The sequence below is a fragment of the Ochlerotatus camptorhynchus genome, unplaced genomic scaffold, assembly GCF_037179485.1.
Source record: "Ochlerotatus camptorhynchus isolate MF236.1 unplaced genomic scaffold, CSIRO-AGI_Acam_v1.1 ptg000345l, whole genome shotgun sequence".
NCBI classification, from domain to species: Eukaryota; Metazoa; Arthropoda; class Insecta; order Diptera; family Culicidae; genus Ochlerotatus; species Ochlerotatus camptorhynchus.
Genome location: NW_027040833.1, coordinates 719,157 through 791,245, shown reverse-complemented (window position 1 = coordinate 791,245; position 72,089 = coordinate 719,157). Strand labels below are relative to the sequence as shown.

General features: G+C 40.3%; 2 non-coding genes and 1 pseudogene across 2 annotated transcripts; 2 read left to right on the top strand and 1 right to left on the bottom strand.

Annotated features, from left to right (window-relative positions):
* Positions 1-22,360: 22,360 nt before the first annotated feature.
* Positions 22,361-22,431, bottom strand: TRNAG-GCC (transfer RNA glycine (anticodon GCC)). The gene has a single exon. It is a non-coding gene; the product is annotated as a tRNA-Gly (tRNA).
* Positions 22,432-23,565: 1,134 nt separating this feature from the next.
* TRNAT-AGU (transfer RNA threonine (anticodon AGU)) lies at positions 23,566-23,639 on the top strand. The gene has a single exon. It is a non-coding gene; the product is annotated as a tRNA-Thr (tRNA).
* Positions 23,640-33,531: 9,892 nt separating this feature from the next.
* On the top strand, positions 33,532-51,974 carry LOC135709016 (uncharacterized; annotated as a pseudogene).
* The last annotated feature ends 20,115 nt before the right edge of the window (positions 51,975-72,089 follow it).

Below are 72,089 nucleotides of genomic sequence, written 5' to 3'. Positions count from 1 at the left end.
TTCTGGGCGACTTTTTGACCTGATCGTAGCTATTTTTAAGCGTTCTTGTTCTGCTGCTAATTCTTTAATGAATTTAGATGGGTTACATCCGGTAAATTCACGCATATATACATCATGCCATGAATACCCTTCATTGTGTTGAAGAGCGGTAATCAACACTTTTCGTTGATACGAATCTCTACTGGTGAAGTTCAGCCGCTTGCCAGCATTATACTTGCATAAACGACTTTTTCAGCGCTGCAAGAAAATGTGTGTGTGTTTGATTATTTGTATTTATTTAAGCTATTTTGATTTTTAGCTAGATGATTCTTCAAAATGTTTTTTTTTTTTTTGTAACTGTTCTGCATGCATGACTTCTTCATATAGGGTGGGTGAGCCAGTAATGCAAGAACTAAGGCAATTTATTAAACAAAAAATATACGGTCTACATACAATTTTCATGCGATTTTCATTTGATACACAATGGCCTTATCTTTGTTGTTTATGTATAGAGACAAGTTTAATAGCGTTTTTTTTTTAACTTTGAAGAATTTATACTTACATATTGCTGGTTTTGTTGTGATTCAAAAACTCAGCTTTGGCGGCAACCATATCCACCACACCTTGTATTTTAGAGAGTACTCCATACTTCTGCAACAATTCCACATGACAGTCATCGGGATTGGTGATTTTTGAACAAAAATAATCCCTGAATTTTTGATGATCACCGAACACATGCGCAGGCACATTCCTTATGTCATGACGAAGCCCTTCAATATCGGAACCATTCGTAACGTTTGCGCAATGTGTAATTGCAGCTCTAACTCCACGTGCGATACGAGCACTGTTTGCAGCTACCACATCTGCTACATCCTTGGGACATTTTATCTATTTATTAAAAATAACAGTGATATATTGTTATCGTCTGATATCGATTCTATAATAAAACTCACGTCACGAAGGTTTTTTTCCCATATTTTTGCATGTATGATTGCAGCATAATTGATGCTCAATCGATGGTCCATACACACTTAATTCAGATCACCGAAGTCGGTAGGAATTTACCGGGTTTTTGAACAGCAGAACAACTCGGTAAAATTTTCAAATGCCCGTTACACGTGAGATATCAAGAAAATTTATAAATTTTATTTTGCATCAATAAATGGGGTAAACTGAACAACTTCTGTACAATTTTTATAATAATTGGATTTTTCACTGATTTTTAAACTTTTACCGAACAGTTCTGTAGTTCAGAATTTACCGAACGACGGAGGCCTGGATTAGTGTGTATCTGACTGAATTTTTAATTCGTGCAACGGTTGTAGAATCACCATCGGTTACTAATGTGGTCACCCACAAGCCTTTTTGATCCAACTCTTGGAATCCCTTGATCATAATATCAGGTTCCATCCCTCCGGATGACCCAGTATAGTTTCGATAACATTTGTGGGTATTTTGTTGATTGATCCGTGAGTTTCTGGTACATATAGAACATCTTTTGTTGCGACAACCCACATGGATGATTTTTCCTGTTTTTTCTCCCACAATGACGCCACAACCTGAGGCTGAACTATACCTTGTCCCGTAACTTCGAGCAGCCCAACTGCCATCTAATGAAGCCTTGATTTTTGCTGGTTGATCAATTTGAACGATCATTTCATCAGATTTCAAATCTGCAAAATATGCAGCTTTCTCCTCTTTGATGGCTTTGTTGACCGAATCATCACATGATTTTTCAAGAGTAGTATCCATTTCCATTTCGTCAAGGGCAAATGTTTTGAGGGGCATGAATGGCAAATCACAAAAACTGAATAACTGCTTCGTATGTGTATAAGTGCCACCGGAACACAAAGTAGCCCAAACAGTACATTTTCTCAATTTTGGTCGCTCTGATGGTTCTTCAGTTCTCAATTTGAACAAAGTTCCACATTCATCACATTTGAACCACATTGTCGAAATCATGCACTTATAATATTTTTGATGCATGCATAATACTCCACGACACATTTTTGAATGGTCAGCTTGAGCACGCACCAAACATTTCGTTACATAGTTCCATTCGATGATTTTACGACCTTCTATATTATTCCAATTATTGTTGAAATCTAAGGAGTATTGATGAGTGTCGATAGCAACGATTTCCGGATGGTTTGGTACTGATGTGTTGGTGTCTCTGGTAGTATCAAACTTTCTTTTCTTTATAATCGGAGTAAAGTGTGTAGTATCACATGCGGCATCTCCCTAAATTTTTATGTCAAAATTGTATTCTTTAATTTTATGAATTGATTTATTTGTACCGTTTGTACAGACTTAATCGAATAAACTGTACAGAGCCAAGTAAAATTGTATTCTGTCTATATGTTTTCAGGTTTGACTCTGCTGTCTTTTGAAGAGAATCAATGGACCATATCAAAGAATTTGAATTTTAAATCTTTTAAAATCGTCACATAAGGACCGAAATGCATACTGCTGTTTTTTTCTTCTAAAGATTGCTAAGCCAAACCCATAAACATATTTTGCAATGGTTAAGCAACTGTCTAAACAAAAAATCAACAAACCTTCCTTTTTCAAAACAAATATAAACGTTATGTATGTCATAATAAATAACCATGTATTTTTTTTTTCAATCTATTCAAAGAGCTATGACTGTTCCAGATGTTGATTAAAATGTATTAAAGCTTGGCTGCTGGTTGGCCAAGTATCCAAAACATTGATATAATTTTGAGCTTGATATACAGAATCTGTATGAAGTTTGATCAGTCACCCAAACAATTTTTCTCAATACAGCAACCTTCTACGATGCCGGTATAAGCGGGTTAAGTTCTGTTCACAATCTAATGTGTGAAAAGAGGTTCTATTCTTTTGTTCACAGAGTGAAAACCCAGATCGAACAAAAGTATATATTGCTGATTGCATCTGAAACTGGACTGTCCCAAAAATGCAAAGAGTGTGATAAAAGTGCACGTTTCCGTCAAATCGTTTTGATGTCGTCGGAGCACTTATTGCTTGCATCATAAGGAATAAGTGCACCCAAGACACCAAGACGATTAGACGTAAACTTGCAGTTTTATCACACTTTTTAGTAAGTGAAAACGCGCTTATTAGTGTTTAAACTTTTGTTTTACTAAACGGGTACGGGTTTTAGTAAAACTTGAAGCATATAAAAGAACTGTGTCAGGAATGTCAATGAGCAAAGTTTCAGCATATTTGGAGTACTTGAGGAAATTCAATTTTTAAATGAGGGAGATGGATGGAAAGGGGTGTAAGTGACTTTGATCGATTCTCTTCATCGACATTCTCTTTTTATATCCACAGCTTTATAAACAGATTTTGCGCTATTTCTGCCACATAGTTTGATAAAGGACGTTCTCATCTAGCATCCAGAATGGCACACGAATCAAGGAATGTGTTTGCAGCTGAATTATTAACGAAAGATGAAGATGAAGAGAATCGATCAAAGTCACTTGCACCCCTTTCCTTCTAACCCCCTCAAATATGATACTCCAAAAAGAAGTGTTTTACAAAAAATGCTCAAACGTTTTACTGATTGATTTACAACATGAAAATGTTATGTACACACTAAGTTTTTTCTACCGAGCTCGGCTGTGCAAATCTCGGCAAAAAAGTTTTACTGACATCTCAGCAAACATTTAATTTGTTTGCTGAGATTCAGCTAAGCATTATCCTAGACTCAGCATTCAAATGTCACTTTTTCTGAGATATCAGTGAAACTTATTTTTACCGAGATTTGCACAGCCGAGCTCGGTAGAAAAAACTAAGTGTGTACATGCCACAAACTGGTTAAAATACGTTTACTATGAAAAAAAAATGGCAATATGTGCGTTTTACTAAAATTGCTCAAACTACATATAAACTCTGCTTATCAAGCTAGTATTTAAAAAGTTTGCGGATACAATGAATCTCACTGAATCAACCAGTCCAATTCAGGGATCCAGTCGATTTTTGTTACGTTTGAGATCGGTTCATAAAAATTGTTTAGTTCTTACGAGTTACTAGTAAGCCTTTACTTTTTTAAATGATACAGATGATATGTCTCTTTGAGAAAGTAATAAATAATTAGTTGGAAGTCTTACTTCAGATATCTATATTTTTCAAGTGAGTGTTTAAAAAAATTTCGCATATTGCTGTACGGACAATTTTTAGATTCACTGTGTATATAATGATGCTTTTAATTAATGATTATAGTAACAATAAATGTAATAACGTTGACTCAGAAGTGACAAAACACCATAATATAAATACCATGAAATAATTATAATAACAGTAAAATATACACATACCTTAGCAGAAAACTGTATACGGCTATCGGCGATGGAAGCGTATTGAAAATCATTAGAAGGAGCTTTGACTATCTCTGGAAGAATCATATTGTGATCTTAAGCAACGTATATGGTTTTTTTTTTTAAATATCCACATATTTTTGTTTTACCTGTTGCAAACGCTAGAACTGGTGACATTGGTGAAGGAGTTTCAACATGTGGAAGCGAAATAGTAAGTGTTTCGTGATCAAAAGAATCGCTTAATAAAACGGGTTCAAGAATATCGACTGGCGCTGTAAGAATCGCTGTATGATCTAATGATTTCAATCTTCAAAAAAAAAAATGAATATAGTATTACCTGTGGAAAATGCTAGGTTTGGTGACACATGTGGAAGGCTTGTTTTATGTACTTGCGCAAAGAAATCATCATCAAAAACTAGTGGCGAATCTTGTACTGGTTCTGAATGCATTGTCAAACAACAATTGTTTTGTTTTTTATTAAGTAAATCCGTAACTATTTTAGAATTACCTCTGGACACTACATGTTGTATCGTTGTTGGTGGAGTGAAATTTCTTCTTCAAACGTGGTCGTTTCATCTAGGTTGTCGATTCTTTCAAAATCTCCCAGTGATAGGGAGATATTTCTGAGCGCAGATGTACTACTTTCACTAAACGACGGCCACACATCTTCACGGCTTAGCACTTCACTGGGTTTCAAGAAAACTTCACCGATTTCCGATCCGGAATCTGTCTCGGACGAGCAAACTGAGCAGAAGTCCAAAAACTGGTATTCATTTTCTCTGTCTTCGGGTAAGACACGCACGGGTAACTCCTTGTCTTCACTATCACTTTTCACTGTATCACCAGCTCTTATGATTTTCTTAATTGCTTCTCGTTTATGTGCAGCTATTTGTGCTTTCGTTTTCCGCGGCATCGTTCGAATATTGACTAGGTATATTATACGGAAGTCACGCACAACTACACTGTGTTGTTTGTTTGTAAACATCAGCATAATCATATGGTCGAACATATGATATTTTGGTTAGTCATGTTGCCGGTTTACCCAAAAGAGAAAATATGTTATACAAAATTTCGATAGAAAAGTGTCGTCTAGGGCGATGATTTTATCTTTTCAATAAATAAAATATTCCTGAATAGAAAATAATTGAGTTGCTACGCACAAAGATGCTTCTATCAATCATAGAATTTATTTTACTGAATCTTATGTAATAGTTTCATGAAACTGTTTTGGCAACATTGGCCAATGATTGCTGCTAGGATAAAACATGGGATGCGTAGCTTAACGAATACATTCATACTGTGCGCATGTGTTAGTCTTGTTGTGATCTTTCGTTGTTTACCGGCAAATCGTGATTAAAAATACAGTTTTTCAGCTAATTTTCATTATAAATCGGGTTTAACTTATTAGATTGTGAAAGTAAATATATGTGCAGATGTAGTGAAGAAAATTCAAATACTGTATCCCTTCTGGAAGTAAGTAAAATAAGCAGTGTTCAATTTGGGGCTGGGATTTTTTTTTTATTGTGATGATTTTTTGTGTGTCGTAGTGCTAAGCCAAAAATAAATTCGATGTTATTGAAAAGCATATATCTACCCAACAAAATGAGATGTTGCTTGAATAAAAGGTGAGTGCATTAAGATAATGAATCGGAGCAAACTTCGAAATACTTGTTGTTGATGTATTTCATGTGTTTATGCTGGAAAAAGCTTCAGAAGTTGTGGGTGGTTATTTTCATTGACTCATTCCTACTTTTTGATGACACCTTCTGAGGCTGACTGTTAGTTGCCTCATGTTTGCATCTCCCAATGCAACATCACACGTTATTTCCCTCAATTTTAACATACCCGCCACGCACATGGATCAATCCCCGGTAACGGTCCTATTTGATCTGATAACCGAAGGGTAATTTATGTGTTTATCGTTATCTTTATGGAATGCGATGTGTGATGACTCCCATCGTCGTAGTCGTCGTCGAAATCCTAAGGGAGAGAAGTGCTTCGATTTCGGGAAAACCAACCGATAGGATGATTGGAAGTCCAACCAAACGGTCGGTCGAATAGCGGTAGCATAGGCAATAATTTATGAAACTTCTCTCCGGGACGAAGAAGAAAATCGCTTCATCAGATTGTTTCCGTTCGCCTTCGGGACTGGCTAGAACGAGCGGAAGAGTGTCCGGCTGCCTTATCGAGGCGGTAATAAAGAAATCGAAAACTTTTCCTACGTCAGCTAAGTGTCACCCGAACTCGGCCACTGTCGCCGGACAAATCTCAGGTGATAAGAATTGTTCGGGAATGTAACTTTTTCGCAAATGAGCGGAAAAAACGGAAAACTTTTCTGATGAATCATCCGGAGAGCAGGGTGGTGGTGCTGCGAGTGCGAGGTGTGCATGTGTGTGTTTGTGCGTGTTTACTCATGGAACTAATTAATAAGCGTGGATCCAATCCGGGAAGTCAACAGATTAGAACCATGCCCGGCGAGTGGATAATGGTTAATGATTGATTTGTCATCGTTTTTCGTGTGCGTTGGAAATTGAGCGAATGACAGGACGTTTATCGATGTTGTTTGCTAGTTCCGCGTTCTGTCAATTATGGTAATGAATGGGCAAAAGTAGCTCCGATGGATGAGAGTTGTTTGCGTGCTGTTAGTAAAATGTAACACTTCATTTCGAAAGTAATTTACTTTGCTAATGTTCATTCGATATTGGAAATGCTATCAAAGACATCACAAATTTTCTTGGCTTCTATTTAACAATGTTAGTCGATCTGTGTTCCAAATTTAACTATCTTCAATCTCACTGTCGAGTTTCCTTATTCTCAATTATGCTACCGCAGTTTTATAGTCAAGTTTTATCTTTCGCACATCGGACAATGACTCCTTCGGATCCTTCATGAAATCGATCCAATTCCTTAGAGGTGTGGATCTTGAAAATGAGAAGCGAAAAATAGGAAATCGCAACGGATATCACACCGTTACGGAGAACGACTTTTCGAGGGTGGAAATCAATGATACAAATCAAATCATGCTCGCATATACATATATATGTATGTAGGTACGTATCCGCACACATGAAATTGGAGACTTTAGAGGAAAAAGAGGGTGGAGATTATTTTATTGCGTCGTTTTTCTAAATTGGATGAAAGGGGTTTAAGTTTTTTTTTTTCACTGTGGTTCCATGAAGGGATTGACAAGTTTTCCGTCAGTAAATTTGCAACTGAGGCAATAAAACGCTGTGGGTAGTTTCAATTTGCTTTGGGGGTTTTTCTTTTGTTAAGACTGTGAAGATTGTGCGACGGTTGATGACCTGCTGGTTTTGGTCCCTGGTATGATGATCGGGTGGGTTTCAAGATGAAGTTTTGATTCTATCAAGTGTTGAAAAAGCAACATCGAATGATTACAAAACGCATATCTTATCCTTCGTCTATTGCACTACCGCATCGAAAGGTCAATAGAGAAGCGGAAACAATGAACCGCTTATGGGTCGTTCTGAAGAATCAAATCCCACAAAGGATAAAGAATTTTCCACCCAAAAACGCAACAACGACTGCAACAAACCAACTCGGACGGCTAACTCAGTGAAGAGCAACCAGCCAGTGCAGCGAGTGCAGTCAGCAAGTAGGTGTGGTCGGGGAGCGATAACAAAATTGAATACAATTGCTTCAATCTGCCATTAGGGCACTTTTTTCCACTATCATTTTCGTCAGCGCACACCATCCACCGAGTGGCATCAGTTTTGGAAAATCTCGAGCGAACCTGTCCTGGTGCACACGACAACGTGTGCGTGTTTCGGGTATGATCCAGAACGAGCACACCACACGTTCATATCGGGAGGGAAAAATCTCTGCCCTTTTCGGTGTGACACGGTGTGATTTTCCGGGACCCACCGCGCGCTCAAAAGTCCGATTCTCTGTACCGTTTGTCAGGCACCCATCGCACGGTTCTAAAATTTAATAAAATTGCCAACAAACGAGCAGCAGCAGCATCGAAACAACAGCCAGAAACAATATAAGCGATGTGTATGCAAATTTCGAGGTGCTATTAAATTGTCATTTATCCGCACAAGTCACACGACACCGTCGTCGTCGTCGGCGTCGTCGTCATCGTCGCTGATGTTTGTCCCTTCTGTCTGGGTAGGTGCGGTACCAACAACCTGGATGTGGATGGATGGACGGATGGATGGAAGTGATCGACAACCGTTTCGCAGTTTTCTGAACATTGATGCCTTCCTGACAGAGCCCTATCGAATGGCAGGCACCATCGAACGTTCCTTCCAGTAGATATGAGAGAAGGTGGATTGTTGTGTGCCAGCTCTATCTGGTATTTGCACGGTGGCTTAGTCTTCGGTTATTGTCGTCGTCATCAACATATTTTTTTTTAAACTGCTGACACCCTATAAACAAGGGGAGGTGAATGGCTTTATTGGTGTCATACGTTTTGCTGGGAGGGTCACCTTTTTTTGTGCATATGCTAATTACTGTGATGTTTGAGTATTGCGCAAACAGATTTCATTCCCCGCCAAAATTAATCATTTTCAATCAATCACTTTTGTGTTCAAGATAACCTCGGCGAGCATAAAACCTGCTGTATCATCACCACATAAGTTGTTTTACTTTGTTATATTTCGTATCTTTTCCGCGATGGTTTACATGGTGTTCCTTTATGGATTCGCTAATGCATTTAAACTTTATTCTATTTTCACAAAAGAGAAAACCAATCATCAGTCAATTTTCTTCTGCTTATTTAATCTTTTTGGAAACTTTAAGTGCCAAAAAAGGTTTCAGTTTTTGAATTTATTTATTTATTTTTTATTAGGTTTCAGTTTATTTTTTTATTTTTTTAGATTTGAATTAATTGTTAGAGGTAATACATCTTGTAACGCATGTTCACTGATACTTTTATTTTCGCTAGCAAAGTAGTGGAGTCTTAGTGGTTTTCTTGGTGTTCTAATTCGTTCACCTAGAGATTTGAAAAGCAGTTTTTATCAATTTTGTTTGTTTGATTGCGTAAAATTGTGAAATTACGAAAAACACACAGTGCAGTGACTATTGTGCAAATTCATACGTATACAGTGCTGTTTTAGATATTTTCTGGTTCAAGCAGAACGATGTGTAACCAAGTGGTACTCTATTTTGACGACTGTGTTTGGGGATAACGTTTATTTCATGAAAACAGTAATAAATCATCACTTGCTCATTTTTCAAAATATTTTCAATTGAAAATTGGAAAAATATTTATTTCAGCAGATTTGTAAAGTAATATCCTATCGATTGGCGTATTTGGATTTAAATTTTATCTATAAATGACAAAGCTACAAGCGTTCATAACCTAACACTCTTTCACCACACATATTTTTTGATTTGTACTCAAGTATAGTCGACAAAGACGAAGTTCTACGTCAAAAATTTGGTGGGGTTGTGTACAAGACACGACCGCATGGTTAACGTAGACTACGTTAAGCTTTGTAGTGAAATTGTCGTGCATTTTTCTAGATATTGATTTAAAATACAGTAGAAGTAACCAATGATTTTGGTCCTATGTACAGGGTGCGTGACGAATTTTTGCAGTAAATGGCATATTTGAGAAAAAATACACCAGTTAGTTATTCTAGCAATGAATTTTGTGCGATTTATTTTCTTTCGCAACATATGGAAGTTGTAAGTAAATTTATTCAAAAAAATTGCCTTCCCTTTCGACGACTGTAGTTAGACGCTTCCGGAAACTGCAGTATGCACGCTTTAAAATGTTTCGATCCATAGATGTCATCACTGCCTTGATTTTAGCTTTTAGCGACTTAAGTGTGGTGTGAGGGGTTCTATTGGTATCCCGTTGGACGACGCCCTATACAAAATAATCCAACGGATTGATATCGGGACTGCTTGGGGGCCAAATTTCTTCCTCCCAAATTTACGAAATATTTTCCGTAAGCCATTTCTGTGCTTTATTAGCAGTATGAGCAGGTGCTCCGTCTTATCACTTTCCCAAGCCTTTTTTAATATTATACACTGTTCTTTCAGACACATTTACCGACCGAATTATTTCTTTCATGCATACTCCGGCGCGCAACAAAGCGACAATGGCTGACAGATTGCTCTCTTGTTTCGACATCTTAACGTTTACTCCACATTGTTTCTTTAAATCTTACACCTAACAGTATAAGCTATGTATCTAAATCATGATGCACAAGCATGAGAAATTACTATTTGAAATTTACTGCAAAAATTCGTCACGCACCCTGCACATATTTTGGATGTCCTACTTAGCAAAAACTTGGTTGAATTCAGGACCGCATAAAAATGCGAATACATAATCTATTACATTTGGTTCCTAAATTACAATCAGATATGAGTAAGGTGGCGGCCAGGGTAGACACGATTCGCGATGCGACGCGACCAATTCAAAGGAATCTTACTATTTATTATTATTTCTTGCGTGAGTCGCATCACGTCGCGTCTACGCTGGCCGCCACCTAAGGCTTTCTTCAGGTGACTCATTGAAGCGTCCAGCAATGACCGTCATGATGGCTGATATTCCCTAGCACTTCAAGATTTCTAGGACACAAATCTTGGATGGTTGTGACTTTACGCATGAAATTGAAACTCCTTGTGTACTGCACTGTAGCAAACGTGAAGTTCCAGTTTCTTTGTTATAAGTTTCGTGAGAGCTGATATTTGTGCTCTTGAAATTTTTATGTGGTACTGAAATTGATCAGAAATGAGGTTTCCTCAGCGATTCAACTTCAAAACTCTAAAAAAAAGAATTCACACACAAAAACGGAGTGCACAATTTTGCACCAAAGTTATGCAACATTTCGTAGTTTGTTGATCGGGATGATCTCGATTAGGCAAAAATCCCTCCAATAAGTTCTCGTTACATCTTTTCTCTACCGATTGAGCAAAAAAAAATTACTAAATATTGCTTTTTTTTTAAGATTTCGTTCGCGTTTTGTAGACGCACATGTAAAATTTGTCATAAGAACACGGGGCGCTTCTGTGGTGGGAAAAAAGTGACTTCCATATCTATCACAGATTACAAATTCGACAGTGAGCATACATAAGGACGTAACCGTGATCGATTTTCTCTTATGTTTATAACTCGCTTGGATTAACATTTCTCGGTGCGTTTGTTGTTGCTTTTGATAACCAATACAACCTGTTACAGCACTGAATTGAACAAATTTCAGATAATATTCAAGCTGAAAATTGCATTAGGTCCTAAGTAGCATTGATTGATTCTCTTCGTCGACTTTCTCTTCCGTTAATAAGTTGAGCACAAAACTCTTTCTTGTTGTGTTTATCGTATTAGATAGATCGTATTAGATATAAAAACTTCGTTTATCGATATGTGTGCTGAAAAAAACCTGGACCGAGTGGATACAAGGAGAAAGTCGACGAAGAGAATGTTTTCAGTGTTACTTAGGACCTAATGCAATGTTCAGCTTGAATTGTTTCGCTTAACTGTAGCAATGTAAACAGAAAAATATCGATGAAGAGAATCGAACATTACAAGTAGGCCCTGTTGAACGCTTACTGTTGGATTTCAGAACCTAGCACTGAAAAAAAAAATTTACGGTACCTCTATTTATCCTAAGAGACAAGCATCCTACTTGGAGAATTATGCAGCCGGCGCCGGTGGTGTAGTGGTAAGCGTGACTGCTTTCTCACACCCCAATGGGTCTGGGTTCAATCCCAGTCGAGGTCGGTGGGATTTTTCTGAGTCATAAAAATCTCTGGTCACGTCTTCCTTCGGAAGGGAAGTAAAGCCGTTGGTCCAGGCCCATGTCTGTTGAATGGGTGCGATATCCTACGCAGGTGTGGAAGCTGCCTTCCTGCACATTCGATTGCCGTCAATGGATGGCAATCGATGTCCGTCGGGGATTGGCACTAGATTGCGGAACAGAGACCGACGTTAAATAAAGGAATGAAGAAGAAGAAAAGGAAAATTATGCTCGCCCCCATCAGCAAAAAATCTGGGATTTTATAAACCGTTCTATGGCATAATTTTCCAAGTAGGATGGACTTTCAAAGCTAATCTAAAAGCATAAATAGAATTACAGTCTCATACAGTTCATTTTCTTTGCTCGACTGTCGAGCTGATCAGTAGGTATTTTCGCTCGAGTTCTCGATTCAATTTTGTTTCGTTTTGTGCTGTCGCGTTGTGCCGTAGAAGTGTCGCCACCTTCTCGCGTTCTGGCAAGTTTACTTGAACTTGCAAACATGAAACAAATGGTGCGTAAACGTGCCAATGAGTCAGAAGCGGGCCCTTCAAAGAAGGTGCTAATCAAGCCCAGCGCGTCGCAGGATGACGCCGGATAACGAGTACTGCAAGCCAACCAGTATGCAGTACTCCCGGAAGAAAATGGCGATGGTGACGCCGTTCCCATTGCAAGACGAGAGTGGATTCCCCCGCTTTTCACGCCGGTGAAGGATGTTGCCAAGCTGGGTGCTGAACTGGCAAAACACAAGCTGCTGCCTCGCTTCAAGCTTTGCAGCATCGGTACCAAAATAATGTGCTCCAGCCTGGAGGAGTACAAGGAAGTTTCCTGAAGAACAACAACGTGGACTTCTTCACGCATGATCTGCCATCGAGCAAGCCACTGAAGGCGGTTTTGCGTGGATTACCGTCATTCGAGGTGACTGCGGTGAAATCCGAGCTGGTGCGGTTCGGGCTCAAGCCTGAGGTAGTGTACCCGATGAACCGGCGTCCGAACTACAACACCAGCTTCCGTGATCAGTTGTTCCTGGTGCATTTCTTGAAGGGATCTCCAGTCTTGATCCAAAATCCGGGACCTGTTTCAGGTCATCATCAGTTGGGAGCATAAAAAAAACCCAACATCGTGATGTAACGCAGTGTATGAACTGCCTCTCATATGACCATGGCACTAAAAACTGCAACAGGAAGACAAACTGCGGCAAGTGTGCTGGAACTCACTCAACTGCGTCCTGTGAGCAAGTCGATGACATCGAGCTAACGTGTGTCAACTGCGGTGGAAACCACCAAGCCTCCAATCGCGGGTGTCCCAAGCGAGTGGAGTTCATTAATATCCGTCGGAAGGCCACAATCAACAACCAGCTCGGTCGCCTCCGTGATCATCGTTCGCCTCCTGTACTCACGGAAGTCCAGTACCCAGCTCTCCAGCTCCGTCGACATGTTCCGAACCTAGCCCCGCTTCCGCTCAACAACCAACAAGCCAATCCTGCGAGTATCCAAATGGTTCCCAACAGTCGGACAGTTCAGCATCGTCTCGCTGCTGCTGCGGCCCAGCCAATTCCAGGTTCATCCACCGCCCCTGGTTTATCATACGCTGGTGCTATCTCAGGTGAATCTGTCGACGATTCTCCGTTCACTTCGGAGGAACTTGTGACGCTCGTGGCGGAGGTCATCATCATCATGCGCACCTGCAAGACTCGATCTGAACAGCTTCATGTTGCCTTGTCACTCGTCCCCAAGTATGGACCGTGAAGCTATAAAAATTGCAAATTGGAACGCTTGCTCACTGACGAACAAGCATAGAGAGCTACTCGATTTCCTCAACACCAAGGGGGTCGACATTGCTATCTTCACCGAGACGCATCTGAAGCCCGAACTGAACGTATTCCTTCCCGACTTCCGGCTCGTCAGACTTGATCGCACCTGCTCTGGAGGTGGAGGAGTGGCCATCGCTGCAAGACGGAACATCAGTTGCCGGCTGCTACCAAACTTCCAGCTGAAAATAATTGAAGCCATCGGAGTGGAGGTGAGCACATCACTTGGTCCAATCACCATCATCGCGGCCTACTGCCCCAAGCAAACCAACATCAGGCACAGGTTGTCAGTGGCCCTCCGGAAAGACATCATCAAACTCACCCGGAGGAGCGGGAACTTTATCATCGCTGGCGATCTGAACGCAAAACACCAAGCTTGGGGCAACGGTCGGAGCAATGGAAACGGCATCATTCTCAATGAAGACCTGCAAGAGGGCCACTATACCATCTTGGCCCCGGACTCTCCCACCCGGTTGAGTCGGTCTGGGGTCCATGTGACCATCGACATCTTCGTAAGCAACATGGGACACAACATCTCGCAACATGTGGCATTTCAGGAGCTGAGCTCGGACCACTACCCGGTGGTGGCCGAAGTTGGATCCTCGGTAAACCGATTCTAAGCTTCCCGGCGCAACTACCATCGAGTCAACTGGGCGCAATATCAACACTGCGTCGACACAACCATCGAATACGACGTCCGGGGACGTCCGGGGACGTCCGAAGATGTTGACCGGTGTCTACAAACTATCGAGGAGGCAATTTCCCGGGCCAGGGAAAAACATGTGCCAGTATCCAGACAGGTGAGTAACACTCTGAACCTTGACAGCCCTACCAAAGATCTCATTAGACTCCGTAACACCATTCGTAGGCAGTACCAGCGTACTGGCCTGCCTAACTTGAAGACCAATCCAAAGTAACAAATCTAAAGCTGCTTGGCTATATTCAAAATTTATAAAAGTTTTAATGCAGCTGCAAAAATTACCTACAGCTTTATGACGGTCATATACAATGCAAGTCATGGAACATTTTATAACTATCTACAAAACCCCTATAAAGCTTATAAAAAAACCAACTGATGCTTATGCTATTTTCACTTATTAAAGGTTTTATGATTGCCTTGAAGTATAAAAAAAGCAATATGAATTGCCGTTATAAAACCCAAAAATTAATTCTTATATTGCTATATAAGTAAGCGCAATAAAGCTAGTTGGCCATGAAACAGTTATTTTAAAACAATTATAAGCATTCAGTTGCAACTTGTCAGAAGTGTAAATGTGCGGTTTATTTCTACAACATAGAAAAGATTCAGAACTTTCCGGTATTTCCAAGCGGAGCGCAAAGAAAATCAACAAGTTTCTTAGCATGAGCCCGTTTATTTGCTAGTCAGCCACAAACCTTCGTGAATAACTCTAACCAAGAAAAAATGCCGCTGCATTTTCTGCGGATGTCACAAGCTGTAAAGAGTGTGATTTCTCACCATTGCATTTGTCGAAATACATGGAATGGTGACAGTTCTAGGACAAAAAAGTTGAAATCACGCATAACTTTTCATAAACGTTAATGTACCATTCAAAACTTTTTCAAATGTTTGTAAAATTCATCGGTTGCACCCGTAGAATAGGAGTAGATATTTGCCCTGAAATTAAAAAAAATGAATTGCTCTTGTAAAAAGAAAATAGTGCTCGTAATAAAATCATGCATTATGCTTTTCTGTTCTGCTTTCATTCAATGCACACTGGCACTGGGCCGGGAATGCAACCTAGCGGAGCAAAATTAATAACTCCGAAACGAAGCATTTCCGCGACTTGGTGCCTTCGGCAAACAAATAGTTCAAAACTCATCCGCAAAGATGGCGCCACAATCTAACTTCTTTCGCTGACGTTTTGGAGACTTGATGTCTTGGGCAAAGTTGTTTATCTTGACAAAATGAACAGCTCTTTCAAAGTCGTGAAATTTCCACAGCCTACTGGAGTTAAAGAAAAAAATGTCAAAAATATGATTTTTTCTTTCTGTTTCGGTTTTTTGCTTACAACCATATAATGTTGTATTTTTCTCTTATGCAAATGCATTGAATAAATAACTTTTGTGAAGAAACATATTGGATTAAGCATCAAATTTTAAAGATATTGATGAAAAAACGAAAAAAACACAATTTTTGAACTTTAATATCTCCCAAAGCGCAAAAACTCGCAGTCTGACATTTTCAGTAAAAATTAAGCAATACCCAATAAACAAAATATTAAAATTTGGGAGAGATATATTTTGGTGTTTTTTAGATTTCTGGATTTTAGGGGAACATGATTTTTTTTTATATATCTTTTTTTAATGCATTGAAAGGGCGTTTTAAAGACTTGAGTATCTTGATAAAATAAACAACTCTTCTTAAGACGTTAAGACTTCACAGCCTACTGTTTTCGAGGTATATGCATTTAAACAATATATTTAAAATTAAAAAAACTTATTTTCAGATTTTTCTGTAATTCTATTTAACTTGAAAACAGTAGGCTGTGAAGTTTTAACGTCTTAGGAAGAGTTGTTTATTTTATCAAGATAAACAACTTTGCCAAAGTCGTCAAGTCTTCAAAACACAAGTTCAATGCATTACAAAAAATTATAGAAAAAAAAACATGTTCAACTAAAATGAAGAAATCTAAAAAACACCAAAATATACCTCTCTCAAAATTTGATATTTTGTTTATCGAGTATTGCTCAATTTTTGCTGAAAATGTCAGGTTGCGATTTTTTGCGCTGTGAGAGATATTAAAGTTCAAAAATTGTGTTTTTTTTTTCGTTTTTTCAACATTATCTTTGAAATTGGAAGCTTAATCCAGTATGTTTCTTGACAAAAGTTATTTATTTAATGCATTTGCATATAAAAAAATACAACATTATATGGTTGTAAGCAAAAAACCGGAACAGAAAGAAAAAACCATATTTTCGACAGTAGGCTTTGAAAATTTCACGTCTGCGAAAGAGCTGTTCATTTTGTCAAGATAAACAAAACGTCAGAGAAAGAAGTTAGATTGTGGCGTCATCTTTGCGGAAGAGTTTTGAACTATTTGTTTATGTCAATAGATGGTCCTTATTATGATAAGAAACTTTGCTGAAGGCACTAAGGCGCGGAAATGCTTCGTTTCGGAGTTATTAATTTTGCTCCGCTAGATTGCATTCCTGACCCAGTGTGCAATGTAAGCAGTAGACATTTTAAGAAATTGCGCTTGGTGTTTTTCTTGCCTGCTGTCCTCTGTCGCCATATTGTCATTATGAAAATTCCATTAGCCTTGGAATAAAATCCAAGAAATTTCAATAAAATAATGGCTAAATTAAAGATCCGAAATGATTTTCAGAGTACATTGATATGAATTTATTTGTTGAGATCTGTTTTTTGTAAAATTAAGATGAATCCATCGAATTCATTTGATTTTTGAATCAATTTTTTTTTGTTAACTTGAGTTATTTTGGAGGCGCATTTATTCAACGCTCATATTATCCCAATATACACGATAAAATTTCAAGCGCATATGTTTTGGAACTTCCAAAAAGTAACATATAGGGGAAATGTAGGTAATGTCGGCCTACATGTCCCTAATTTGGGCCCATAGCTAAAAGTCTGCTGTTTATCAATTTTATCTAGATGAACGCGTTATTGGGACGTTACTAATGGATATTTTAGGTTGCTATTGAAAATTTAGTTGATTGCTGAATTTATGTATGGGCCCAAATTAGGGACACTTAGGCCGACATTACCTGCATTTCCCCTATTTTCTTTAAGATTTTCACTAATGTCGCCAAAAAAAAAAAATTGATTACATGGTGTGATCTTGACACCAACACTCAAACCTATTTTTACCGCTAAAAATTTCCATAGCATGAGCATGAGCATGAGCATGATTGACCGCTCACGGTTGCTACTCTGTTATTGCCAGACCAGCTGTAATTACACAGAGAACCAATAGACGATGCTTGGGACTAGCAATCATCCTCAATGTGTAAAAACTGGTGATCTCAAAATAGGCAATACCAACGCCGGCCGCGCCCGAACACAGGTCAAGAAAGGAAGGAGTAGGAATGTGTTGACGTGACACTCGCTTTGATGGAAGCCGAGAACACCTCTGCACTTCCACGAGGAATTACTGGGATATTGGGTAATAGGGTTGGGTTTGCAGCAGGGTTCGTTTTGGTAAACGATAAGCTGAATTGATGTCCTAACAATCATATAACGCGAAGGAGCTTGGGATTGAACTCACGGTCTTCTGCTCAGTAAGCAAAAACGTTTGCCACTAGGCAGACGAGCTCCTTTTTTATCATCGAGTTGCTGTTATTACCATGTAGTAATGTTAACAAACAAAACGATTGACGAATCTTGAATGTGGACGGGCTTGAGATTAGACACATGATGTTCTGCTCAGTAAGCAAAACCGGTTGCTCTAAGGCCACCGAGCCCCTCATATCACATTATAGCGTTACTCAAGTTTTTATGACTATTCAGACCCAGCACCGACGACAACGAAAAGTTTTGCGAAATACACGATAAACAAGCGATCTAACCATACATTTTTAATATGAGACCGCGTTTTTCTGCTCTGTAAGCAAGCCACTGCAACCGACGATCTTTGAAATCCTTAAACTAAAAGCTATGAAAGAGGCCTTCATTAAGATCCATTTTCACGCGACGTTAAATGTTTCGATTTTCTCTTTACGCATGGTTCTGGTAATCATAACAAGCTATGACCGACGTGACGATTGTTTAAGACCTGGTTGAACAAGCTATTCAAATGAAATTACGTTCTCGAATTTTACTTGGCATGTAATGAACAACGGAAATACGCGATAATTCATATTTTCAGCGGTTGGTAGTTAATTTTAAATATACAAACGGTACTGCCTACGACTACGACGGCGATTACGACAGCGACTACGACGGCGCCTACGACAACGACAACAGTGAATTTGTAACTTACCTTTTGTCTAGGATAAACACTTTTGCCCGGCACCTCCACTAGTTCTTCATGTCCGCTATCTGTCACTGTTTTCAAAATATCTAATAGTAATTACCTTCCAATACCAATACTTCCTGTATTGCCATGGTCATCTGGGAGGAGGGTCGCATCTTGTGCTTTCCACAGGAACTGTTCATGGCCACCAGCTACTGCCCGTCCAGTCTTGGACGTACCCAGCGAGGCATCCTTCAGATTACTTACAATCTCCGACACTCAATGCAACTCGCAGGCACACTTACGCTAGTTACAAAAAAACACACCCGTGCAAAGAAACGGATCAAATAAACGTCAATCTCGCGAAAGCACACCCGTCGTTGTCGAACGGCAAAAAAAGAGGAATCGGTGGGCAATTTTGTGATATGGATTTCCAAAATCAACCGGGAATGCACGAATTTCACCACACCCAACTACGAAACACGTTCAGAAGCACTTTTGGTACACTTTCGTTCGAAAACACTTAATTTTTTTTTTCAAAAATAGTTGGAGTAAGCCAACATCATCACCGCGTAAATAAACTAAAATTAAAATTATCGCTCGCGATGCCACCAATTTCTGGACCGGGCTTTTACCGCTAAAGATTTCCATATGGAAAAAAAACAAAGTTTCAGCAGAACAGAACAACAACAAGCTAATTTATGGCGGTTGCTTTGAAGCCAATAAAAATTAAATTGGCTTTATAACTGATTTTCACCGAAGCGTAATAAAACTGCTTGGATACAATATTACTCTTAAATAGGCTATGAGAACCTTTTGTAGAGCATGAGGCTTTCTGACAGCTTTATTGTGATTCTCAAACATGCTTTATAAACCTTATCAAGAGTGGTCCACTAAGCTGCAGTAGGCTTCTTATAGCGGTTATCGAAAGATTGTGCTGGAGCTATTACACAGATAAAAATTCTGAATTGTAATTGTCATGTAAACATTCATTCACGTAGACTTGTATTTCATTTCACGCAACCGAGCAACTTGCAAACAATGTTGTTTACAAATATGGGCTTTTGTATACAATATTTGCTACCTTGCATGAAATGTGTCAGAACTTTACATGATATATCATGTAAACGTATATGATATGTGACGCTCCATTTATGTGCATCATATTGAACAGAAATTTACACTACTTTTTCGAACTGTGAAGAAATGCTACTTGGGATGTCTAAGTATGAATTTATTCTCTGTTGATTTTGAAATTAAAGTTATAAATCATATATTTTGTAATTATTGTAGACATGAGCAACCAAAACAATATCGTGGTCCTGCGTCAATAATGCGGTCCCCACACAGTTCGAAAAAGTAGTGTAAATTTCTGTTCAATATGATGCACATAAATGGAGCGTCACATATCACATACGTTTACATTATATATCATGTAAAGTTCTGACACATTTCATGCAATGTAGCAAATATTGTATACAAAAGCCCATCTTTGTAAACAACATTGTTTACAAGTTGCTCAGTTGCACGAAATGAAATACAAGTTTACGTGAATGAATGTTTACATCACAATTAATATTCAGAATTTTTATCTGTGACTTCAAATTATAAAATAGTGGTAGGTAGGTTAAATTACTTCATTCAAAATGTATTCGTACACTACTCTGTCAAATCAAGTAACATGCTTGATGTTTGGAAGAATGCCTCTGGAGTTGATACCTTCCTCCTTAGCATTCACCAGATGCAGATCAAAACATCGATAAAACTACAACAGCTAAAGGTTAATACGATTCAATTAAACCTCCACCACAACCAAGCTCATCTAGCTGAAAATTAGTTCCACTGCCAAAGTTTTATCCTTCCCAATGGGGATTTCTGGTTACGGGTAACTTCTCCGAAAACGAACGACGTTTAATCCTTCTCGACCCTCGAAGAGTTATCATTCTTCTGCGTTGCCCCGCCATCCCCGACCCGGTCTGTCATCTACCATTAACGTTCAAATTAATTAAAAATTAAGTCAAGCATTTATGATTTCACCTCACTCGGATCCCCCTCCCTGCCGAGTTCTGTTTGGGTTCTTGATTTTTGATTTTTCTATCTTGCCACGTCCGTCCGTTCGTCCATTTGTTCGCCTTTCTTCCTTCCATTGCAAAGGTTTTTCGGTTCACCCCGAAGCCCTGATGATTCCCTGGTAGGATTTTCCACCGGGTGTAACTTTTCGTTCGACGGTCTCCCTCCCCACCCGGCGCCTCCCAGTTGTTTGTCGTCTGTCGTCCAACCGATTGAGAGAGGTGACGTATCGAATTGGGATCATTCTTTTGTCGTCTCCATACCGTCTTTCGTTTGGGGTCCCCTTGAAACACTCTTTTGAGTAGCTACCTTCGTCACGGGATGGGTGGACGAACGGACACAGTGTTTACTTACTTATGGACGGTGTTCCTTTGTCCAGAAAAGACACATTCTATCCTGCTGGGGCGGTAGACGATGCCCATCTCAAGGCACACCGCCATTATTGCGAATGCGAGCAGGAGAAACGGGTCGCTTTTCATTTGTACGGGTCATTAAATAATGTAGAAAGACAAATAGAGCTTTAATAATGGATTCGATGGTGGTTTTCGGTGACATGTAGTACCTACCGCACACAAACACACTTAGCCCCCGTCCCACTTGGACTTAATGTTCGGTAGCTTTTGATAGGTAGTACCCTTCAGAGGGAAAGAAGGTCAAAGGTGAGTCAGCGTGCGAGGGCGCTGAGAAATAGGTAGGAGGACGCACCGTGCGAATATAGCGCACACGTAGTTAGCGCTAGATTTGGCGTAAATTCACGCGAAATTTCGTGAAAATTTGAGCGCGATATCGCATAAATCAGCAACGTTGTGTACAAGATTGTAGATATTTTCGTTACTTGAGCTAATTATAACTTAACATTTACCGAAGGGAGATTTTTTTTCTGTGCAGAGTAGAATTATTTATAGTAGGCAGTTGGTAAGAATCGATCTATTAAAAGAGCGTTATACCGCGGATACACTTGCATGACAATCTATGAACATGAGCATTATTTGTATAATAAATTATGAGCAAATCTAAAAACTGTGCAAGTGTGACCATAGTTGTGCTCATAATTAATAACAGAAATAATGGTCATGCAAGTGAATCCGCGGCTTTAAAATACCAAGACGCAGTGCTGCAAAATCTCGACAGTACACGGTGATATTGACGATTCTGCTTTGGTCACTCATTTGAGCTAACAGTAATAGTCAAGACAAACCATGTCAATTGTCAATGACAATGCTGTCAGTGACGAACATGTGCAACTTTGTTTATTAGCTAAATTTGCAACGAAATTAAATGACTTGAGCAAAACAATTACATGGATCGATTTTAGTGAACAAGTATATACGTCCTGAACTACTTGGATGACAATAATGTGACACAGAATGTACTAAATTACACTTTTTGTTACCAGGTGAATCTTTGTCATTGACGAAAAAATGAATGAGATTTTGACGAAGGTTTTTTTGAGGATCAAGTCTGTCAGTGACTATGTGACGAACAATTTTGTCAATATCGCGCGAAAGTCTGTCAATGACAATGACAAATCTCAGAGGTTAAAAAAAAGAGTTAAATTGCATCGGCCGGGAATCGAACCCGGGCCGCCCGCGTGGCAGGCGAGCATTCTACCACTGAACCACCGATGCCTATATATTTACGTAAATGAGAAAACATCAATAGGAAATATACATTTTACACCCAAATAAATGGATGATATTTCAAGTATGACACATTTGAAAGCCGTCGTAAAACTCATCCAACCGAATCACCTCCAACCGGGAGAACGGTCGCACGCATCATAAAAAAATAACTGTCTTTACCGCATCGCAAGCAGCATGCACGACTGTTCAGTTGTCGGCTTATCGATGGCGTTGCTTGACGAAATTCAAACCAAGACGACGACACAGATTGCCAGAAATCCAGAGTTATTGATTTATGATACTTTGCCACTTCTACGGCAATAAGTTAATTAATTAAACTAAATGAGATTTTTTTTTCCACGAAATGACTGTTCGTTCCACCCGGAACAAAAATTCGTCAATACGTTTCCATACACTCTTGCATCACGCTGTGGATCGGTCTGGTTCGTTACCGGATAAAACGCACTTATTTTCGGATTGCTTTATGGGTAAGAATTAATAAAGTTAACAGACACGCTTTTGTTCTCTTGAAGTGCTAAATAGCATGGCTCAAATGCTGTGCCTTCTTGTTTTTATTACCATTGACGACATGTCAAAGTGGTGGCAGTAAACGAGATCTTTTCAGTTCAAGTGCTGTAAAGAAATGATAAAATCGATGTTTTTCCATTCCGATTCAAGTGAAACCAGATCGAACCACAATTCAGGGCGGTCCGAACTACAAATTACTTTCATATTAATACATTGAACATAAATGTGTAGGGAACATGTGACCGGCCAAGTATTTGGTAAATTAAGAACCGCTACGAGGCCGAGGGGAGAAGAGCCTAAAATATGCTACGTTATTTAAGGACGCTTTCTTAACCCTTTGAACCCGATGGGGTCATATATGACCCCAATTTAGAAATGGCTGTATAACATCATTAAATTACAGATATCTACTCGCCACATCAAGAGCAGAAAAAGTTAGGGTTCAAAGGGTTAATGGTTGTATATACATACTCTGGTTGTTTTGATACTCTTATAAGTAAACATAACTAGAATAATTATCATTTTACTAATGACGTTTTCGTTTATGCGGTGTAGCGCCAAAAGTGTAGCTGCCGCCTGTTTTTCAGCACCGCTAAAACAAAAATGATATAAGGCGCCGTGGCTTAGTTGGTTAAAGCGCCTGTCTAGTAAACAGGAGATCGTGAGTTCGAATCTCGCCGGAGCCTTGTCGGTATTATTTTATGAAGATTTTGTGAGAGCGCTATTACTTAAGCTTTAATCACAAACAATCAGACGACATATCAAGAGCAAATTTTCATTACGTCGAATGTAACAAAGGTGGTAAACAAAGTCAAGCTATCAGTGTCAATCGATGCTCCTGCTATTACACTATATACTATCCGAATATAGGATAACATCCCATTTTTAAATTTATTTACCAGTCAAATTGCTTTTTGACGTAATCACCTTCCGATCAAAATAGTTTTCGATGTTACTTAAGTCACCCGATTTCTATGGAGATGCCGTTTGCCTTAAGTAACAGCGCTGAGAAACCCGTGGAAAGTGTACTTTCGTCGTTTCGCTTTCTCATTATTAAAGTGAATAAATCGAACTGTTTGTTGCTAAGATGATTTCTATGGTCCTAAAATGATGAATGGGCTGCACGTAAGGAGACGTAATTGATAATTCTCTCGAATATTATGGTAAATACACTTTGACTTAAGTAACAATAGGGGACACCAAACGACGTATAATAACTTTTGACTCAAAAACCAATATTTCTTAGCATGAAAGCTAGCGATTTGCCTTTGTATGATTAAAACCCGGCTAAATATGTTGAACATTGCTATCACTATGAGATTATGTGTTTAATTGGAAATAGGAATAACTTTTCGGTCATCAAAACAAAACTTTATTTTTCTCGGATCGGTGCGAATGTTACTTACGACATAATGAAAATTTGCTCTTGATATAACACTCACCATCACATTCTTGGATGGGATATCCCACTGGAGACGTATACAGTAATGACACGATTTTGACAGCCCCTTTTTTAAAAATCTTTTCTAATGTTCTAGGAAACCCATGCGCTTTTTCAGTAGTCTTATTGGATCAAAGTATACCTTAAACACCCATCTTGAAGATGCATGAGAATGATTTGGAATTACGATTTTATGAAATTATTTAATGATAAAAGTCTAATGCGTGGATGGGTTGACAAAATCGGGTCATTACTGTTCCACATACTAATCTGACGAAAACAGAAAAAAAAGGTTTCAATATTACACCCAAACAGTCGATAGGTCATTCCGCTTGTTGTGTACACGGCGAATGAGAACGACTCAAATTTGAGTTTAGTTCACTCATAATCACCAAAAGTGCAGGAACTCAGCGATGAGTAAAATTTGTCTCATGGTTTACTGTGGAAAACCTAAAAAATCTGCCGGAAAATGAGGAAATTGACGAAAATTTTATTCAGTCTCGGAGTAGTACCAATAGACTGAATGAATACAATCTTTACTTTTCTCAAACTCAGGAATTTTTCCCTGGAAAATCCTGGAAAAACCTGGGAAAACATGAGGCAAATTAACTCATCGCCGAGCTCCTGCACTTTGGGCGATTATGAGTGAACTAAACTCAAATTTGAGTCGTTCTCATTCGCCGTGTAATATTACGCAGTACGATATACCGTATGCGTGATAATGTTTGCGCCATCGTACACATAAGGTTCCCGTTTCACCTGTGCATATAATGCCTTGGTTTTCTTTGCATGCACGTAACCTATAGCTCATACCGTAGTAGGCTGTGTATAAAAGAAAATGATTTACTTAGTTTGACAGTTGCACCATGACGAAGTGGCAGCGTATTCGTGATTTGTCCCACGCGCAAATGTCGCAAAAGACATTTCAATCGTCGTGGGACTGTCCCGGTGGACCGTCAAAAGGGTTTTAGACCGAGAACAGAAAGGACAACTATCCGCGAAGGTGACCACAGGTCGTCCGAGGTCAGATCGGGTTCCGAGGGTTATCGCTGCGAAGAATATGTGGCCGCCATCCAGCCCCGATCTTAATCCGCTGGATTACTCAATATGGCGCGTCATGAAGGCCAAGGCCTGTTCTAAACGCCACCCGAGTACAGCAAGCCTCAGACAAACATTGACCCGTACCTGGAGAGAAATGGATCCAGACTACATTATTAGAATCTGCCGTGCATTCCGGAAGCGTGTGGAGGGCGTAATTGCAGCAAATGCAAACTCGATCGATGATTAACATAGTTTAAGACTCTGAGAAACATCCCCCCTTAGAATAAATGAAAAAACTTGAAAACGATTTTTTTTTAGATTTTTTTAAATTTTGATATTGCTCAATGGTGCAAACATTATCACGCATACGGTACATAGAATTTGTGAGCAAATCATTTTAATGAGTGCAATATTGTATCCACTTTTAGTAACTGGTGTTTAATACACCATGAAATAAAATTGATTGATACATATTGTTTGCTCTGTACACATTAAAATGATGAGCAGTTGTAGAAAGAGCACTCATTAGTGATGCATTACCACGTTTAAAAACTTGTTTCCAGCTAAAAAAAGATACATTTTATAATCAAAACAAATGCCTAAAAAGACTGAGATTCTGTGAACTTCTCCTACGGATCCGTATTTCTGCTAAATTGAATCAATTTTATAGACCTACTGAAAATTTCGTAGAACCGACATTACTGACTTTTTTTTCTTTGGATTTGTCTTTTCAGACAGGCTAAGACCATGGCTGGTCCATCTCGCCGACATCACTGACTTGCATCTGTTTTGTTTTTATTCAACACAGCTGCCGCGTTGACAGAACGAGGGAAAGGCAACTAGTGAAAAAATTGCATGAACGAGGGATGCTCCGGTTGCAAAACAATGCTTCGAAATGTGCATAGTAGAGGGTACTAGTGTGCATGCAAAATACGCTTGACGATATTTTTTTAAGAACTTTCGTTTAAGAGTTATGTCTGTTTGTCTGTGCTTTAATGTTGTTTCCTTCATGCTTGGCATGCACAGTTGTACACACCAACTGCTCATTTGTTAGTAACTTTTCACTCAGTTGTTGAAATTTGTTTTTCTTAAAAGAAATTGATACATTAGGATCATAGTTTACTATAGGTATGCAAAGAGTAGGTAAATCTCAACGTTTGAATCAACACCAATGAATTTTTACACTTAAAGTCCGAGATGTGCAGCGAGCATATCTCACTTAATTTTTATAACGCAAAAACAAATACAGTTTGTCACTAGAATTGAAATCTACTTTTTTTTTACATATTTATAACAAGCTTAAACTCTATTCTATCTACTACTTCAAACAGAACAATGTTGAGTCATCTGTGTGCAAAGTTATTAGCAAATGAGCAGTTCGTGACCAAAACTGTGTATGCCAAGCATGGTTTCCTTAGCAGTGCTGGTACAAATAATTTCTTATTATACACTCAATATAGCTGAAAATCGAGGCAATTTAGATAAAATTCATGAAAAATTACCCCTACACTCTTTCCTTATTCTCGATTTGAATCAGGTTTTCAAAACTTGCATCATGAATCCAGTTAGTTTTATTGAGATATTCGCTTTTGATTGTATATGAGCATTTGGTATATGAACATTTTAACCAAATCCTCCTATAAACTTTAAATCAAAAGCGCCAGCCCGTTTTACGTCAAAAAACAGCTGAATCATTTAGATAGAGGTTACCTCACCTAAAGACACGAGTCTGGATGTTGGCATGTGTGCAATAGGGTAGAGCGCTACTTCGTCGTAATCGTCCATTTCCGTTCTATCGAGCAGAAAACATCAGTATAATCAATTATTTCACCGAGCACAAATTAGTAATACGCTTGTACCGATCCGTTAGTTCACAGGCTACAACACAAAGCGTATTGTGTGAATATTTACACTCATTGTTCTCAAAACAAAAGAAGCGCTCCTACCGAACTTGCCATTTCTACCTTCATCCGTAAACTTATAGCAAATCCAATGGCGTTTCAATGCGTTTGGATGCAATTGAAACTCGTAGGACGAATTTGGAATCAAGAAGCAGTGTTAGATTTTTAACAATATCCAATAAAGAGCCACTTTATCAAATTCAACGATACTTATGAAGAGGGGCATAAATTTAGAAGTCATCTTTGATCGAACACTTCATTTATTGTTAAAACCCGTTTGATAAAGAGAAGTTAAGCGTGGGTTGTGCTTAGTAGGACGGAAATTAGATCAAAAATCCTATGAACTTTTATTTTTTAGTGGTCATTTAGTTGATCCGTTCCATACACACTTAGAAATTATCGCCAACTTCGATACTTGTTACCGAAATCTGAACAGCTGAACTTTTCGGTAAAATTTATGCAATTCAATCCAATTTCTTTTCAGCTACTTTGAAACTAAATCTCCACTAAAATGACAAGATTTGATCATTTAAACAAGGTTGACCATGTTTTGATATTATTTCAAATTCAAGAGCCTTTAAAATGGAGGTCAAAGTTTTACCTGAACGTTCGGCTGTTCTGATTTCGGTAAAATTGACCGAACACGGAAACAAAATCTTATGGCGGTAAGCTCCAATCGGTATTATCCTCGGATTAAATTCCGATCAAGAATGTCCGGCTGCTTTGATGTCGACATCAGAGTTATTCAACACGATGCTATGCAAACACTTCGCGGATCATCCAGTTGGAGCTTACCGCCATTAGTGTGTAAGCTGTATGTGTATTGTTATAATATTTTGGTAGGATACATTGGGGCACGCTGAAATGCGAGGTAAGTTGAAACGGAAGCCGTAGCTATAGTAGGAAGTGAGTTATCAATGTGATGATTTTTAACAGTACGGTAACTTTAATAGAGGGTGTTCCACATTAAATTCCTTCACGGAAAAAAATGCTGTAAAAAATGACCTAGTTGACTGATCCTTTTCATACTTTCAGACAATAAAATATAACCCATAAGTAAGCTTTTTGAATATTTAATTAATTCAACTTCAATACCATAACCATGCGCTCACACCTTACACTAAACTCCACTCATTAGGTTATGTACAACATCTTCCAAGTAACAATTTTGGTTTTATGAAGGTTCTGTAGACCATGATTTAGACTTGTAGAATGCTATAAAACCTCTATAAAACTGGAAATGTTACTTGGGCTGGCTGCAGCTTCTTCTGTACGGAAACCCACTTTTTCTTCATGTCTTCCTCAGATTTGACCGCCTGGGATGCTTGCGTAGTGCCTGCTTCATAATAGCCCAGTATTTTTCGATGGGCCTTAGTTCCGGTGCATTAGGGGGGTTCATGTTCTTGGGTACGAAAGTGACCTCGTTGGCTTCATACCCCTCCAGGACAACATTTGAATAGTGATCGTAGGACCCTCATGTTGCTTCAACAGAGGAAGCAAACGCTTCTGTAGACACTCCTTGAGGTAGATCTCCCCGTTTACAGTACCGGTAGTCACGAACGGCGCACTCCGTTTGCTACACGAGCAGATCGCTTGCCAAATCATGTATTTCTTGGCAAACTTTGAAAGTTTCTGCTTCCTTACTTCTTCCGGAACATCAAACTTGTGCTGGGCGGTGAAGGAAGCTGCCGAAAGTCCGCCTTGACGTAAGTCTCATCATCCATGATGAGACAATGAGGCTTCCTCAGCATCTGGGTGCACAGTTTCCGGGCCCGTGACTTTCCCACAGTATTTTGCCGTTCGTCACGATTTGGAGCCTTTTGCACTTTGTACGTATGCAGTCCCTCCCAGTCCACAGTGGGGCGACTCCATACAAAGTCTGGCCAAGCAAAAAATTCTCCAAATTATGAAAAAAAATCATGATTCTTGGGTAATTTTGGGGCGCTGAATCCAAATATGTCATAAGTTTTGCATTATAACTGGTATTTTTTACGTTATAAACGATTTTGTATGTTTTTTTTTTGTTAAATTTTTTATACGTTGTAACTGTGAATGATGGTCATGAAACAAGTCATACAATTAAGATTTTTATTTCTAAACAATGCTTATAAAACATATTTCTTTATTATTTGCTTAAAATATCCCTAACAATAAAGTTATTATAAAAAACAGCACAAATTAAAAATCACAATTGGTCAAATTTGTATTTTCCTTCTACTTAAACTTCTTCCTCATCATCAGCATCGTCATATTCTTCTTCTTCTTCTTCTTTTTCTTCTTCTTCTCCTTCTTCTTCTTCTTCTTCTTCTTCTTCTTCATCATCATCATCATCGTCATCATCATCATCATCATCATCTTCTGGTACCATTTCGCTTAAGTCAGTTTTTGTCTTCATCAGAAATTTAACTTCCTCTGGTAGACTTTTAAAATTATGTTTTTCCTTCTCATAATAAGAGTTAACCATTGGATCGGTAGTGATAAGAAGGCGATTAATAATATCTCGATTTGTGTTTTCACGGTTATCCTTCCGAGTGAAATGCTCTCTAGTGTTTTTAATGACTTTGTTACATTTTTCTTGAGCTTCCTCCGTCATTCTTCCAATCGGCAATATCACCGCCTGAACAATGCTATGCCCATGAATCAAAATTCTGTGCATCGACGACGGCATGTAAAACCACGCGCACAACTCTACGTAGCGCTTTGCGGTATCAATACAGTAAATTTTGAATTTAGCTGGGTCTATTTGCTGATTTGACGAATATTTTGCTCTAATTTCCTCAGTACGGCGCCGCTTCGATCGATCACTGCATTCTTCAAATATTTCTCTAACCTATCTGAATGGTCCTTCTCAAAATGGTCGCACTTCCGTTGGGATTGTAGAAATGTCCTGTTGAATGCTTTCCAAAAAATCTCAAACTCTTTTTTCGCATTCGAAGGAAAGCATTTTTCCGCGGCTGCTTTCATCTTTTCTAGCGATTCTTGATGTTTCAACGTTTCGTAAATCTGTTTTCTTTTTAGTCCGTTTCCTTTAGATTAAATGAAATCAAAATGATTTTTATAACGGTATTGAAAATATATGAATTAAAACGAAATGTTAGATCACTATTTCACGACATAAAACGCAAAGAAATTCACCATACTAAAAAAAAACTTATTGTTACGGTACGGGCGATCGCTCTCGTATAGACAGTGGTTATTCAGGATTCATCGCAATTAATTTGTTCTCCAAATGCAACTTACTTGTATTTACATTATATGTATCCATCGCTGATTTGGATTCCATAATTAATTTCGATGATAACGTATAATAATAATAACTTCAAACCGATAAACGTATTTGTGAAATATATGGATAAACTGATACCGTAAAACGGGGTAACATTGATAGTTTTTTAAAGTATGTTCTAAATATTTTTACTGCAATGAATGGTTTTCAAATTTTACTTTTTTTAAACAAGAACTGAGGTTCCTTGAGTCCATTCGTTAGCAACATGTTTAACGAAAATTATTGTATTTGCACTATTTTTTTAGTCTTTTGACCGAACATCGATATTTTGATTTGGGGTTACTTTGATAATGCTCGATGAATATAGAAAAACATACGTGAATGTCAAACAAGTTAGTTCAAGAAGTATGAAACTTTGAATGAGTATATAATCAGAAAAATTATAAGCAATAAGAAGACAACATTGAATTTGTGATGGCCTTATTGAAAAAAAAAACATTTCATAAGTGATGGTTTGAGTGCTTTTTCAAACAGGCGAAAAGCAAGAAAATTGTTTTTTAATATGTTTGGAAAATATGTAACACATACTTTATAAAAACTCTTACGATATCAAAGGTAATACCGTAAGGTACAATATGGAACCAATGTTTTCAATTCAGAAAAAGTGCAGCGAGTAAATTTAATCATAATATTATTCCATCAAAGTTACCCACATTATCAAAGACACCCCGTTTTACGGTATCTTTTTACTGCTGCGCTAATACGTTTGGGAGAGAGATGAAGTGGTATGATAAAGAGTGTTGAGCACTTTTTATCATCCCTTTTACAAAAGACTCTCTGCCTTGTCACTGCTTGTTGAAAGACACAAAGAATAATGCAGATTGAAAACGGGCCTTTGCAGATTAGTGCTGGTCCAAATTGAATAATTTCTATTTTTCGATGCTGTGTTCAACTTCTTAGGAGGAGATAAATTTAGCCTAAGGGTCGTACACAAAATGCGTTACACATTTTCTATGATTTTCAAACCCCGTCCTTAATTTTTTTGTAACAAATCCCAAAAAAAAATATGGCACGTAAGAAAATCTTAGAACTCTCTGTGCTTGCATAAACCATTACGTAATTAGTGTATGAGCCGTAATAACAGAAAATGGTTCATGAATGATGTATAGATAAAGCAAAATTTGCTGTTTTTATGCACTAAAAATGCGCAATCAACCAATCTGCTGATCGTGATTCTAATTTAAAATTGTAGAATGCCACCTGAGTACAAACACTTTTTTTTTTCATTTCGCACTATCAGCATCCTGCGCAAGTCTGCGCAAGATCAGGTTATGCTTATTCGAAACTTTACATTTTAAACTACCTTTTACAACTGGTGTCAACCATGGCTAACCCCGGCTTCATAACTTTGAAGCTTCATTTATATGGAAAAATCACTATTTTTTTAATCAAATAAAGATTTAGGCCTACTTTAATAATTTTCTACAAAATTTAATGAAACAAATTTGTTATGCATTGTTTTTAAAACAACTTTCTCTCAGACGTCACCATAATCCAAGCTACCGTTAAACCTCCAGTTGATTGAGTAATAATGCCGTTTTTTCGAAAAAATGCGAAAAAAGTTCAAGGTGACCAACTTCAAAAAGGCATAAATAATTCAAATTTTCTTGTATTGCGTTCATATTTTGGATTTGAACGGGTCAATAGTATAGAATGATATAAAAAATAGAATGGAGGAGGAAATGCAAATTTTTCAATTTTGTCTAATGGCCAGCCATTCCCCACTGTGCAGTCCTTGGCTCTCTGAACGAAAGACTTGAACAGATTCAACTTTTCGGCCACATCCCTGACCGAAGCATTGGGATTCCGCTTAAACGCTTTCACGACACGCTTGTGATCCTGATCATTAATAGAACATCCATTCTGACCGCATATCTCCTTCCGTTCGATGCTCAGAGTTTCGTAGTAACGGTTAATCACCCTCACCGTTGACTGCACGATTCCGAGTTGTTTTCCGATGTCCCGATGAGAGAGTTGAGGATTTTCAAAGGTGCTTGCGCAAAATAAATTCGCGACGTTGCTTTTCGGGTGACGCCATTTTTTCCAACTTTCGAACATCGATAAAAATACAGTGTAAACAATACACTCTAAACTACTTCAACACAAATTTTCAAGAGAAAATACCCAATGGGTAATTTTGTACAGCGTTTTTTCCGTGATTTAATTCGATGTGGGACACCCTTTATTCTGATCCTTTCTCTGCTGCCCTGCTCTGACCAGAAGACGCGTAACAACAAGTTTGGAAAAACTGTGAAAATTGCTATTGAGGGGTAGGACTCTACACTGAATCAAAAATACCGGTATTCAAGATTCTTCACTTAACATCCTCCAACTAAATTTGCTGATACCAAGGTGTACCGGAAGACTATGACAATGTGTACACTTGAACACAATTTCGTTCCAAGACCCGGAGAGACGAATGGCATATACCAATAGACTCATCTCAAGGGGATAGACAAATGTTTAGGACCGAGAAAAGAAAGGACAACTATCCGCGAAGGTGGCCACAGGTCGTCCGAGGTCAGCTCGGGTTTCGAGGGTTATCGCTGCTATCAAAAGGAAGATTCGGGTGAATCCAATGCGTTCAATAAGGAAAATGGCAAAGGAACACGGAATCAGGAAGATTGTGGGGCGAAGTCGAGGACTCGGAAAAAACCTCCCAACCGCATCCGGAAGCTACGAGTCGAACGATGCAAGAAAATCTTGAACTTCCTTAAGCGAAAAAATCCGGTAATCCTGTTCACCGACAAGAGCATGTTTACCGTCGATCCCATATCAAATTCCAGAACCGACCGGTATATTAGTTCTCTTCCGGTAAAAGACGTGGCCGACGAGTACAAAAACGTGTATCTGACCAAGCATCCTGCTAGCGTTATGGTGTTTGGATTGGTGGCTTCCTATGGCAAAAAATGGACCTGGTGCTCATTCCACAAGACGAAAAGGTCAACACGGAGGTTTACATCGGGATTTTAAATAAGTATGTTCTTCCGTTCTGTTCAAAGAACAGTACGGTCCGAAGCCAAATGTTGCATTTCAACAAGATGGGGCTCCGTGCCACACCTCGAACCGCACTCAAAGGTGGTTGCAGGAACATCTTCCGAAAGATATGTGGCCGCCATCCAGCCCCGATCTTAATCCGCTGGATTACTCAATATGACGCGTCATGAAGGCCAAGGCCTGTTCTAAACGCCACCCGAGTACAGCAAGCCTCAGACAAACATTGACCCGTACCTGGAGAGAAATGGATCCAGACTACATTATTAGAACCTGCCGTGCATTCCAGAAGCGTGTGGAGGCCGTAATTGCAGCAAGTGGAAACTCGATCGATGATTAACATAGTTTAATGCTCTGAGAAACATCCCCCCTTTGAGATTTTTTTTAATTTTGACATTGCTTAATGGTGCAAACATTATCACGCATACAGTAATCCTAAATAGGACCTAGATTATTTAAAACTCTTGTAACCTTAAGTCCGTGCTCTGTCACAATGTTTCGTTGTGATTAATCAACACTCAAACGGGTAAAATATCAAATTTGGGGTGAATTTGAAAGAAAGGGAACTTGGAGTGTAGAGCGCACTGCCACTGGACGATTCCGAAGCCTGACCAAGTGCGTGGGGTATGGGTTTATTGGATTGAACGTCATTTCCAATTTATATATTGATGCATTCATACCATTGGCATTTGGTATTTGAGATAAGACAGAGATAGGATGCGGAGGGCCCGGTTAGAGGCAGCGTAACCCATGTTATGGTTTCCATTTACTAAATAGTTCAGAATGGCTAGAAATGCCAGGTTTATAGTGAGAGAATCTACCATATGGTGCCCGTTCACTGATCAAAAACAGATTCACATTGTCAGACCCTGCCCAAGAATAAATATAATTGTTGTAATTTGAAGTTTGTTTTTGTAATTATAAGATAAATAGTTTACCTCATTTGAAACATTGAGTTGTATAAACTTGACGAATCATATATCTAACATAGTTGTAATTACAGTGTCGCATGATTTAACAACCACTGCCTGTAACTAATGTTGGAGGGATCGGCAGGGCTGTTTACGGATCAATACTAACATAACTCTAACACTAAAATGATCCCGAAACTAACGCTTATTCATTGCACTTTAAGTCATAAAGTAGTTTTATTTATTTTTTATGGACATTGACCAAAATTGGATTTTTTTTATATGAATGTAATCCTAAAAAGGAACTAGATTATTTAATAGTCTAGCAACCTCTAGCGCTCGGTCACAATTTGTAGTGTGATTGATCAACACTCAATGGGTAAAGTATCAAATTTGAGATGAAATTGAAACAACGGGAACTTGGAATGTAAAGTACACTGCCCACCAGTTGATGCTGAAGTCTGGCCAAGTAAGTGGGTTAGGGTCTAATGTTTTCTGAATGGACAATACAGTACAGGTGGACATTTTATTTTATACTCTCTATATTATAATCTTTGGATCAGTTTTAGGGTTTTGGGTTAACAGAGGCAAAGCGCGGAGTTTTATAAAGTAATATCAGTTAAAACTGTGTTTTTGAGATTTATCTCTAAATATTCTTTGGTGTTTCCTAGCGGATATTCAAGTTGCACAACGTTTTATATGAGTATAGTCACAAAGTAGCTTTGAATGTGGGTTCAGAGTGAGACAATGTCACAAAGACACAATATGGTAACTTGGATATACTTATACTTAAAAAAAACTAGTTCTGGTTTGTATGCATTCCGGGTATTGAGCGAACATGATGAAGAAAAAGAAGATGGCTTTATCACAGAGCTCCGTCTCGGAACGAGTGTATTTTTGATGGACCTGGTCTACGATTCAAGATTGGTTTCTGTGATGATAAGTATCACGATCTTCATCGAAATGTAAGTATTATTGACAGTAATCATAACAATCAACTCGTATATACATTGAAATACATATATAAAAGGGAAGGGACGGGCACCCGATTGAAGCGATTTGGACGGGGAGAGTGGGAATGCCAACTCCCTGTTGATAACATTTCGTGGATAAAGGGCGGGCTCTTCTCCCCACTCATTGGGGCATCTTCCTGTTTGGGGGCTTGTCTTTTTGACCAATTGGCTGATCAAGTTGCTGGAAGGAGATTCTTTATTGTTACGTAGATGCATATAGGCGACTTTGCCTATCGATCTACCCAATCCGTTTTTGGCCCTTCATACAGCAACATGTTGAGGACAATCAGAGGTTATTAAGCTTGATCAAGACAAACAGAGAAGATGTATCAAAAACTCATCATGCGACACCTCAAATCACATTAGAATTTTACTATAAGATCAATGGTGGACATATTCAGACCCAATGATCACAATGTCCTCTTTCACATGTACCGGGTACCTCCGGGAAGTGGACAGATTCTGATATGCGTCAAAATGCATCGTGCAATACCTCAAATCACATGGAACTCAACATAATGAATAGTGCAAGTATTTATATTGGTTTTCCATAAAACCTCATTGAAATTTATTTATGGAAGAGAAAAAGTGCGTAACGGCTGAAATCGAGGAAGGAGCGGTGGATCAACTCGGATCTTCGACGGATTGATTCTGACTAGCGGTTTTGGATGAAGCAGCGGAACCATTTGGACCGGCAGTGCCTATACAAATATAATACGGAGACTCAGAAATGAATAAAAAAAACTTATAGCATACCTGATCCTTTGAAAAAGTTCATTTTGGAATTTCCTTTTTCCACATTTTTACGACTCTTATTCAGGTACAAAACGGCGAAAACGGCTGCTTTGATCATCACTAAAACTGCATCCGGGGAAGGATGTTCTCGAATAAAAAGATGGAATACACGGAAATGAAAAACTACCAAGGTTTGAGTTGTTTTGACTCAACTGCGGAGCCCAATAAGCTAATTTTGAGTATAATCGATACACCTAATTTTAGGTAAAATGCAGATACTTCTTAATAGGTAGCTTTGACCAGTCTAAAAATAACTCAAATGGGAGTAAAATTTACTTACATTTGGGTAAAATCTTTAATTGGGTTAAAAACTCAGGTAATATAAATTAATAATAGGGAGTTACACCAAATTACTGCAATGCTCAAAATTAATAAACGCCCTCATAAAATACTAAGCAATGCAATTTTATTGTTTTTGAGAAAAAATTAATACAATGCAATATAATCATTTTATTCGAGGAAGAGTTTTAACACTTGAAATTAATTATGCAATGGATTTTTCAGGCACTCCTTGAAGCGAGAAGACAAATCTGTAACGGTTTTGAATTTGCTTACGGTTTTGGATCCCCAAACATTAACAGAGATCATAACATCCAGTTTTCGCAACAACACGGGCACTTCAGTACCAAAAACAACAAATGATTTGAATAAAACTTCTACAGCCCAGACACTTGAGCTTCCACATGCAATAACAGATCCTTTGAACAAGACGTAATCATTTACCTGTTTGAAACATTCAGCAACGCAGATAATGTGGGGCTCCGCTACGGACTGGGTCTGTCTTACTGCCAATAGTTCATCGAATCCGGGTTCCAGATGATTAAAGCTGATCCACCTTATCAAGGGTTCAGCGGCCAGTGCCGTGATGCAAGCATTTTGCGTGCTGCTGGATCTTTTGATGCCTTTGTTCAAAAGTACCTTGGTTAGACGCAATGCTGCTCTTAGTACCTCTACAAGATGCTCGCCCACGCATGCCAACACTACCATCAGATATGGGAAATTTTCCCTTGCCTAATAGTGGTGTTAGAATGCGTGGGCGAACTACCAATTTAGTCAAACCCACGATCAAAGGCATTGTTTACAAAAGCCGATACGTCCCTTCGAAAAAGTAATCGAAAAGTGTTTTCATTAAAGAGCATTTTTTCCTTAAATCTACGTGTACACATATTTAGAATAAAAAAGAACTTAATTACACTTACCAGTCAGTTTCTGATAAAACCCACTATCCAGTTTTTTTTTAAGCCGTTTCATTGTGCGATGTGATGTGGTGATACTCTCAGTTGGGAAAACTATTGCCGAATAAGCTGTAAAGACAAAACCACATGAAATTTTCAGCTTCATATAATGAAAACAAGTAGAGGAAATGTCGGCTTCGGCAATACCTTAACCATCGATAGGGGGTAAACAAAGTCCCAGAGCACTCAAATTTGGCCAATAGATGCTCTGAAACACAATGTATCCACAATAATAAAATTATATATTGCTGAAGCCGTCATTTACCATATCTCTATAATATATTAAGACTTGAAATCGGTTTCGCGAATCCAGCTTTGGAATTGTCCTAATGATAATATTTATGGTACCGAAAAAACTGGTGCTCGATTTCCGGAACCGATTTCGTTTTTCGACGGGGTTTTTTGGGATCGGGTTGATAACCGAAATGACAATTTCCACCTTGATGGGGATCTGACTCCTTTTAATAACCTTTATCTATATTTTAATTTACTTACCTGCTGTATTTTGACGCGACAAAAACAGCAATCGATAATAAATCAAAAACACTTCGAAAATCTAAACCGCACTGCACGACGTCACAAACCAAAGTGAGAAATGCGCTAAAGGAAAATTTTCAACCAAATTTAAGTTGATTTTACTCAACATCGAGTTTAGCTGAAATAGTCGATAATGATTAGTTTTGAACTTCGGCAACTAAAACTTGGCGATGTAGAAAACTTGAAAATGTCTTAGTTTATTTTTACCCAAAATTATGTTTATACGATATACTCAATAATTGAGTAAAAATGATTTGAATGCCGATTCAAAATCAACGCAAAAGGGGACTATAATCGTTATACCTAATTTAAAGTTTTTTCAACTCAAATTTAGGGTATTTTTCTGTTTCCGTGTAGGATGGAAACAGACAGTCCATTTCATTCTCTTTTTTTAGTGACAGTGACCATAGATAGTCAAGTTATAGACCGGCCAACGTGAGTTGACGTATTCAAACAAACCGTCAAATCGTATGGAAAATATTCGTTTTGGACACAACATGGCAGCACATTGACAGGTCTATACCCACCGACAAACCGACATGATTCTTAATTCTGACTCATGCTCGAAAATCGTAAACGGTCGATTTAAATGTGCAGTGATCCGAACTGTCAAAAACACACGATTTTTTTATCTAGATAAAAATAATTTGTCCAGAATAGATCAGACACGAACCAATTCATAACTTTAGCATGCGGGTTCTAGGCTTAGCTAAATATTTCGCGTGAACATGGAGCCAGATGTCAAGAGTGTGCTTTGGTCAGAAATGTTATGGTTATTGCCATGGTCATTCATGTTGGTTTGTTTATTTGTTATATTTGCATCAACAGACTAGAAATAGTCCCAATGATGCGTTGTAAAAAAAGCACAGATTATACAGACTACATATACTACAGTTACAAACGAAAATAACTAGGAAAGCATTGTCAAGTTACTAAAAATTTATAAGTCTTAAATTTTACACTTAGCTGTTGGGCGTCAAGCGCCTTCGGTCAGAAAAAAGGGCAGAGAATCTTCGGCGAAGCATATTCCGTGTCAAGTGGAAATCGTACATTGACGCTAGTCGGTTTAAAACTCGCTGCAAGCCGTAAATAGCACTCCCTAAGCTATAATTAGTTAGAAGAAGTGGAATTCTTAGCATAAGACTGTTGCGTAGTGATCGAGGTTGAACATTAATGTTCACTTGTTGCAGAATTGCTTCTCAGTCAATTCTTCCTTGCAGAGTATGGGCGACGGTTTAGGCTCTGAAAACATTTCTTCGGATACGTAAGGGCTCGACATTGATCAATTGGCAGCGATTCTCGTAGCTTGGAAGACGAAGTGGGTATCTCCAAGGCAGCTTACGGAGCGCGAAGCGAAGAAAAAGTCGTTCCACAGATTCAATTCGCTCGGCCCCATTATTGTAGTTCGGGCTCCAGACTGCAGAGCAGTATTCCAACGAAGATCGTACGAGAGAGCAATAGAGCGATTTCAAGCAGTAAATGTCTGTGAAGTTCTTAGTAATCTTGAAGACAAAGCCAAGAGTTCTGGACGCTTTGTTGACGACATATGATATATGGTGTGAGTATGTCAGCTTTGAGTCTAGAAAAACGCCTAAGTCTTTCACGCAATGTACCCGTTCGATAGTCGTGCCTAGTAGTTTGTAGTTGAAAATAATCGGTTGTTTCTTGGCTGCGAAAGTAAAGACTGTACACTTAGCTGGGTTGACCACCAGTCGGTTTAGACTACACCAGTCAGCAAAGATGTCAACCTGATTTTGGAGAGAACGGCAGTCGGCGAGTGAGCGGATGCTCAGAAAAACTTTCAGATCGTCTGCAAACGATAATCGTGGCCCTGTGATAACATGGTGAACGTCGTCGAAGTAAAGGAGAAATACCAATGGTCCCAGATGGCTACCCTGAGGTATACCGCAGAAGCTTGCTGAGTCACGGCACCATTATGATCGCGCACGGGTGGGATCCCTACGTTGTGTTGTGATACGGATAAGTAAGGAGACGAATAAATGAAATAAAACACACCGATGTGCTTTGCCGTCCTGCCATGGCGGAGGCATACAGAGGGTAGGGTAGTTGTACATGTACCTGACGTTGCACAAACATAATTTGCGCAGAAGCTTGCTTGCTCCGTGAGGTATGAACGAAACCATCTCAAAAGATTTCCACCGATCCCTAGTCTATCTAACTTAGCGATCGCAATTCCGTGGTTCAGCTTATCGAAGGCTGCCATAAGATCTGTGTAGATAACGTCCGTTTGGGTCCGAGCAATCAAACTGTCTGTGATGTAAGACGTTAGGCACAGCAGGTTCGTAGTTGTGGAACACCCAGTTATGAATCCGTGTTGATCTATACTTAGATATTGCTTGCAATGCGCATTTAGGGACTCTATGACAATTAATTCAAAAAGTTTTGATACAGCACTCCGCGACGTGATTCCCCGGTAGTTGTTTCCGTCGCGTTTGCTTCCCTTTTCCGCAGTCTTCCAGCAAGACGGAACGATGTCACTGGAAAGAGAGATCTGGAATATGCGGCGCAGTGGATCTAAAAGACAAGTGATGTTCTTTTTAAGAATAATCGACGGAACACCATCGGGTCCAGCCTTGGCTGAAGTCTTAAGTTTAGATGCTGCTCTAGAAATCGTATCTGTAGTGGCTTCGACCATGCTGAGCGTTTTGTTGACCAAAGGAACATTACTGGCCGCGGAAGTAATGAGATTAGCGGAGAGTTGCTTGTCTTCAAACACACTTGGCTGAGAACAGGTTGCAAATGTCTTGTTGATTGCCAGCAGTTTCACCATTAAAAATCATGGAAGAGGGTAAGCCGACTTTCCTGCGTTCCAGAAGGACTTCGGGTGTGATTTTAGCCGCCGTTGAATCCTCCTTTGATAGCGTTGAAAACAGAGACGACTTAACCGCTTACACTCGTGGTTGAGTCTGACATAGTAGAATTTCAGCGGCAGTGTGCGGAGTTTAGTAAATCTTCTGAGAGCAGTTTTCTTAGTTCTTTTCAACGAGCGAAGATCTTTCGTCATCCACGGGACGCGAGAGTCGATATGGATGATCTTTTTGGAAACGTGTCTGTCAATGACATATGCCAAGACGTGAGAAAAGGTTTGTGCAGCAATGTTGACGTCTACAGGATCTAGAATATGCTCCCAATCTAGGTTAGACAGCACATGTACAATACTGCGATGGTCAGCTCTACGGAAGTCATATGACACAGCGTTTGGAGTGCTGGTGAAATCATGGGCAACATTATTTTCGATCACGATAACTAAAGCAGGGTGATGATGCACTTCCTTGATTAAAGGTTCGGGTGCCATGGAGAGGAAAGGAGCTGTATCACGAGCACTCACAAAGCAGAGATCCGGGGTGCGGTTGTTTTCATTCAACAGGCCATTGATTTGTGACAGAATTGCGGTACTATAACTGTCCAGGAGCTGGATGGTTCCTACGTGGAAAGATGAACGCTCGTGATCAGGAAAAAAGAAACCACTATGGGTTTTAGTCCATGCAGTGTCCGGTAGGTTAAAATCACCAAGAACAATAACTTCGTCAATAACATAACTAAGTAGAATAGCCACCCACACTTGTTCAACCGTGCTCCAGGAATCGTCCTAGATAACATCTGCTTTCAGCTTGGAATTAACTGCGGTAAAGACGCCTCCCCCAGTAGTTTTCCTACTAGTATTCGTGTTTCGACCGCAGCGAAATATTTCGTAGCCAGCAAAAAAGACATAGTTTGTAATGGTTCGAAAATTGAGCCATGTTTCGGTCAAAACTAAAATGTTGGTTACGGATCCATGACGGCCAGATGATAATCTTCCACGAGGCCGTTCATACCGCCAACGTTCTGATAGTAAATCGTTATGTCCGACCTTGGCTGTTCGGGAGCAATGGAAGGTTCAGCGTGTAGTTGCAGTTGGGAGCTGGTAGATGTCACTTGACGGAGGAAGGATGTACGAGTAGGGCCGCTGGAAACCAAGATACTTTCAGGCGATAATATATTCGTCGGTTGATCATTGTTGCCAATAACAGGAGTGTGGAAAACCCCTTCTCCCATCTCAAACGCAGGGCCGGGACGACTGCTGGTCGCTGGCAGGAGAGGCTCGACTGCGATGAGCGGGATAGGGGCTTCCTCAGAGCAGACGGCAAGAATGCGTCCCGGAGTGCAGTTGTTGTCGACTGGCAGATGCTTGAGGTGAGTTAAAGGCACTGGAATTATGATCATCATCAGGCAGTGAAAGTTAGCTATTAAGTGTGTAATTGCCTAATATAGCAAGCTGGGAGACCCTCAATCCACATCTAAACTCAGGGCCAGGACGACTTGGATGAACGCTGGCTGCAATAGGCGCGACTGGTTTAGAGGAACTGGGGACTCCCAAAATGCTTAATACGGTGCGTTCTGGTAGAGAAGTAATTTGGCTCAAGAGATTTTCAGAGGGCGTCACCGAGAATTCGCTTTGGTCCGGGGTCAGAATAACCTGAGTATGGGAGAACTCATCACGGAACGATAAACTTAAATCACACAGGTACTTGCCTATGCAAGCATGGTGGCAGACCCCCTTTCCACCACCAACTACAGGGCCGAGAACGTTGAATGTTGAACGAAGGCGGCGGTAGGCGGGACTGTTTTGGGGCGATCGGGGGCTTCCATCAGACTTTCTACGGTACGTCTTGGGGGCATTGTTGATTCGTCAGATGAAGGGATTAAGGGGTGACTGTTATACTGGGTGTACCTAAAGGGGCTGGCATATCGAGAGGTGCTGGTGTCCCAAACGGTGTGCCCATTGGAGAGCCACCCGGAATAGTCTCTGGAACAGAAGGGAGTTCTGGGATATCAGGACGTAGCCATATATTGTTTTTCGCCTGAGTATCCTCGAATTATCTGTACACAATCCCCTGTGGCTAAGTTTCAGAGTTCAATGCGTTTTCTTTTAGTTTCATTGGAACGCCGACCTTGTAGGAGATGAAGTTCATCGATAGTGGGTGGTGCCTTTTTTTCACTAAAGAGACGACTTTAACTGGTTTCTCAACCACATCCCTCCTAACACTGGGGTGAAACCGGGAAAGATAAACCCAAAACAGGTTGGATGGATCATTGACAGCGAGCGTATCGCTAGTTCCAATGACTCTTGTTCCAGTAGTCGGTTTAATCGGTGTTTCCGTATCACCTCGACGGCGTTTTGAGGGGCGATAAGCCGGTCAGCTGACTGCCCATCACCGTCGAAATTACGTTGCCAAGGGATGAAACAGTGTTTCTGAATCGGGCCTACTTCATCAACTTGCTACATTTGTCACACATCCAGAACAAATTGATTCTCTCACGAAGAATCCTGACGAACGGCAAGTTCAAGTTAATGCTTCTCACATGATACACTTGGTCGCAGAACCCCATACATTCGATGTGGTCCTCGTCCGCTTTCACTGTTTTAGGCACAGCGGTCGCACGCACTTGTACCAACAATCAATACGAAACTAACGATTTTAAATTGGCTCACCACTTGACTAGCCTATTGGTCCCAAGCAAATCGACTAACGTACCCCATTCTAGTATAAATTCCAGTTTGTTTTGATACGCTATGAAAGTTTGACGGATAAAATGAGGGGTTAGTGGATTTTCTTATGTTTCGAGGGGTGAATTGATTAGCTTGGGACCGAAGATAGTACCAGAGCTGAGCCAAAAAGTTGAGCTCGTTTCTTTGGGACCTTCTGGTCTTAGAGTTACCTCTATGCTTGTACTGGTCATTTCGTTGGACGGAATTAATGCCATATACACGTGAAATGCCCAATAAGCAGATTACTAAATCCAGATGTAGGTGGCGCGTCGAATGTTAGACGAACGATCGAAATGTGGTTTTTGTTACACCACTAGCACAACAAACAGAAAATTCTATGGATGACTGGCAACTTCACAACACCGAATATACGGTAAAACTAAATAAAGTCAACACGAATCAACTGATTTCCACTTTTCACGTAAATTCACAAAACTAGAGTTTACAGAGGTACACGAATAACTTCAGTGAAGTGTCTTTGAATGGACTAAAACAATCAAAAACCGACAGCGATTGAGCAGTGTTACTATCAAAACAAACAGTATAATAACAAAAACCGGTACCTCGGTCGATGCTATAACTATGACCGTCTATAACAGTGACAGCTCGTTCGTGTGGTAGAATTGAAAACACGTGAGTTTCTAATGCGTGTTGTAAAATGTATCGCATCATTTGATTAAAGATGTAAAACAGTGTAATCCAATAAATTTTAAATTTTTCGCTTGATTACAAAAGTAAATATCTGTGAAAAAAAACTAAAAAGTATTTAAATTTCTGTAACGAAAAAAAAGTCTGTGAAAAAATATAAGTCAGTAAATTCATAGACATGTCTGTAAATCTGGCATCTCTGGTTCCGTTCGAAAGGAGATAGTCATCCCTTTCAAATAGTGGATCCATCTTAAAATTTGGTAACTAAATTACCGAGAACCAGTTATGTCAAAATGAATCGCAATTTGCTCAGGACTCTTCCGGGTTTTTTTCGTTCCGGCTGACGAACCAATCGGGTTTGTAAATGTTACAATTGAAGAATAGATAGCCATACCTTTTGGATGGTGGCTGACCCGAGCAGGAGAAAATAACTAATGAGACCTAATTCTGATCTGATACCTAAATTTGGTATTGACCAGCGTGACATAAGAGGTAAAATACCAAAGAAAAATACCAAAAAAATTACTTGCAAAATACTTTCAAAATAACAAAAAATGATATTTGGATACCAAAAAAATACCTGTGTGGTATTTTTTTGGTATTGCATTATCAAAATTTGGTATTGGAATGGTATTGTGGGAACATTTTTTTGGAGTCGAGTATTAGTACAAGACACTGAAGAAGTCTGCACATTGTAGACGATATACGCGTATCTGTCAAGGATAAGCATTTTTGAGACAATTTCTAGGCCCTTATTGTTGAGAACAATGAAGCGCTTTGGAATTTCGGGTTCTGCATACAAATGATTTGAAAGCTATTTATCTGACAGAACACAAAGGACTGTGTTTAATGATTTTGTATCTTGTCCCGTTGACAATGACCTTGGAGTGCCTCAGGGAAGTGTATTAGGGCCCCTTTTATTTAATATGACATGCGACGAGTCTTACGGTTTTGTGATATTAATCTTTTTGCTGACGATACTGTGTTATTCATTGCAGCTAAAGATTTAGAAGAAGCCGTTTCACGCTTGAATGAAGATTTGCGTTCTCTAAGTAGCTGGTTGAAGTATGAACAATTGAAATTGAATATAAGTAAAACTAAATTCATGGTAATTTCGCGGAATCGTGTAGATGATGATGTCTCTGTTGTTATTGATGATGAGACAATTGATCGCGTTCAGGAAATTAAATATCTTGTTGTGATTATTGATGACAAACTCAAGTTCAATTCTCATATTGACAATGTCATCAAGAAAATTGCCAAGAAGTATGGAATTCTATGTCCTTGGATATAGTCCTGGCACTGCGGAAGCTTAAACGTGTAAATCCCAGGTCACGTGTAAATGGAAGTATTGTCGAGGACTATACTTGGACTCTTGATAACAAGTTACACCTTTGAATGTTTTTGGTTGATGCCTATAGCATATTTAATAGGACATTATAATCTGTAATTGTAACCAGCTCGATTTAGTTTGCAAACCTGGTTAAAATGTTTATATTTAATTATCTTAAAGATAACTCGTTTAGCTCAAACCTTTGTAGGGGTAAGAGGTGGGACTATCATCATCAATTAAATGGAAATTACTAATCCTTCTCTCTCTCATTATACAGGTATTCCATTAAGACGCCCAAATCCATCAGGATTTTTTTGGTATAATTTTTTGGTATTTTACCTCTTATGCCAGGCTCATCCATACCAATTTAAGGTATCGAGATATTCGTTCCTACTCGGGGAATCACGACGATTGATCATCGCATTGCCGAGAATCAGCCACGTTAGAATACATCGACACGCTGTTTGCAGCCTTCGGGATTTGTCAGTTACTGTAAATTATCCGGAAAGTAAAAATGATGTGATATTACTCAAATGTCAAACTTGTTTTTCAAGCTTTGTCAAAAGTAAGCTTCAGAGTATTTTAACAGCATAAAGAATAAGAGATGTAGTTGAGAAGCCGCGGTGAAGAACTTTATGGAATGGGTCAAATAGTCATCACGGCTAGGGAACAAATAATACTAAGAGATGACACATTTCAATGACACATAAGAGGGCAACAAGATTCGTTGAGTGCTCAAATGAGCTCATTAATTTCTCGATTCACAAGTTAATTTAATTGAAATTTTACCCTTGATAAAGCAACACATTCGACCCAAGATTCCACGGAAACATTTCATCCTCCTGTTCCCATCGCATTCGCGACGTCCTAGCAGAAAAGTAGAGTAATTTTTCCAATCCCAGTACATATTTCAAGGTTTTCTTCTCACACCTGAAGATATTGAAACCTCGCAGCTGTGTGCCTGCAACCATTCGAGTAGAGAGCGGGTTAAATGTGCACAGACTACGGAAGAAGAAAACACATTTTCCATGAACCCTCGGGAACACGGCTCGGCACCGCACCGGGGAGGTCGAAAACGTGCCGATAGAATTATAATGAACATGTTGCGGTATTTTTATGGTCTTGGCCTTTTTCTCCGTTGTAGACAGACACACAGACGGTGGTGATTTCTGACTGCTTTTTCTTACCTTGCTCAGGTTTTACGCCGCTCGCAACACCGGTTATGATGAACGAGGAAAAACGCAGTCAGTACACATCTTGCATGCGTAATTTCCCGACGAAGTCGGTCGTCGAGATCAGACTCGGGAAATTTATAACCTGAAACAATTGGTTTGGAGCACGTGATTAAAGCAGTTTACGACCGTGCGGTTTCATGGGGGTGGCTTCAATTTTAAACAATACAGCAATTCCTCAAATTTGCCGGATGACGCCTAAGCAAAGTCTGCTCAGCTGCCGTTGAAATTTCGAATAACCATAGTCATTCAACCTTACTACGACACGTCACACCTGTTGCCAGCACTCAACTGTGTATCCGCAGATTCCGCTGCAACCCGCAAAAAACAATCGCTCATCCAATTAGTAATCCTCCATCCAAACGCAACACCTCCAACGTTCAAAAGTGTCACAAAAAACACGGTAAGCGAGATGATCCTCTCGAACCGGAGCCCTTGCCTCCACACGTTGTAACTCGCGAACAATATTCAATTAATTCAATCGTTCGTTTCTACCCGGTTTGGCCCACGGATAAAAAGTGCCAGTCCAATCGCTTTCGAATTTTGAATCGTCCGCCGACATCGAACACGATGGAACGCTAAAATACGTTTACCGTGGCGGCGAGCGGTCCAGATCCATCAATGATGGGTGCATACTCGGCCCGCACCAGTTGTAGTTTCGGAGAAAAAAGTGAGAAATTGCAAACGTGGCAGCACGTACAATCTGGACTTGACTATGAGTTTGGATTTTTTTTTGTTGGTCGCACTTGAGCCGTTCATACATGACAGGATTTACCACCTCATCGGCAACGGATGATTGTTGCATCCACCAGAATCGCTGATTCCGGTCGCGAAAATCTCTAGTTTATTCTTTTTTTTTTCTGGACAAGCTTGAGTTCTTACGTGTGTTTGTGATGATGGTGTAAACAGGGATGCGGAATAGGGGGCTTTTTGCATTTTTCGTAAAAGTTGAATTATGGCATCGGCTATACATTTACCTATTATAGTCAGAAGGTTAAACAAAGTCCTTGAGCACACAGTTTTGGCCCTTCGATACTATGATACTTGATAATAGACAAGCCATCACAATAACGATAAAGATTTTTTTTCATTCTCTTGGCATCCACTGAATACAGCAACCCCTCCATATATTGCGTGGGTGGTAACGTCCACCCAGCCCTGTTTCTCAGCTGTCCTTCAACCAATTGAGCTGATTTTCTGCAGATAACTAGTTTATGGTTGACACTATATGGAGGGGCTACTGTAGTTCTAAATAATACACGCTCTCAAGAGAATTTGTCAAGATCTTTCATTTGACGACGAGGAATTTTGGAAGTGTCTGGAGAAATGGAAGATGGTTAAGGTGATGCAGCTAATCAAGCAGGAGAACCTGAATAGCATCACTCGATTCTGCAACTGGCAATTTTTTTGGAACGCTTAGCAGCACGGGTCGAACATCACGGATTTCAGCTACAACCCGGAATCCGAGATTACATTTGATCGGTGGTTTTCTCGATACAGTGACCTGTTTGAAAGCGATGCCCGCAATCTGGATGATGTTGCCAAAGTAAGGCTCCTGCTGCGCAAACTGGAAACAACAACACACGCTGGATACCTCAACTTTATTCTCCTGAAACTTCCGAAGGACATTCAATTTAAAGAAACCATAGAAAACCTCAAATAGACCTTCGGTGACCAGCTTTTGACTTTTAACAAAATATTCCAAGCGTGATGCGGAAGACTTCGTAACATACCCAGGAACATCAGTGCACGAAAGTCTGAAGATTTTAGCAGATTGCCATCGACCAATTCAAAAGCTTGGTATTCGTCTGCGGGCTGAAGTCTATTTTTCAATCCGAAATTGAAGGCGAGACCCCACAAGTACCAGTAACACTTCAATCATTCGTTGAAGATATTCTGAAACTATTAAACCTAAAACAGAACATGGCGGCAGCAGAGCTTTCAACATTTACTGTTCACACCGTTTAGGGCAAAAAGACGTCTCCTGATTAGCGATCGGAATCGGACAGCAAGCTTTCCCGCACATCACGCTGACAGTGTGGATTCTTTTTTATAATACCTTTATTTGTACAGGCTCAATCGAATAAACTTTACAGAGCCGAGTTATCATTTTCGTTATACGTTATTACTGTCTTATGTTTAAAGTTATAGGAACTGGACCGAGTACTCGCGGTTGTCTAGAGGTTAGTAAAGATTTATTATTTTTTAGATGGGAAAACGGAGAAGTAGGTTTGAAATGTGGCCTACGATACAATATTTAATTAATCCTTAAACATGAAATTATTTCTATTCATCTTGAAAACAAACATTGAAAAAAACCCCACACGTACAAAATACAAACTAAACACAAGGTTAATCAAACTAACAATTTAAGGTTAATATTCTTAAAGTAAACATATATGAGTTTCATAAACTCCAGACCGCGTCTAGCCAAAATATCACGAACTGGAACATTAGGTTGCCTACCTCGAGCACGAAGGGAATCGTATAGCTTAGATCTGACTCCATGATGCTCAGCACAAGACCAAATAATGTGATCTGCATCCAGGTACCCTTGTCCACATTCACAGAGATTGCTGTCCCCCAGCCCAACACGGAACAAGTGAGCGTTTAACGAATAGTGATTGGACATGAGGTGAGACATCAGACATATGAAGTCTCGATTCACCTCCAACCCCTTGAACCAAGGACTCTTCGACACCTTGCAGTGCAGTGTGGATTGATATTGTAAAAATATTTGAAAATTAAAGACGACGGAATAAGTGGTGTTTGGTAATACATATTCAGGGTTATTCTGCGCGGTGCGTGAGGTGAGGTGACTCGAGTCACTTATGTCACCCGATTCCGGCTGGCGAGTGAGGTGAGAGAAGTCACTTGGGATGAACCCGATGAACTTTCACATTATTCTCACAGTCGTTTTTCGGTAAAAAAAAAAGTCGTACTGAAGTGACGATTTTAAGTGTCAAGAGTCGTCACTTTCGCAGCAGTCCACTCGAAAGTAAATAGTTGCAAAATTAACGAGAAGTGGTTGAAATTATTTCGGTAAGTTCTTAAATCAACTGTATATCGCTGTATTAAGGATTTTAACATTATTATTATTTTGACGTAGGACTACGTCTTTGATTTCTATATGGGGGTACACTTTGTGAAAACCGAAAATGGAACATGTAACAAATCAGGAAAGATTTTTTTTAGCCAGTTGACAAGATTTTCGAAATACAGACGGAGTATGGGACTTTTCAAAGAACAAGGTCTTGATAACTTGCTGTATTCAGCCAAAATTGCTACCATAAAGGCTGCTAATCCAGCAACTTCTCAAATCTTACAGCACTTGTTGAGCGGCGGTGAGTTTTGGGCAAAAGAGACTATCGAATCCGTTGACTCTGTTCGTGGAACATCTCTGTGTTCGGAGGAGTCATCTTTGGCGATAAAATCAAAACTTGGGTTAAGTAAAACCAAATATGGAGAGCTGGCTCGATTCAGTAAGAAGCATCTAGGTAAGACAGTTTAATTAACGTATATATAAAAAAACTTAGTAGAACAATTTTCTGTTTAAAAAAGGTCAAGTTTCTAAATCTTTGATCAATTTTAGAGATGTGCATTGTTATTGTGCCATTTAGGTATTGCAATTTTGCAGCCCTGGCAAAAAGTAGCTGAATTTAGAAACGCTATAATTCCACCGTTCTCAACTCCAAACCGAGAAAAAGGATACTTATCATCAAGTGTTTCAATCCGTAATATGGTTATATGCGATTTGACACGGATTCTACAACTGGATGATGTAACAGACAGGATTTCAAAGTTAAACCAGAAAGTGTTGACTTGTAAATTGCATGTCACGACTGGTCCGGCCTCCGCTACAGGTTTTACGCACTACAACCAGACTGGCCTTTTAAAAGAGGATGATTCTCTTCTCTCCGAGCATTTTATGAGCCTGTTGTTAGTATCCGAAAGAGGAGAGGATATTTGGCGGAACCCAAATCCCCAGTCAGATTCGTTCTGCAGAATATGCTCTATGAATTGGACTAAAGAGACCAACTCGCTTAACAAGTCTATGTTTGAGCAGTATTTTGCAGAGGTTGATTCCTTGAATCTGGATCCGGTGGAAGTAATTTCCGGTGATGTATGTGTGTGCGTTTATATTTCGGCAATGTATACAATGATAGATGGGAAAGCGGCCAATACAATTGTAGGGAATCAGGATACACATGTCCACTTTGTGTTCCGAATGCTGATCCCCATATTGGTCCATCGTTTTTTCATTCACGTCTCAACGCCGTTGAATGGTTGATCAAAAATGCAGCGAAAAAATCCGTTCCAGACCACCCGGCATACACGAATCCCCTAGTTAAAAAGAAAGCCCGTAAAATAGCTGATGAACTAGAACGGGAGTATGGCATGAACATCAACCGTCCTAAGATTGGTGGGTCCGGAAGCTGCAATAATGGCAATATGGCCCGCTGTTTATTGGCAGAACCCAGAAAATTTGCAAAAATCATCGGCGTACACAAGGACCTGGTGGAAAATCTGCGGCTCATCAGTTGCCTGGCGCTTTCTTCTAGAGTTTTGGATCCTACCAAAGTTATGGAGTTGTATAACACTCTTGAAAAGCAGATTTTCAATGAATTCCCATACCTAATGAAATTGCAGCCATCCATACATAAGTACATGCATCTAGAAAATTTCATTGAAAAATTGGTAAGCTAAGATTTAATAGTATACCGAATCACAATCATAAATGTTTTGTTTTCTTTTCCTGAAACATCCAGCCTTATACCATGAACTTTGTTGACGAGCAGTCCGGTGAACGTTGCCATACGGTTTATAAATTCATTCGGCCATAACTAGCTCGGAAAACGTCTCCGGAAGAAAATGTTGACTAGGTCTGTCCCAAAGCTTGCCTGTTTCTTTAACCAGAGCAGACAATCGAGAAGTACTGATGCCAGGTTCGAAGAGAGGCTGGACGAATACACCTTGAAACAAGATGACAGCGATGAAAACCATGGAAAAGCGGATGACTCCGGTGAACTCATCGAAGAGAGTGACGAAGAAGATGATGACCCCGGTGAACTTAACGAGGAGAGCGATGAAGAAGACATTTAAATGTTCCGTTGGATAAGTACCGCAGATGTGTCCCTGTGGCTCGCACACAAACGCACACACAAACGCACACACACACACACACACACACACACACACACACACACACACACACACACACACACACACACACACACACACACACACACACACACACACACACACACACACACACACACACACACACTCACACACACACACACATACACACACATACACACACACACACACACACACACACACACACACACACACACACACACACACACACACACACACACACACACACAAGAAGAATACATGAACATACAGTAGCACAAACATATTCATTTCAAATGCCAAAAAATCAAAATCCTTGACCTCCTTATCAACTTTGCCGTAGAAATCATCCGTCTAAAAAGTCAGGACCTTGAGATACAGCAGTACAAACATATTAACTTCAAATGCTCACTAGCGTCACCTAGCGGGGGAGTTTTTAATTGTTCTGTCCATCATCCAACAGTCCTTCACCTCTTGATCAACTTTGCCGAAGAAATCATCCGTCTAAATAGTCAGGATCTTGAGATACAGCAGTACAAACATATTAACTTCAAATGCTCACTAGCGTCACCTAGCGGGGGAATTCCGAATTGTAATGTCCATAATCCAATAGTCCTTGACCTCCTGATCAACTTTGCCCAAGAAATCATCCTTCTAAATAGTCAGGATCTTGAGATACAGCAGCACAAACATATACACTTCGAATGCTCACTAGCGCCGCCTAGCGGAATAATTCCGAATTGTTCTGTTCATCATCCAACAGTCCTTGACCTCCTGATCAACTTTGCCGAAGAAATCATCCGTCTATATCATCGGTACTTGAGATACAGCATTCAAATCATGCAAAATAGGAGATTTTAGGGCAAAACTGTGAAAAACCCCAACTTACAAACATTCATACATGTAAACTTCCTTCTCACGTAAACTAGCAGCTTGCAATAAATGTTGCAAACAAAAGAGGACAGTTGCATACAATATATGGAATATTGCACGACATGTCTCATAAATTTACACGATCTATAATCTAAACTTGTATGTTATATGACGCTCCATTTGTGCATCATAGTAACGTAAATTTAAACTATGTACTTTTTTTTAGCTGTGTGTCATAAGAAAAAAAAAACAGCCATCAGGTTTGAATCTTCGAAATTCATGGGGAACGAGCATAGATCAAGCCTCCATGTATGCTTCCGTGGCATGAAATCAGTAAGCTCATTTTGCTCCGAAGTATTTAGAAATCAACAACCTTTCCAACAGCCTTATCCACCATATAGATGGCATTGCACTAAACTTTGTAGATTAAACGGGGATCTTCCTTAGCATGGGCAGTTAACAACCATCTCCTCTATCACTCGGTAAACAAAACAAATTGGTCGGCAGTGTACATTTCATTCCAGAAAATGTACACAGTTCGAAAAAATAGCGTAAATTTCTGTTCAATATGATGCACATAAATGGAGCGTCACATAGGGTAAATGTTGGCTTCGGCACCCATTGACTGTTTTCGGCAACCAAAATTTAAACGTTAATTTCACTATGTTTTCCCATCAACGCACTTCCCTGAATGTGTCCAAACGATTGTTTAGCCTTTCAGCTTCAATCTGATTATATTTGAACGATCGAGCAATCCAGTAATGCTACATTTTTCTTCAAATAAAGCATACACACTACAAAATGAGGTTGATTTCGAGTTGCCGATAATAGAACAGCTGGTTAACACGCAGTTCTAATGGGAAGGTTGCCGAAGAAAAAGAGACTGCCGACAATAGTCACACTCACCTGAGAAGTTTGGAGCGTTGTAAAAACGCTTTCAAACCGTTTTGAAAAATTCTGTCGATTGGAATGGATAGAGAAGCAAGCAGCAGATGAATGTAAACAAACAGACACATCATATATGTGCGTGACGCTGAGAAAATGCTAGTAGAAGTGCAGACGCTGCTTAGATTGACGAGAATACGTAAATTCCCCTATCATATACGTTTACATTATATATCATGTAAAGTTCTGACACATTTCATGCAATGTAGTAAATATTGTATACAAAAGCCCATCTTTGTAAACAACATTGTTTGCAAGTTGCTCGGTTGCGTGAAATTAAATACAAGTCTACGTGAATGAATGCTTACATCACAATTAAAATTCAGAATTTTTATCTGTGTATGTTTCATGGCTGTTGCACTACAAATGACATAGGAGTATCTGCCTAGTAACAAGGTATCGAGGACTGCTATGCTCTACAACTGCTGCTGAATAGTTTTGCTGATTGGTGCATGCGGAACATGCTGACGTTAAGCATCCACAAATGTAAATGTTATACATAATGTTTCATCGTAAGATCAATCCGATTACGTACGATTATTCAATTGATGGTCAGCCCCTTGAGCGCGATTTTCAAGTTCGTGATCTTGGCGTCATCCTGGATTCAGCGCTGACCTTTCGATCACACTACAACGCTATTAGCTGTAGAGCCAATCGACAGCTGCGACAGTTTAGCCGGCGCCGGTGGTGTAGTGGTAAGCGTGACTGCTTTCAAACACCCCAATGGGTCTGGGTTCAATCCCAATCGAGGTCGGTGGGATTTTTCTGAGGCATAAAAATCTTTGGTCACGTCTTCCTTCGGAAGGGAAGTAAAGCCGTTGGTCCCGGCCCATGTGTGTTGAATGGGTGCGATATCCTACGCAGGTGTGGAAGCTGCCTTCCTGCACATTCGATTGCCGTCAATGGATGGCAATCGATGTCCGTCGGTGATTGGCACTATATTGCGGAACAGAGACCGACGTTAAATAAAGGAAAAAAAAAGCTGGTACCGTTTAAAAAATCCTACGAATTTACTTACCGATCCTCTCTGCCTCCGGTTTCTGTACTACGCTCTGGTGCGATAAATTCTGTAATCCAACTCTGTGGTATGGTGCTCCTACCAGCCAACCTGGACTGCTAGGATCGAAGCAATTCAGATAAAAATTGAGAGACTACGACGCCTTCCGTGGCGAGATCCGTTGAACTTACCACAATATGGAGATCGATGCAGATTATTGGGACTGCAGACGCTTGAACAGAGACGGAATGATGCCCAAGTGGTGTTTGTTGCTAAAATTCTCACAGGAGAAACTGACGCACCGGAGAGATACTAGGTAAACTTAACCTTTACGTTCCTGAACGATTGCTTCGCCAAGTTTCGTTGCTGCTTGAGCCCCGGAACTCCTTGTACGGCCTTCATGATCCTGTCCTCTTCATGTCGGCTAGGTTCAACGAAGTCTACATCTTCTTCGACTTCAACACTACTGTGGCAACATTTAAGCGTAGACTTACGGAATTGCAATAATGGATCGAGTGAGATTCGGTACTGTTAAAGGTGAGTAATATTCCATTGCTACTAAATTGTAACGATCATGGTACCTGTATCTTTCTTTTTCTCGTATCACCACTGCCGACGAGGATTACTTCGGATGATCGATGTCCAATAATGGAGCTGATTGAATTATAAGTTTTTTTGTTTTTTACTACAGTTGATGTTTGAAGTCATGGTTACTCTATGTTATGTTCATCGAACCCAGGCCCTTTGGGATGAGAGGTAATCATGCTTAGCACTACACCACCGGCACTACTTCTCAATGGTTGTTGTTCTAAGAGCCATTGGTCATATTTCGTCAGGTAATAAAGAGCCATTGGTCATATTTCGTTAGATAATAAATTTGACCATATGAAACCGTATTAGCATTCCAATGTAGGCATGTGGTCTTATGATGTGTTCTCGCAATAATAAGTAAGATATATGATAAATATTAAAAAAAAACACCCCCGTGCCAACACATTCTTAAATACATAACAAAAAAGGAGGGGCCTAGGGGAGTACCACCCATATAAGAGCCACTCACCGGAATGATGCTAAAAAAATTAAATTTAATCGGCTATGGCATCTCTGGGATACATATTTTTAGAAATAAAAAGTTTGTCTCGGGCTTTTACGAGGTAATGAAAGTCATTTACATTTTATTAAATTGAAAAACTATTTTGAAAAAAAACTACGTAAAAAGCTAATTCTTAAAATAGCTGGTATCTCTGGTCACTAGAAATATTAGCGATTTGGTTGATGCAAGTTGTTACAAAGGGGAAATGTGAGTAAAACGCCCATAGCGGGCAAAATGCACCCTCATAAGCTGCAAGTTAATATGATGACGAAAAAAACGTTGCCATATTTTGAACTTTCAACGTACTATATGAATGGAAGGATAAAACTGTTGAAAGAAAGACATTTTAAGTTAATAAAATGGAAAAAAAACAATTTTGACTAAAAACCATATAAAAATAGTGATGCTTTGAAACAGCTGGTAGGTATTTCGGAATATTTCCATAATTAATTATTCGATTGATGCATACTGTATCTTTTGACTAAATAGGTTGAATGATATGTTTAATAGAAACTTATAGTTATTTTCAACATCTAAGTGGATGCGCCCAGTGAATATTATATTGAATAGAGTTAAAACAAAGATAAAGCCTAAACGTATGCTTCCATGGATTGAGACTAGTATGTTCTTTTACCCGCAGTGCTTTGAAAACAGGTTTTGTAGGGCTTTTTAATTTCACCAATTTACATAAGAATTTATTAATTTTCGTTGAGAATATCATTTGTAAAATCTATTCACGTTGTGGCTATAACAGCGATCTTCCTTAGCATGGCCATTTTACCCCCATCGCCCCTTAGACTCTTTATCTTTCGGTTCGAAAGCTTGACTGGCATGTTGAACAGAAAAAATAGCAATCATTTTAAACATTTCTATTTGGTACTCTAAGTGGGGCATAATGCGCCCCACAAATGGTAGAGTGGAAAGCCTAATCATCAGGCGTGATCCTTAGAAATTAAATAGTGGAAGGTTTAGATAAAGCCTAAATGTTTGCATCTTTGTCATAAAATCAGAATGCGAATTACATCCTTATCTATAACATTTTCATTTGTTTCTCCTACGTACGTGATGTAATTGATGCTTCTTAGACTCATTTGCTTTTTAAAGTGTCCTTTTATTCATTTCCTCCAGTGTAGTCTATAAATAATTGAAAATTACCAAATAAATGTTTCATCGCAGCATGTAATACCAGACGCCACTCAAATATCTCCATATTCCAAATCTGCTTGAACGTTGACTGAATCCGCATATGATATCAAATCGTCAAAAGTCTTCGTACTAAAAATGATAACCTCTTCACCTAGGTTTAAGATGTGGAGATGCACATTGTGATTTTAAACGGGGCCCGGCTAAACGACCAGTTCCATTCAGACGGCTATTTAGAATGAACACAGTGTTTACCGTAAATAATACGGGCTGAATTAAAGGAGCAGGTGTGTCGATTTCTGTTTCCAAACGTAAAAGCTAATGATAATTCTGGTAATTTGTTCTTTGAAATTATTGGCGCTACGGTTTGAAATGATCGGTTACGGAAGCTGTATCTACCATATCCATCAAACCATATCCATCTCGCCTGGACAATCAGAAACGGCATTTTATCCAGGAAATATCCTCTCAACTTGACTTCTTTTGGTCACTGCTAAATTATTTCTGATTTTGAGTGAAAGTATTATTCGTTACATCCAGACGTCAAAATCTATCTTGTCAAAACAATGTCATTGGAATGTTCCAGAAATGTAACAACGACGATATGTTTATAAGACTGCTGAGAAAAATGTTTTACTCATTTGGAACAAATAACTACCAATATCATAGCCCAAGTTTTCCTTCAACAATTTGCACAAGCGTAAATAAGTAGAGTAAGATGTGGTAAAAGTTCGACCTATAAAATTTCGCATACCTCCAAGCATTAGGAATCAAGCTATTTCCATACAAAGGATCCCTCATTTAAGGTTTACAACTTTCTCGTACAGACCTTTGATGAGTTTTCAGTCAATTCGTAGCTAGAACGATTTTAACGGAAGAGTGTTCAAAACGAACTTTTTTTTTTTTTTTGTTTATTAATTTATTTGATAAGGCTCAACCGAATTAACTTAACAGAGCCGAGGGTTCATGGTCACTATACAATACATCTTAAAGCTATAATCAAAAGGTACAACACAATAAACACTTTATCTTCCGCTATCCAAAAAGCCTCCTCCATCAGAACTGAAGCCGCTTCCAGTAGTTTCATTGTATGGCAAATTGTTGTACGCCAACGAGGGTCAGAGCGCGTCCATTGCAGCAATGGACGCAAAACGTGGTCAGCACTCACACACTCATCACGAAACGGTTGCTTTCCAAAGTCGACGACGCATCGACCGAAAGAACTGCTGATGAAGAACAATGAGGAGGACCACACAATGGTTGCTGCCGAGTAAACAGACGATTGCGTAGCACACATCGAGAGTGGCCTGCTTTTGTCGACAGCCGAGTGAACACTGAAAAAAAAAAAAAAAAAAAAAAAAAAAAAAAAAAAAAAACGAACTTTTGCCGGTGGGCAAAAGTTCTTAAATTTAATGGCAGTTTTTGAGAAGATTTGCCACCAAAAATCATTACATACCTCATAATGGTGTGAAGGACATAAAGAAATCCCATGTATGTCCCCAGATATAGTCAGAACTTGATGAACAACGAAATTTACTTGAAAATAGTGGTTTTCCACCATAAATACAATCATCCTTTCTTTTTTATTATTATTATTAAAGTCACTTTAACGTTCTTGGGTCATTCGTGACTTGTGCGGTGTTCAGATTTGAACTCGTGACTTTGGCGTGAAAAGTATGGCTACTAACCCCTAAGCCGGGGTCGCGCCCCACCATCCTTTCCTTTCTTTCCAGACCGACAACCTGTTCCGCAATCTAGCGCCAATCACCGACGGACATCGATTGCCATCCATTGATGGCAATTGGATGTGCAGGAAGGCAGCTTCCTCACCTGCATAGGATATCGCACCCATTCAACACACATTGGCTGGGACCAACGGCTTTACTTCCACGAAGGAAGACGTGACCAGAGATTTGTATGCCTCAGAAAAATCCCACTGACCTCGGCTGGGATTGAACCCAGACCCATTTGGGTGAGAAAGCAGTCACACTTACCACTACACCACCGGTGCCGCAATACAATCATTCTGAAACACACTCATGTTTGTGATTTTTTGGGGGAAAGTTCAGCTCTAAAAAACCTCAAAACGAACCTGCTACCCGACCCGGACTTATTCTAACATTAAATTTATTTATGAATGGACATTCGACTGACCACAACACATTCTTGAATATATTACAAAAAGGGAGGTGCCTAATGGGAGTACAACAGATGTAAGAAACACTCACCAGAATGATGATAACAAAAAAAAATCAAAATCAATTAATCGGCCATGGCATCACAAAAGTTTGTTCCGGGCTAAACGAACATCCTCCGCAGGAACCTACGTCGGCTTGACAAAGATTGAAGTCCAATCAGTACGCATCTATGTTCGTAATGAGCTAGATTTTCGGGATTGGTTCACGGAAGCCGCCGTAACCCGATATCAAAATATCAATTTCTGTTATTTACAAAGTATTTTGCATGCAATTTTTGGTATTATTCTTTGGTATTTTAGCTCTTATGTCATGCTGATCAATACCAAATTTTAGCATTAGGTATTCATTAGTTATTTTCTCCTGCTAGGGAATGCAGCGACAACGAAGCGTTTTTGTATTCCCTCGATGCGTGCCACTATTATGGGTCAGTCGGTTCTGCGTGTTAATCAAATGAAAGTTGCTCATAATTGTGGGTGACCCATAATACTGGGGTGACTGAACATGTACAGCATGATACGGAGTCCAAATTTTCATTCCATTATCAAGCTCGCTTCCAAACCGAGAACAGTACAACGATTTCCTGACGGGCACGTCGTCGAATTGTGATTTATTGCGACGCAGGAATCCAAGCATGGAATTTTCCTTTGCAATTGTCATGGATATGTGCTTATTTAGCCTCAGTTTTCCACCTAAGATGAGCCCAAGATCTTTAATGGCGCTTACTCTATCAAGCGGTGAATGATTCATTGAGTAGTCGAATCTGATCGGTTATTGACCACGGCTGAAGGTAATTACTTTGCGCTTGGCTGTGTTGGATACCATTCCGTTCGTTTAACACCACAATGTCAGTCGCTCGATATTGGTTTGAAGTGCGCAACAATCAACGATCGACTTGATCACACGGTAAAGTTTCAAATCAGCTGCACACAACAGCTTACAGAAGCTCTATTGGTCACACACGTCGTTATAAACAAAACGAATATGAGAGGTCCCAGGTGACTGCCTTGAGGAACACCTGATTGTATGCTGAACGCATCATAAACCTTTACGAAGGCCTTCCTGGATAACAAGTACGATTCCAACCAGCGAACGATCAATAGAGGTAGACCAAGGCGGCTTATTTCGTGTCAGTTAGATTGTGGGGAACTTCATCAAAAGCCTTACATCTTCTTCTTCTTCTTCTTCTTCTTCTTCTTTTTCTTCTTAGCATTTCAAACTTATTGCATATCGCATATTAGCTTATTGCGTGTTCTCAACTTAGTGTTCTAGATGCACTTCCACAGTTATTAATTGAGAACTTTTGATGCCTGTACCATTTTTGCATTAGTATAATTGTATGGCAAGTACAATCATACTCTATTGCCCAGGGAAGTCGAGAAATTTGCCAACCCGAAAAATTCCTAGACCGGACCGGGAATCGAACCCAGCCACCTCCAGCATGGTCTTGCTTTGTAGCTGCGCCTTTACCGACTGAGCTAAGGAAGGTGTAACCGTAAAATACCCAATAATGACTACAAAGTAAGCGAATCCTGATGAATGTGGGCGTCAAAGTAAGCGTTTTTGAGGGAAACGATATAGGATCATTAAAATGCCAATGCCATGTTTTCTACTAATGTCATCTTTTCTATGTCTAAAATTTAAATACTCTTCGAAGTCTTGGAATTCTGAAAATGTTTCTACGCCAGGGATCATAAAAATGCCAATGCCTATGACAATGCAAATTCCCATACCATATACACCGTGTTGGCATTGTCCTGACGTTTCCAGCCAGTTGGCACGTAAAGCTTGAGTCATTTAATATCCCGACACACTGTTAATTTTACTGCAGTGCTCCTAGCGGCCGATCTGGAATGTTTAACAGTAGTTTGTTTTGAAATGTTTCCTCCTTCAGTGCTGAAAAGTTCGTCACGATTCATTTTGTTTAAAAGTAGTTATACTTGATAGAAGCCGCGAACCGAAAACTAATTTTGGACACCCACACACTTAGAAATACCTAATTTTACAAGTGACGGAATCCATCTTTGACATAAAGGACGAGACGTAAACAAACATGTTTACAAACAAGTGCTCCGAGACTGAACAGTTCGTTACTCGACGAAAAGTATCTTTGATTGAGCTGAATTTCACGTCTATTATGATTTAGTTTTATGTCAAAATTGACGCTCGTATATGTCAGTCTCAGATCAAAAATCGCGAAGTCGTTGAAATTGGCTAGTTTAGTTTAGTTTAAATGATCTTTATTTCAGTTCAACTTGGATGATTACCATATACATTTGTCTAAGTGATTTAATTGCTTTCTTCATCTTTAGGTATGGGCAAAATTCAAAATTTGTTTTACAGAATTAGTCCTAGACTTAGTACACGGTCGACCACCTTGGTGGGATTGGTTCGTTTTGTTTTTAGAATTTGAAGAGAAACTACTTAATACTACTATTTACAGCTTAAAACTAACCTACTCTACTATTTACACTTAACCTGCTATGTACAAATTGCTTATTAAAGCATGTTCAGAAAGATTGCATTTTTGGATAAATTTGGTTGTCATATGCTCAATTTTGGAATCTACTTTGGGAATTTCTGCCTCTTGATGGAGGTCTGCTATTCTTGCGTCGAATGGACGATCTAGGATCATCTATTCTCTCTAACACTCTATTCTGTGCAACCTGTGCAACCCGCACGATTCCCACACCGGGGCGGCATAGAAGATCGCGGGGGCTATGATCTGTTTGTAGATAGCCAGTTTGTTTTGCCTTGAGAGGCGGGATCTGCGGCAAATGAGCGGATACAAACACCTAACCAAGGCGGAGCACTTAACTAGGGTTTTCTCTATGTGCGAGCGGAACAGGAGCTTCTCATCAAACAACATCCCGGGTAAATAACATCAGTGGACCACTCGACCCTTGTACCATCCATTATTACGGTACAGGAGGGAGACGGTTTAAGTTTTGGCGATGGTCTGTGAAGGAACATGATCGCTTGGGTTTTCGAGGCGTTGATTTTGATTTTCCACGTGGTGGCATAATCAGTAAAGGTGTCAAGGCATCGTTGGAGCTTGTTCGTAATTTCACGAGGCATCCTACCCTTGACAGCTATCGCGGTGTCATCTGCGAACAGGAAGAACACGCAACCGTCTCCTAGAGGAGGGATGTCCGACGTGTAGATGCTGTAAAGCAGTGGTCCCAGCAGACTCCCTTGCGGAACACCTGCTGGGATCGGAAATTGTCCCGAAAGGGAACTATTCAACGACACCCTGAACGACCTTTGCTGGAGGTAGCTACGGGTGATTTTCACAAGGTATGGTGGAAAGTTAGAGCTACAAAGCTTGTATATAAGTCCGTCGTGCCAGACATTGTCAAACGCCTTTTCGACGTCTAACAAAGCCATGGCTGTGGACTTGGATACAGCTTTGTTACTTCGGATGTTATTCATCACCCGCACTAACTGATGATTGGTGGAATGCCCCTTGCGGAACCCGAACTGTTCCGGAAGAAGAATGTCATGTTCCTCCACAAACTTGTTTAGTCGGCTGAGGATCAATTTTTCGAACAGCTTGCTCAGCGCTGAGAGCAGGCTAATCGGTCTGAAGCTTGACGGTAGTGAAGGGTCTTTCCCAGGTTTGCGGATCGGGATGATTTTTGTCACCTTCCAGATGCTTGGAAAGTAGTGCAGCTCCAGGCACCTGTTGAGGATGGCATCCAGCAACGAGTGCACCCTCGCGCTGAGATTTTTCAACTCTAGGTTGAATATTCCGTCAAACCCGGGAGCCTTCATGTTCTTACTGTGTTTCAGCGCTGAGCAAATTTGTTCCTCTGTAATCCGTTCTTCTGGAAGGACGGCACAAGGGGAGGCATCTAACGTCTGGAAGCACTGCGCAACCTGGTTCTCGAGTGGACTTGGGATTTTGGAGCCAAGCAAATGCGACTGGGCAATGTGCTCCCCAATCGCATTGGCTTTCTCTTCGTTGGTGATAAGCCGTTCGTCATTGACTCTAAGTGATGGAATGGGCTTGGGGTGAGACTTCAGCAACTTGGCAACCTTCCAGAATGGTCTGAAACGGTCGTCCAGGTTCTGAACGAGCCGCCCGAAACTCTCGTTCCGGATTGAGACCATTCTGGAAGCGATCTGCCGATTCAGATCGACCATTTCGTATTTACGCTGCAGATCCCCAGTCCGCTGGAACTGGCGTCTACGAACATTTCTGAGCCGAATCAAGAGTTTGGTGTGGGAATCAATTGCTTGAAACTTACCCCTCACAGGAACTCGTCGAACGCACTCTTCGTCAGCCACGGATATGGCTTGATGGAGACCCTCCAGGGCCCGGTCGATGTCCTCCACTGTGTCGAGTGGTGGGTTGTCGACGATATGGCGGTCGACCACGCGCCGAAACTGGACCCAGTTGACTCGATGGTAGTCCTTCCGCAGGCACGGTGCAGAGGCCACGTTGCAGCCCAGCTCGGTCAGCACCGGTTGGTGGTCCGAACTCAGGTCGTTGACGGCAACCGGCTTGGCTAATCCAGTGTTTGCCAAGAACAGGTCCAGCGTCGATGGGTTGCCCGCCGGTGATGTGAAGGTTGGTTCGTCCGGAAACCAGACGGAATAGAGACCATGCTGGGAATGGTCGAATAATAGGCGGCCGTTCTGGTTCTGCTGGTAGTTTCGCCAGGCCTCGTGCCGGGCGTTCAGGTCCCCTTCGATTACGAAGCGGGCATTGGTGCGGGTTATGATGGCAAGGTCGTTCTTGAACTGATGTGCTGTACCATTGCTAACGGTACATTGCCGGGGGCAGTAGGCGGCGATGAATCGGACGTTTCCGGTCGATGTTTCCACCTCTACGCCGACGGCCTCGATGATGGAAGTGTGGTAGTGGGGTAGGGTGCAGTACTTGATGCCTTTCTTGATGATGACCGCGACACCGCCCCCCCCCCCCCGGGGGCCGGACAATGCTGTGGTCGGGCAGCCAGAGGCTGTCACCGGGCTTTAGGTGGGTCTCGGTGAGAAGGCCCACGTCGATGTCGTGCTTGCGGAGGAAGTCTGCAAGCTCAATGTTTTTCACCCCTACGGAGCGAGCGTTCCAGTTGGCGATCTTTATGGCTTCACGGTCCATAATTAGCAACGAAGGAGATGATAGCTTGGAGCTGTTGTGTTCTTGTAGCGCAGGTGCGCTTGATGATGATGGCCTGGGCCAGCAGTGTGACGATCTCATCCGTTGACAGCGGAGAATCGTCGGATGCTTCGCCAGTTGTACCAGCCAATCCCGGAGCAGAGGGATCCGTCGATGGGCCGGAGGCTTGACCGGGTACTGCAGCGGCAGCCGACTGGGCAGCAGCAAACTGGTGGTTGAGCGGGAGCGGCGCCAACACTGGAATTGGCCGTGGTTCGACCGGTGATAACGGAGGAAAGTTCTGCGCGTTGTTTTCCGGAACCTTCTTGCGACCGGGCTGGTTGTTGGACGAGGCCTTCTTCCGGATCTCGGCGTATTCGGCCCGCTTCGGACAGGCCTTACTCGTGGCCTTGTGGGCGGCACCGCAGTTGGCGCATGTGGGAGCGGCTTCCTCGATGCTGTCGCAGTCGTCGATCTTGTGGTTTTTGCCGCATTTGATGCAGCGGCTGGCCATGCGGCAGTTCCTGGTGCCGTGCCCGAACAATAGACAGTTCGAGCAGTGAGTGACGCCACGGTGGGTCGGCTTATACCGCTCCACTTCACTACGATGTGGAACAGTGTGCGTGTCGTCTGGAGATCCTTCACGGTTGTGGAGTTCTTCTCCAGATGGACCAGGTAGAGCTGGTCACGATACTTGATGGCCTTGCTGCGGGTCATCTTGTGGATTTCGACCGGCTTGAGGCCGTTCGCCTTAATCTCGTCCATTAAGGTGGTGGTGTCCATGTCGTGGAGCCCGCGCAGCACCACTTTCAGCGGCTTGGTGGCCTCGATGTCGTGGGAGAAGTACTCCAGCTTCATTCTGTCCAAGAGGGCCTGAACTGCGTTGAAGTGTTTTTCGGCCGGGACCATCAGTTTGTAGCCTTCCGTGCACCGTTGAATGGTGCAGCGAAGGCCCTGCTTAATGTAGAAATCCAGCTGCTCCCATAGCCCGGGAGGGAAGCCCTTCACATAGAAGGGTGGCAACTTCACTTTTTGCGGCACCGTCTCAGGGTCCGACTGCGGCTGGGCTCCGTTATGCAGGGCGGAGAACGGATTGTTGCTCAGCAGCTTTTTTGCTGCCGATGCGGTGGCACTGCTGTCTTCAGTTCTGGGTCGTTTAGTTCCGGGAGGCCCCGGCTGCGGGTCCGCAACGCCCATCGGGACGGGCATTGGGGTTTTCTTCTGCTTCTTCTGGGCAGGCTCGGTGGTCGCGCCGTCTCCTGGGAGAGGCTGTTTTCTCGGTAAACCGGCACTCGCGTTACCGCGCGATTTCTTACCCATGGCTGAGTCAGCGAGAGCGTCACTACACAACGCGGAGCTAATTCGATTTGCGAACGAACGAACGAACGAAACGAGAGAGAATAAAAATCGACTGAACTGCTCAACAGTGTGGCAGCGAATGATGTTAAAATTGGCTACCGTATGCAGTGTTCTCAAACGTTTCCGTGAGCGGCACACTATCGATCGGCAGGATCAAAGCGAGCGTCGTAGTGGAACTAAGGATCGGAAGCTGCGTTTGAAGGATTTCGATCTTTTCGGGCCAGTAAGCAACCAAACAGGACACTGAAGCAGAATCTAGTGACCAAAAGACGTGCCCGGAAGTTGTACAATGAGGTTCTTACAAAGTACGAAGGATGAGGATGCATCCGTACGTGAAAATGGATTTTGGGCAGCTTCCCGGACAGAAGTTCTATAAAGCCACAGGTCGCGATGATGTCCCTAGCAAGTTCAAATTCGTTTATGCCAATAAATTTGCAATAAAGCTTAAGATCTGACAAGGTATTTGCAGCTGCGAACAAAAAACCCAGGTTTTCGTTACAAACAAGACTATGGATTCCAAAATGTACAAGCAGGGTGCCTGAACAAACGTATTCTTCCGTACATTAAGGCTCACAATGGACCTGTAAAGTTTTGGCCTGATTTGGCTAGCTGCCATTACAGCGGAGAAGTTCTACAGCGGTATCGAGACAACGGGGTAGCTTTCTTCGAAAAGGACATCAATCAACACAACTGCCCTCAATTCCGCTCAAGTAAGAAATATTGCGTAGTCAAACAGAAGTTGAAGAAGAGTGGAAAGGTGACTCAGGATACGACAGAGATGAAGAGATGCTGGAACAAAACGGCCGCTCAGGTTAGCCAACAGAGTGTCCAAAATATGATGAGTGGTATTTGAAGAAAAGTTCGAGACTTCATGAAAACCAAATCGGAATAATTTGTTTCGCTATTTTTCCTTTTAAGTGCAATAAATGACCTTCATTTTGAGTATTCAACCTTTTTAATTTTATTAAGATGGTTCTGAGATACATCTTTTTTTGCGCCCAGATATTAAATGACTCAAGCTTTGATAGCCAACGAAAAAGGAAATGATCCCATTAACAGTAATCGTATTTTTTTGAAAGCATGTAAAATTGCTGAAAATTGATGAGTCAAGCAAGATTCCTGTTTTTCATGTCAAATTAACTTTTGTGGAGAGATGCACTGATGAAGTCTGCAAGTAGTAGACGCGTATCTGTCAAAAGATAAGTAATTATAACGGAATTAAAAGGAAATAAACCAAAACACTCAAAGCTTTTCATAAAGGGATTCCGTTAAGAGGTTCGACAAATTTAAAAGATTAAGTCTAATATGCAATTTCTTGCATGTAGTCCAAGATGTCATTCCACATTGCATATTTAATTTATTATTCAATAAACAAAGTTATGATCCTTTTTGCACACGACTACACACGCCTATGTTATTTTGCAAATCACAGTCTTTGTCTGAAATACCGTGCGATTGCAAAACTTTGAGCTTGCCTCAAATGAAAAATCGTGTTCCAAACCAGTATCAAGTCACGCACCAACCAACCAGTAAGGTTGTAAACCGAACCACACCGTACAAACAGAAAGCGACCAACTGCCCAAAAGCGAACCCGCGTGGACAACAATCCGATTCAGAAACACACAAGCGTGGATTGCTGGAGAGAAAAAAATCTGCTCAATAGCCAACCGGGCTTAATCCCTCATCCGCGGCGGACACCATACGGTTGTCATAAATACTTCGACAAAAAGTGATAATTGTTTTAGCATTTTTAACACATTTTGCAATCCAGGCGATTTCGTTGGTCCACGGTTGCATGCCGAGCGTGCGAGCCGTCCTCGGAACGTTGTTCATCGATTATTGCGTTGACCATTTGCCAGCGGGGATTACAAGGGGATTTTCGTGTCGCCAGCTTTTCGTAAGGGGGTTGTATTTTTTTTTTTTTCATTCATGATGAGTTTTGGGGAATTGACGAAGCTACACATCTGATATATCGACTACAGAGAATTAGTTTCGAATTGTTCATCAACAATGTGCTAGTTATGGCTTTGCACTGCCAACTCCAAAGTCAAGGTCTAGATAGTGTTCTCCGCGCTTGGGCAACATTTTCTGCATAGCAGAGCCGCGGTTTCACACACATTAGTACTTTGCTGATGGCTTAAATTGAGCAATCTTGTTAGCGGTCGGTGAAATATGAGCTGTGACGGTGAACCTTCGCTCGTTTTTCGCAAATCTTCCGTTCAACCGGTGATGCACCGTCGGATGCACTTAGGTGACACATCAGGCAGGAAGAGCGAGGGCGCTCGGACGAGTCGGGCATAGAGAAAAATGTCACCGCAAATTTAAGACAAGTGTTATGCTATGACCGGGTGACAGAGTGTTGAGGCTATGAATCTTTCCCCCCATTCCCAGCAGGTCGTGGCAGTGCTCATTCGCTGAGGTGTGCATGATAATTCAAGGTACAGCGCCGATTTTCTAACTAGACCAAACAAGCTTTGGCGAACAGGATTTGGGACGCCAACGAGACGCCGCCGACCGCCCGGCGTGCAGTGACAGTTTACTAGTAACTGTCGGATAGATTAATTTCACTGCAATCTGCGGTGCGTCGTCGGGGCGGAATCTCTACGGATGATGCAAATTAGAACAAGTACGATTGCACTTTGGACGATCTTGATCCAGATTAGCGAACAGTTTCGATCAATGTTTGTTTTACGGAAATTTATATGAAATGGTAACTTTACTATGTAAACGAAACATTTCCCCTGATGCATTTGTTTAAAACTCTCCATAGATCTTTGATTTTACGCACGATTAAAGAATTCGAATGCTTTGTAAGAACTGCCCTTCTGGGTCCAACCCAACAACGGCAAGAGTCACTGTTTGGGGTTATCAATCACTAAGAAGTTCTTTTTTTAGCAATCACTCTTTTGGTCTGCTGAGCATTTTAAAAACTTTTCACTAACATTGGAAATTAAAAAAAAATCTCACCAACCAGCCACACCCCTAAGCCGACCCATAAATAACGGAAAATCCGTTTTCCCAAACCGCCATTACCGGGTGGCTTCAACTTTCGTTTTTTTTCTCCTCGCTCCATCCTGGCGAAATGAACGTCTCTGATGAAATTGCGGTAAGCACTAACCTAATTTCTTTTTTTTTTTCGTTCATAGGACTGCTGCTTTCAAACATGGACCACAAAGTGTTGTTACACTCCTGGTTGTGTCAAAAGCGACGCTTCATTTAGAAATTACTTGATGGAAAAAAGTTTCTCCTCTTATCTGGAACACGGTTTCTTGAGTTGAAAGGGAAACTGCACAAGCCCTAATTGAGTTGAGGAGCTGAACCGAACACAAGAAAGAAAAAAAAAAGACATTTGAATCCATTTGCGTTCTCCGGTTGGAAAACAAAAAAGAATCACAGGCTGCAAAAGGTACGCTTTTATCTGCGAGAGCAGTTAAGAGATTAAGCCTCATTTCTGGGCAGGTTTGTGGCACCCATCGTCATTTCGCTGGTAGGGTAGTGTTTTTTTCCTGACGATGTTTTTTAAGCTTTTCAATTGAAGGTTGAGTGCACTCTGTTATGAAAAGGAAGATACAATCATCCTTGGAAAAGATTAATGCAGACAAACATGATACGACCAGCAGAGGATTCTATTTTGTCTCCAAGGTAGGTATTATGTATGCAGAATTGACAAAATCATCAAAGAGGAGGGATACAGGGAGAATTCACTCCCCTTAACCTTGCAATTGTATTCGGGTCTTTTTAGACCCAAACGCGCTTTTCAATTGACTGTGATTCAGGAATTCTAAGCTCAATGATCTTGAAATTTAATTACTTTGCCTAACTTTTGGTAAAGTTTCAGGATGCACAACATGCACCTAATTAAATGTGTCAAAAAAAAGCCGCATTCTCGCATTCTTCGGTGACTAGAATAGTTCTGAAATTTTATTTTGAAAGCGTACAATTTGTTTGCCGATTATTAAGTAGGACTGGCCCGTAACGTGGGTAGATCACCTTTTCGTGGTACGTTACGGGATGTAAGATCAACCACCGATTCCTAGTCTTGACTACTTCAAACTAGGGGAACAGGATTTTTCAGTAATCAAAGGAACACATCTTAGTCCTTGTTACTTTTTATGCCTTGTTGATAGTGATAAGTCCTCGGGTTGCTTAGACCGAAGAACAAGGAAAAAATGAGTTAGTTAGTCTTCATCTATGTGATTCTTAATCTTCTATTAGTTGTTCCCTAGTTTGAAATGGTTAAGACTTAGGTACTGATGCATGGTCACTATCGGAGTCATTCATTAATTTTGTTGCTAAGGAATCCAATTTTGACTGACAAAGGGGCGCATTTCAACACTCCACAGGGTATAAATAGCGGGACCTTTCAATCAGAATCGATTCCTTGCGATGAAGACAAGAATGATTACTGTATCAAAACCGAATACTTCATGATTTCTCAATAGTGATAAAGTAATATGACATGCACTAAACAAAGGATATACTATTGTATGTCCCGAACAGAGGAAAAAAAAGTAGGACTGGAGCCAGTTCAAAAGTCCAGCTTCCATCCCTACTTTCTGCAGCTTGAAGAGTAATAATGGTATGTCGATTCTGTCAAATGCTTTACTGAAGTCAGCGTAAAGAGCTTCTACGTGGACCATTACCCATGGCATTCAGTATAAACGAGACAAAATCTTGAAGATTAGAAGCAGTGGGCAACCCCTGAAGAAGCCGTTGACTTATTATTTGGTTTTTTATTTGTTGATAAATGTTGTCATTTTTGACAGTTTCAAACAGTTTTAGAATGCATTAAATAATGGAAATTCTATGGTAATATAATAGGCACCAAAAAAAAAAGGCTTTTCAAATTTGAGGGAATATTTAATTTTCCAAAAACAAGTTAAAAAGTATTCTTAAGGAAGGCAGAGTTCTTTTAAAAGATTCTTCAGGAATACATGAGCTATCCCATCAGGTCCAGGTCCTTTATATGCGTTCAAGTTTTTCAGTGCTTAGAGAATTGCTTGTTCAGACAGATATCCGGAGAACTTCGAGATTAGGGCGCAATTACTTTTGTAAACAAATACGTAAATCGTCGAAATAAAGAAGAGATGGGAGAAAAGTGGTCGTATTTTGGAACATTTTGAAAAGAGTAATGAGCTGTGGATGAAAGGTTATCTATACGTGGGAAGATTGGAATCGATTAACGATATATCTGTGCAATCAAGTAAGTGGCTGCATCAAGATTATTAAAAAATGGATAATGTACAAGGTGAGTACGGTTGCCATCTCCGCGGTCAGTGTTTTTCGTCACTGAGAATTTCTTGTAAAAAACTACAAGGGACAGCCCTGTGGGGTTGTACGCAATGGTGACGTAGGACTTCGTGGTCTTGAATAATACATGTTATTTGTTAACTGCAGCAGGAGCTTATCTTTTGTGTAGGAATAGGAATTTGTTTATACTCTTTAGTATGACTATAATTGCCCTGAAAAGAACCTTGTGATATGAATTTTAGTTGGGGCATGTTCAGAAATTTAATTCTTTTGGAAAATCTTGGTGGCCCTGAAAAGGGTCGATGGTAGTACAGGCTAAAAGCCTTTGGAAGATGATGCCTACACGTCAGCTGGATCAGCAAATCGGACCGGACAATCCCATATTTTTCGGTTTAATGATTGGGCATTAGACTGATGCAAAATTTGACTTTTCCGCTCCACAGTGCTTAAATGGTTTCAAATCGGGTCCTGATTAGCCTCCCAAAGTTACAACTCATTTGGTTAGAAACATACTTCGCACAAGCCATTTGAAGTTTACATGTAAATTACTATGGGAAATCTCAACTTTTTGTTCATTGCCTTCTAGTCTTTTTCCATATTGAGCTGCGCAATAGTTCGATATCAATTCTTACAGAAAATATTCTCGGCTACAACTTTGCTGAAGATCGTTTCTATGTAAAACGAGACAGAAAAAAGTTATTAATTATTTAAGAGATTGGTAAACTTATGACATGATCAAGCAGCTGCTCTGTAGGCAACACTGTATTTTGCAGTGTGACATAGTAGCCATGATTTTTGAGTCCTATTCAACGCCCCAGAAACACCAATGTTGCCTGCTGCGCAGTTGATTGAGCATGATCATTAGACATCAGCGCATTGAACCATTGATAACTTTCGATCCTTGCATTTAATCAAAAAGTGGGCAAAGTTGTAGCTGGGAAAATTTCCTACAAGTACAGTTGAAAGCTTTTGAAGCAGACCGATATGGTAAATTATTAGATAGACATGAACAAAAATCTTGGTTTTACAATAGTAATTCTCATACAAACTTCAAATGGTTTGTGCCATCTCAGTTTCTGACCAAATGGGTTCAAATTTTGAGAGGTTAGTCAGGGTCCGA